Below are 72,089 nucleotides of genomic sequence, written 5' to 3'. Positions count from 1 at the left end.
GAATCCTGACAGCAACGCCACCATGTTGAATAATGCTTTTGGTGCAGCCACAGGACGTCGTGTTACAACTCAAACTGTGTGCAATAGGCTGGATGATGCGCAACTTCACTCCCGACGTACATGACGAGGTCCATCTTTGCAACCACGACACCATGCAGTGCAGTACAGATGGGCCCAACAACATGCCGAATGGACCGTTTAGGATTGGCATCACATTCTCTTCACCGATGAGCGTTGTACATTCCTTCAGCCAGACAATCGTCGGTGACGTGTTTGGAGGCAACCCGGTCAGGCTGAACGCATTAGACACAGTGTCCAGCGAGTGCAGCGAGGTGGAAGTTGCCTGGTGTTATTGGGGTGACATCATGTGGGTCAGACGTACGCAGCTGGTGGTCATGGAAGGTGCCGTAACGGCTGTACGATACGTGAATGCCATCCTCCGACCGGTACTGCAACCATATCGGCAGCATATTGGCGAGGCATTCGTCTTCATGGACGACAATTCGCGCCCCCATCGTGCACATCTTGTGAATGACTTCCTTCAGGGCAACGACATCGCTCGGCTAGAGTGGCCAGCATGTTCTCCAGACATGATCCCTATCGAACATGCTTGGGATAGATTGAAGAGGGCTGTTTATGGACGACGTGATCCACTAACCACTCTGAGGGATGTACGCCGAATCGCCGTTGAGGAGTGGGGCAATCTGGACAAACAGTGCCTTGATGAACTTGTGGATAGTATGCCACGACGAATACAGGCATGCATCAATGCAAGAGGACGTGCTACTGGGTGTTAGAGGTACCGGTGTGTACAGCAATCTGGACCACCACCTTTTAAGATCTCACTGTATGGTGATACAACATGCAATGTGTGGTTTTCATGAGCAGTAAAATGTTGCTCTCTGTTCCAATTTTCTGTAGAGATTTCGGAACTCTCGGAACCGAGGTTGTAAGACGTCGTTGTCTCCTGACCTTCATTGCTTACATATTCCGCCCTCACAATCATATTCCACACATCAAGACGCTTCATTCAAACCCAAACGCGATAAGATAAAGTCAATGTTGTATGAATTCATGTAAACGATATGCAAATAACAAGTAAGCACACCGTGGTTGAAATACTCGAGGCTGGCGTACAGGGTCTTGCTTTTAGTTCGGGAGACGCAAACAGTACGCCAAGGGGCCGGTCCTTTCAGAGGACGACTCAGCCTATCTATGTCGGCCAGTGACCGCCCGTAGAGCAGACAGCGTTGGCCTGAGTGAAAAGGGGGAACGACCCCGTGTTCGGCTTAAAGCAAATTCCGCTACATTGTGTGGGAACGGCCAGCCTACGCATTCTTTACACATAGCACACAGTTTTCAGCGATTTTCACAGGGAGACAGCAAACGCCAAACGCCAATGCTACGGATTTCCGGATTGGTCGCCTTAAACGAAGTGTAATTCTCCCATTTTAGAAGAGCAATGCTGATTGGCAGACGATATTTCTGACGCCTTGAGGTGAAGGAGTAATGGAAGAGACCGAAAGATACACCCCTTCACGTCTGGCATGAAAAGGGGCCGTTCCGTTGTCGCTCATGGAGCGAGAACACATAACGAGAGCGTGCGCGCTCGTACGTGTACTCAAAGAGCGAGGAACAAGTCTCTCCTCAGTACTTCACTGGGAGGGCACCTCTGTCGAGAGCGAATCGAAGTGCGACTCTATATTGAGTCCTTGCGATTAAGCGTTGTTCACCGTGTTGGCCGACACACTTATTGTGCAGTGTGAATGGACAGAGTTATAGTTAAACGCCTGCGAGCGAATTTTTGAGTGGCATCGCGGTGGACTGGTTATCTGACCGGTGTACCACGCCAATAGTTAGACCAGGGGCGAATAGGAGTCCTTTACTTCATCAAGGTGTAGGGAGAGTTTGATTGGCGAAGGTCAATCCAGATAGAACGAGAGTTATCTTATTTGTCGGCAGCGAGCGGGGCAGACAGCAGTCATCGCAGCTTATGGTATTGTGCGCTACAGCTATTGCTAGCCTCATATTTCCTCCACAACAGTACCCTTTACTGCATTTCACACGCAACAGCTTCAACCGTACCTAGCAACATTCTAACGAATAATTATTCAAGTGGAGTAGGCGCGGCTCTGAGCCATTCTGCCAAGTCAACAACCATGTTAAACTTTGTATAGAAATTTCATTAGCGAATCCTATCCTTGAGAGGTAACTTCACATTCCGAAAAGAACCAGGATATAACTTGTTCAATTCATGACTAAAAGTGCCATTGTGATTTCTCAGAATTTTTGTAAAATAAATAATAATTTTCGTTAGTTTCATGTTTTTCTTACACGACTAGCACTACTCCAGTACCCAAGTATCCCACTAGTTATGTAAGAAATTTTGTGAATTTTTGTGTCATTTCCTTACAGCGGACGACTCCAAAACATAATTATTTTGCTGAAAGTTTTTCAGGCATTTCTCTTTAGAACGTTAGGAGCGTCTGTCTGACTTCTGTAGTAGTTCGGGGGTGGAAATTGCATCTTGCGGGAGCCACAGGGTAAAGGGTACATCTCAGACCAACTCCACACGCTCACAAGGTGATGCAAAACTTTTTTTGTTCTGTGTATTTTGGTTAAGTGGCCGTTCAATGCCAAACGCCAAATGAATAATTTTTTTTAAAAAAATGAGTAGTGCTCTGACAAAAAGCGGGAATTCCTATATAACGGTAGCAGACACAGATAAACGATGGCCTACGAAAAACTATTTATACCACTGCTGATACGCAAATTATGTTGAGAGTATTCTAGTGATTCACCAGTAAGCTCTACACTTCTTATCTAACCGGCAGCGGGCAACCATGATTGGCACGAAAACCATAGGTACTAAGCGAGGTGGCTTAGTGGAAAGGCGCCGGCCGTGGTGACCGAGTGGTTCTAGGCGCTAGAGTCTGGAAACGCGCGACCGCTACGGTCGCAGGTTCGAATCCTGCCTCAGGCATGGATGTGTGTGATGTCATTAGGTTAGTTAGGTTTAAGTAGTTCTAAGTTCTAGGGGACTGATGACCTCAAATGTTAAGTCCCATAGTGCTCAGAGCCATTTGAACCATTTCTTTTTAGTGGAAAGGCACTGAACTAGCATTCCGTAATATAGATGTAGAGCTGTTCATATCCCCGTCCGGCTACCCAGATTTCGAGTTTCCATATAGTCCCAAAATCGTCAAAACTTAGTCTGGCATTGTTCCTTTGAAAAGGAAACAGCCGATCATCTTCTCCATCCTTCCCCAATCTTAACTTGTGCAGACTCCCTATTGACCACGTCATCGGCGGGACGATAAATGCTAAATTTCTCGTCCGGGTAACATACAAGGGTGGTTCAACAGATGCTACATTGGCGTGCTGCGCATACATAGACTCCTTCTCCTAAGACGGAATAAGATAAAAAAAATGCCCGCAGGAACATTGATTATTGCAGCAGAATTAACAGCAATTTAATGACGCTGTAGTATGCTTTCCAAACATTTATCGAAAAGCTATTACACTATCTGACTCACAAGCAGCGCTGTAGGTACCAAAGTACAACCGCACCAGAAGCCACGCCGAAGAGTATAAAACAATCCAACATATGAGGCAACTACAAAAGAGGCATAAGAAGGTTAATTTTGTTTGTGTAAAAGACCATCGTGGGAATGGAACCACTGGTAAAATTGCGAAGGAAGCGATTCGCGTTGAAATATGGTAAGACCATACTATCAGATCCTACACAGTGTCGTGTAACGACGTCAGTTTGTATAAATGATTTTCTTTTGACATATGACCATGTGCAGACTTCGTCACCTACGTCAGTTACAACACACTTCTAAATTATTTAAATTCTTTTTAAATTGTCTCTGAATGGTTCTTGAACGAAACTGTAAAACATCATCATTTGAGTTGTATGCGTAGATTTACGTCACTCAGTCCAATTTGTTAGTGCAAACTTTTTTTCAATTTAGATGTCGTTTTGTTTCTTCTCAGAAATTATATTAATGCAAGTTATCTGATTTAACAAATATTAGAACCACATTGAATAAACTTTTCAGATTCAAACTCGCGATGAACGTTGCCAAAATTAATAATCAATTCATTCACATAATTCTTCATAAACAAATTCTCGGAACACGTATTTGGACATTAGCAGTGTCCACTAGTTTATTATCTTCCTACATATAGACGTGAAACTGAGCCTTGACAAGACAGGACTGACCATTTACAACATGATTAAACCTTCTATGACGTCATTGTTGTACAGAATTACAAAATCTTATTTTTTCAGTTTTTAGAAGCACGACGCAACAACTCGGTTTCAGGATCTTCTGTTGCTCTCTGGCTGTCGACCCGCGACGTATAGTGGCCAGCAATTTTCTCTCTGGCCCCGGCATTGAAAATGCTGTCTCCATTCGTTGCGCCGGCCTCTCCGTACATGGAACATAAAAAATTAAATACAAAACTTTAGACAATTCACAACAATTACAAACATTACAGAAATACATAAACAAAACACTAAATTAAATTTATATTCACCTGCAAACTGGGCTGACACTGGTGAATGGGTGACGCTTCAATTTCGCGTCCCACTACATACCCCACCCACAAGCTCAGTTTGTCAGGTTTTAACCGAAAATAAAACTTCTTCTATATACAATATTTAACTGTTAATATTATAAATTTTTCTCACATTTACGTTATCTTAAGTCCTTGCTCTTAGATAGATTCAATCCTTTTATGACAATATTGTTGCGACTATTTATCATTTACTTTTAATTGTGCTAGTATGGTAATTCACAGCCGATTATATGGAGATTACTCCTTTTCATTTAATAGTTGCTAGTAAATAATAATTTAGTACGTTCTTTAACGTTGTTACATTAGGACATAGCGTTCAAATTGTGATAGGTTAGTTTCAGTTTTATTCATTTACTAGAGTTATTCTTTCCAAAATGTATATTACTAATATGTTTCTCACAATAACTAATAGTACTATTTACTTTACGTCGTTCTTTTCCCTAATGCTTTATTTATGCCTGAGGTCAAGAAGAAATCAAGCAAAACTTTCTTTAGAATCTCGGCGCGGCTTTCTTTACCTTCGGACACTTTGTTGGGTAATGGTAATTTATTTAGGAGAAACAAGCGAGAGAGGCCCGTTTGGTGTGTTCTACATTAACACTATTACAAATCTCTATTAAAGGTGCTCTGCTATGTTCTCGTGAGCCATATAGCTCTGGGCGCCCATGGTCCCTAAAATTATTAACCATCCCCTTTGGTTCCTACTATCCGAGTAAATATAAAACATACAAAATTCCTTCTGACCTAATAACAAAATTTTCTTCCATATAAATCCCCTTTTAGTTATCTTTCCCTTTTTGAAGTACCGGTAGATTATTGTAGAACACTTGCTTAAACTTCCTGTCATTTTTTTTTAAAATAACCCGTACCTATCACAAAAAACTTCACATGAATAAACTATGAACGCTCGTCCATATGTAACATGTACTAAATATTAACTTATTTAGGAATGAAGGGTTTAATTTGATCGACACTATATAATCCTTTAATTACACCTGATGAAGGTTCCATAATAAGTAACGCTTTGGGATGTACAATCTTATGTACAACATATGGACCTTCAAAGATAAAGAAGAATTTTCTACATTCCTTATTGATCTTCGAACCTTTAGGATGAGATCGTACTAATACAAGGTCTTCCTTTTCTCGTTCGGATGGACAATTCGTAGAATAACATTTTCCTTTCCTTTACATAATACGGTAACCTACTAATTAGGACTCGTATTAGATGACTTTCAATAATTGGTTCTCCAATTAATTTAGCGTGGTTTAAATGCCATTCGAAATAATTCCTATAACCTCCCCACCGTTTAGAATATGGAGGAGGGTCTAACAACTCTAAAGTTAAGTGTTGTTGTTTTCCTCTCGACCAATAATTTTGTTTAAACTGCTTAACAAAATCATCCCAGTCCCTAAATTCAGTTCTCTGCAGTACTGCCCACTCCGCAGCTTCTGCTTATAAATGTCCTATTACAAATTGAATCCGTTTTTCATTACTCCATTTAGGAGATAATGAAGTTTCAAAAGCTTTTATAAAGATTATAGGGTGAAGTTCGCCTCCTGGTTTGAATACTTGAAATCGACTTGCTACATTTGAATTTGTCGTTATATCATCCCAACATTCTGCGAGAGACATAGTTGGATTTTGTTTAGATTGCAGAGACGGAGTTGCGTCGGATTTGCTTGCCGTGATTTCTTTATTTGTGTTGTTGTCGTCCGAGCTAGCAAACACGATGCGACTGTTGTCTCAAAAAATGGTTCAAATGGCTCTGAGCACTATGGGACTCAACTGCTGAGGTCATTAGTCCCCTAGAACTTAGAACTAGTTAAACCTAACTAACCTAAGGACATCATAAACATCTATGCCCGAGGCAGGATTCGAACCTGCGACCGTAGCGGTCTTGCGGTTCCAGACTGCAGCGCCTTTAACCGCACGGCGACTGTTGTCTCTGATTACGTTATTACATCTACTACTTGAAATGTTTTCATTATTATCTAATTCCGATAACAGTTTAGTAATTTCCTGTATTCGCATTTCTGTATTGGATACGCGGTTAGCTAATATCGATTCTTCACTGTGTTCACGATGTGAACGCTCTGTACCTTCGTCAATGTTGTTATCTTTGGAAGTCTCAAGGTTACTGCATATTTCGGTAATTAAAAATTTCATGTTTTCTATTTCAGTATGATCTTTTTCTACTCGATGAGTTAATGTCTCTAATTCTACATTATCTACTGAAGAAATCTCTACAGGTTTGGTAGAAACCTCTTTAATAGATTCTAATAATTCTCTACGAACAGTTTCTGTTTGTATAGAGAATTCATCTCGTAACTTATCGTTCTTTTTCTCTTTTTCATTTACAACTAAGACACTGACATTATCTAGTCTCTTGGTTAAGTCAGTAATATCATTTCGCATGCGAGCTTTTTATTCACGCGACTCCTGAATATGTTCTTCTAACCTTTTACAATTATCAGCAATCTTATTACTAAGTCCTACTAGTTTTTCCTGCATTTCAACTTTAGAAGCCTCTATTTTATCACTTAATTCTCGACTGGTTTCATTAAGATGTTCCTGCAACCTGTCTGTAGATTTTGTTAGCTCCTCTTTTAATCTAGAAGTAGATTCTTCGTTAGATTGTTTTAATTCCTCTTTTAATCTAGCAGTAGATTCTTCGTTAGACTGTTTTAATTCAGCTAAAAAATCCCCGTTAGATCGTTTTAATTTAGCGATCGCCCTAAAAAGGGATCTCATGCTCCTATCGGACATGGATTGCTCTTCGTCTGACATTTCACTTCCCAACACTATTGTAAGATATTAACTAGTTACACACGCAGACTTGTAATCAACAATCCTATTAAAACACACTCCCTATATACAACACTCCACTTCCAACTTAAAACAGACTCACCAGACACTAATATTGTAGTTTGTAGTTCTCGGTGATCAGTGTGCTGCTACGGGCTGCAGAAGTAACAGCCGTGGATGCAACCGCTGAGATGCTGCGATCACGCTTCCGCAACCGGCAGGACGCTGAGTCGAACACCGGAGACGCCACTGGCTGCAACCACGCCCGGCCTCACCGTCGACAGGCGAAGCCCTCAGCAACACCTCTAATACCAGCCGGAAGAACGCCCCCCAGCTGACGTACTGGGCCAGTTAGTTTTGGGAGAAAAAGGTTGTCGGGGTTTGCAGCGTTCAGCTGCCGCCCAACAGATGCGCCTTCTCGTGGAATAACTGCGTGACCGTACTGCTTGGCTGCGCTCCGTCAGATGCCCACACCCGAGAAGTCGCCGCTGGCTGGTGAAGGCTCCACGAAAACTCGCGTTGACTTCCGAAGGACTCTTGATGTTTTGTTTCGTACCTGTGTGTCTTAGTTGCACACAAGTCCTGTCACGGTCGCCACGGTGTCGTGTAACGACGTAAGTTTGTATAAATGACTTTCTTTTGACATATGACCATGTGCAGACTTCGTCACCTACGTCAGTTACAACACACTTCAAAATTATTTAAATTCTTTTTAAATTGTCTCTGAATGGATCTTGAACGAAACTGTAAAATATCATCATTTGAGTCGTATGCGCAGAATTACGTCACTCAGTCCAATTTGTTAGTGCAAACTTTTTTTCAATTTAGATGCCGTTTAGTTTCTTCTCAGAAACTACGAGGGTCAGTCAAAAAGTAATGCCTCCTATTTTTTTTTTCTACGTTTAATTGTCAGGAAATTTAAATGCAATTACATAGGTTGAAAACCACAACATTGAGGATCATTTTGTCATTTTTCAATGTAATCTCCGCCCATCTCTACAGTTTTGGTCCATCTTTGAACAAGGGCATGTATCCCAGCACGGTAAAAATCACAGCTCTGCTTCCTAAGCCATTGACGCACGGATGTTTTGACGGCCTCCTCATCTTCAAAATGAATCCCACGATGAGCTTCTTTTAGTGGCCCGAACAGATGGAAGTCTGATGGTGCCAGGTCAGGGCTGTATGGGGGATGAGGCAAAACTTCCCATCCAATTTTGACAATCTCGTCAGAGGTGTGACGACTGGTGTGTGGTCTTGCATTGTCATGCAAAAGAAGAACATCTGCCATTGATTTTGTTGGGCGAACTCGCTGAAGACGTGCTTTAAGTTTTTTGAGGGTTGTGACGTATTGAACAGAATTTATTGTGCATCCCTGCTCCAAAAAATCAACCAGAATCACACCCTCTGTATCCCAGAAAACTGTTGCCATAACTTTCCCTGCCGATCGCACAGTTTTGAATTTTTTCTTCCTCGGCGAGCTTGTGTGACGCCACTCCATTGACTGCCTCTTTGATTCGGGTTCAAAAAAATGCACCCATGTTTCGTCCCCGGTCACAATTTTTTTCAGAAACTCATCTCCCTCCAAACGGAAGCGCTGCAAGTGTTGGGAGGCTATTGTTTTCCTTGCCTCTTTATTCTGATCGGTTAACATTCTTGGAACCCACCGTGCACAAACTTTTGAGTACCCCAATTGTTTAATAATCGTGATCACACTGCCTTTACTAAGAGAAATAATGCGACACACTTCATCTGCAGTCACCCGACGGTCACCACGAATGATGTCATCAACTTGCTGAATTTTAAATGCGAACATTTTTAGGTTAGGCTTTACCGTGACTGTTACTGACATTAAATGAAACAATAAGTTCACTGTTACCAGTCACCGTTTTATTTATTTCCACGACGCGTTTCGAAGGTTTAAACCTCCATCATCGGGTGGGTTTACATTAGTAAGTATTACATTTGTGTGTGTGTTGTGTTACGACTTTTGGAGGAACTTGTGGCACTGCCTAGTAGAGAAACGAGACACTATTTCAGAATATGGTTTAGGATAACTTTTGACGAAAAATTAAACTGATATCTAATGGTAAATATTAAATAAGTAAACTACAGTACCTTCAGTGATCACAGGTTCCTTTTGCTGTCGTAACACATCACATGTATACTGCCACATTTGTAAACAAATATGGCGTCTGGAATCAGCTGGGTGCAAAGTTCGTATAACAGAAGTGAAGACATACTCGCAAAGTGCAAAGAATATACATCATAACAATATTATTACAGAATAATTGCTTTAAGCATTTGGCGGTGTTTGTTTTGAGGGGTCAAAATATATGTGTGTGTAGGTCGTATATAAATCCAATTCTGACAAGTTAGAACAGCAAGCATTCGTACTCGTTTATACAATCAGGTGAAATGTTAAAATGGCTTAAACTTCATTCTTATTGATAACAATTAGGTGAAATGTTACAGACTATAATTACAATGGTCATATTGGCTACAACAGTAAAATCATACATACATTACATTCTTTGATTGGGGTTAATAGACAGATGTGAAGTGAGGGGCTAGAGGCAGAAGGAGAGGTCGAGAGAGAAAAAGTGTGTGTGTGTGTGTGAGTGAAAGGGAGAGGGAGAGCGGGGGGGGGGGGAGAGGGAGAGAGAGAGAGAGAGAGGGGGGGGGGGGGGGAGAGAGAGAGAGAGAGAGACAGAGAGAGAGGAAAAAGTGATTATTGAGAGGAAACATTTACATGGCAAGGAGTCTTAAGATTGCATGTTGCATATAGTAGCTGCCTAAAGGTTGGAGTAATACATTGGTTAATGCTATGAAATATGCAGATAGATATACATTTGTGCCAGTAGTTGATGTACATACAGTTTTAAGCTGACAAGGGGTACAAGCTGTTGGTGTGATGAATTATCTGTGAATGAGGTCAATCTCGTGTACTCTTGGCAGCTGTCAATATTTATGGTAAATATTAGGTGTGTGTGTGTGTGTGTGTAAGTGTGTGTGTGTGTGTGTGTGTGTGTGTGTGTGTGTGTGTGTGTGTGTGTGTGCGTGTGTGTGCATTTTATGAGTGTAGGCAGTCGCTGAAAATGGAGATGATACTATTGTAAATATTGTCATTTTTGTCATTTAAGATAGATTCTGGTTGTTTCATTTGATGTTTGTATATTTGGAGTGTTTCAAGGATGTCTAGTTTTCTGCCTTTTGGTTGGATGTGTAGGATGCTAATACTTGTGTTGTTAACATGGTGTTTTGTTTCATGCAAGTGTGTAGCTATTGCTGATGTGTGATATTTTTTGTTTTTTAGTGCTGCCATGTGTTCCTTGAACCTAATCTCAAATGATCTGCCTGTCTGGCCTATGTAGAAGCAGTCACAGTCCAAACATTCAATTTTGTACACACCTGTGTGATGAAGTGGGTTTCGTGTGCCGATGTTGTGGGGTAACTTCTGTCCAATCTTGTTGTCCGTTGTAAAGGATATGCTTATGCCTTTCCGTTTGAAGACATTGGCAATCTGGTATGAAATGTTACCCAGAAAGGGGATTGTATGGAAGATGTTATTTTCTTTTTGTTTATTGTGTTGTGATTCCTTTGCCATTATTGAGTGTTTTAGGGTGTCTACTATGGAGCTGTTATAACCATTTTCAATAGCTGTTTGTTTTATTATTTCAATTTCTTTATCACATTTATCTTCTGAGAGTGGTAGTTGGATAGCTCTATTAATCATGTACCGGAATGCTGCCATTTTGTGTGCTGCGGGGTGGCAAGAGGAGTTGTGGATTGTGGTATGTGTTGTGGTAGGCTTCCGATTAATTTCAAATTGATGCCTATTATTCTTTATTGTAATGGTAAGGTCTAGGAAATTTATACTGTCGTCTTTTTGGTGTTCAACTGTGAATTTTATGTTTTCATGGGAGTTGTTGAAAAACTGATTCAACTCACTGATGTCATCTTTAGTGCCTTTGGTTAAAATGATGGTATCATCTACATATCTGTAGTAGTAGATGATATTTTTGAGGAGGTGGTGATTGGAATTCAGGATTTTGTCTTCTAGGTTACTTATAAATATTTCTGCTAGCAATCCGGAAAGATTTGAGCCCATTGCCAGACCATCTGTTTGTTGGTAGATTTTATTGTTAAATTTAAAATAGTTGTGTGAAAGTGTGAATTCAAGCAGGTCCATTAGTTCATTAATGTGAGTTGAAGGGATATTTTTGTGTTTATGTAGGTTGGCATTAATTATCTGTAGTGTGGGGTCTATTGGCACAGAGGAATATAGGTTTTGTATGTCAAATGAGGCAAGTGTGGCTCCATCAGGTACTTGTATGTTTTTGACATATTGTGTAAATTCTGTTGTGTTTCTAAGTGTTCTCTCATTATTGAATGTGTATGCTTGTTTGAGAATTCTGAAGAGTATTTTATTGAGCTTGAATGTTGGGCTGTTCCTACAGTTCACAATGGGCCTGATGGGGGTCCCGTTTTTGTGGATCTTTGGCTGTGATCTAAGGTAAGGTGCTTGTGGGCTCATTGTTACAATGTTTCTTGCTTCTTGGATGGTGAGTAGAAAATTGATGTTGTTTGAAATGTGTTTAATCTCCTTTTGTATTCTGGCTGTTGGATCTTTATTTATTTCAGTTATGTTGCTGGTTTGGAAGAAGTCCAGAGTTTTTTCTATGTATGTTGTTCTGTCCATTACAACAGTTGTGTTGCCCTTGTCAGCTTTTACAATTATTGCATTATTCACGTTTAATTTACTCTTAATGGTACGTGTAAGGGCTTCTTCTCTTTTCTTGTATGCTGGGAAAGGTTTTGCAATCTCCTTTTCAATGATTTCGTTAATTTTGTGGCAGGCTGATGTTCTGTCAGTTTGCTTCTTAAGGGCGATGGTCGAGATCTGTGTTGCACAAGTGATGAGCTTTTCTTGGTTCTTTTGATCCAGCGGAGCTTGAACATTGTGCTTTAAGCCTTTGCAGAGTAGTGCCTCTTCTTCTGCAGTGAATGTTATGTTCGTGTTGTTGAGGAAGGGTGTGTAAAATGTGTGGTTCTTTTGACTGTTTTGGTTCGGTTTGGGAGGTAGTTGTTGCTCTATAAGATTGGCTAGTTTTTTCTTCTGTGTAGTTTTCGTTTTCTGTACGATGAACTCGGTGTACTCTTTGACTTTTTGGTTATGGAATCATATTCTAATCTATGAAGCAACTTTCCCAACTGTAATTCTGCATTATAAAGCTGTGTATTGAACATTTGTTTTTTAATATAAAGTTCTTTCAGTTCATTTTTCACCCAGAGTTTTCGTGCGATTTCCAGTGTTCTCTTCGCAGTTGTTGTGTTTGTTTTGATGTCAATCTTGACATAATTTGGGATGACGTTATACTTGAGACAATTCCTATTGAAGTGTATGTGTTGTGTCGTCATTGCGACCTTTTCTGCATTGTTTTTGTAATCGAAAATAGCCTTGATTGCCTGACTGGGCAGATTAACTTTAAATGCGAACATTTTTAGGTTAGGCTTTACCGTGACTGTTACTGACATTAAATGAAACAATAAGTTCACTGTTACCAGTCACCGTTTTATTTATTTCCACGACGCGTTTCGAAGGTTTAAACCTCCATCATCGGGTGGGTTTACATTAGTAAGTATTACATTTGTGTGTGTGTTGTGTTACGACTTTTGGAGGAACTTGTGGCACTGCCTAGTAGAGAAACGAGACACTATTTCAGAATATGGTTTAGGATAACTTTTGACGAAAAATTAAACTGATATCTAATGGTAAATATTAAATAAGTAAACTACAGTACCTTCAGTGATCACAGGTTCCTTTTGCTGTCGTAACACATCACATGTATACTGCCACATTTGTAAACAAATATGGCGTCTGGAATCAGCTGGGTGCAAAGTTCGTATAACAGAAGTGAAGACATACTCGCAAAGTGCAAAGAATATACATCATAACAATATTATTACAGAATAATTGCTTTAAGCATTTGGCGGTGTTTGTTTTGAGGGGTCAAAATATATGTGTGTGTAGGTCGTATATAAATCCAATTCTGACAAGTTAGAACAGCAAGCATTCGTACTCGTTTATACAATCAGGTGAAATGTTAAAATGGCTTAAACTTCATTCTTATTGATAACAATTAGGTGAAATGTTACAGACTATAATTACAATGATCATATTGGCTACAACAGTAAAATCATACATACATTACATTCTTTGATTGGGGTTAATAGACAGATGTGAAGTGAGGGGCTAGAGGCAGAAGGAGAGGTAGAGAGAGAAAAAGTGTGTGTGTGTGTGTGTGTGAGTGGATTTATATACGACCTACACACACATATATTTTGACCCCTCAAAACAAACACCGCCAAATGCTTAAAGCAATTATTCTGTAATAATATTGTTATGATGTATATTCTTTGCACTTTGCGAGTATGTCTTCACTTCTGTTATACGAACTTTGCACCCAGCTGATTCCAGACGCCATATTTGTTTACAAATGTGGCAGTATACATGTGATGTGTTACGACAGCAAAAGGAACCTGTGATCACTGAAGGTACTGTAGTTTACTTATTTAATATTTACCATTAGATATCAGTTTAATTTTTCGTCAAAAGTTACCCTAAACCATATTCTGAAATAGTGTCTCGTTTCTCTACTAGGCAGTGCCACAAGTTCCTCCAAAAGTCGTAACACAACACACACACAAATGTAATACTTACTAATGTAAACCCACCCAATGATGGAGGTTTAAACCTTCGAAACGCGTCGTGGAAATAAATAAAACGGTGACTGGTAACAGTGAACTTATTGTTTCATTTAATAACTTGCTGAATGTTGTGTGGAGTCACTGCACTCACCGGCCTGCCGCTCCGCTTTTCGTCAGTCAACGGTGTTTGCCCTTCAGCTTCCTTACAACGACGAACCCATCGTCTAACAGTGCTGACATCCACTGTCACAACACCATACACCTTCTTCAGTCTTTCATGAATGCGTATGGGCGTTTCACCTTCTGCATTCAAGAATTCAATCACACAACGCTGTCTCAAACGAACATCGATGTCGGCCATCTTACAAACTTCTGCTGTGCTGCCACCTGTTGACACAGAAAGTTACTACTGCAGTGGATTGCAGAAGAAGGTTTGAGGAATGGCGCCAAATTCAAATTTTTCACTTAACTTAATTTCTTTAAGCAGAAAAAAAATGGGAGGCATTACTTTTTGACCGACCCTCGTATATTAATGCAAGTTATCTGATTTAACAAATATTAGAACCACATTGAATAAACTTTCCACTTTCAAACTCGCGATGAACGTTGTCAAAATTAATAATCAATTCATTCACATAATTCTTCATAAATAAATTCTCGGAACACGTATTTGGACTTTAGCAGTATCCACTAGTTTATTATCTTCCTACATATAGACGTGAACCTGAGCATTGACAAGACAGGACTGACCATTTACAACATGCTTAAACCTTCTATGACGTCATTGTTGTACAAAATTACAAAATCTTATTTTTTCAGTTTTTAGAAGCACGATGCAACAACTCGGCTTCAGGATCTTCTGTTGCTCTCTGGCTGTCGACCCGCAACGTATAGTGGCCAGCAATTTTCTCTCTGGCCCCGGCATTGAAGATGCTGTCTCCGTTCGTTGCGCCGGCCTCTCCGTACATGAAACATAAAAAATTAAATACAAAACTTTAGACAATTCACAACAATTACAAAGATTACAAAAATACATAAACAAAACACTAAATTAAATTTATATTCACCTGCAAACTGGGCTGACACTGGTGAATGGGTGACGCTTCAATTTCGCGTCCCACTACAACAGATTAAAGGAAGTGTTCAGAAAGAAGTGTGACCATGAACGAAAGGGATCTAGTGCCACCACAGGTTATTTCTGCAGTAAAATACTCCCTTATGTCTTGACTTTTCACTAGAATAAGAAACGAACGATTTCGTAAGGTAGAGCACTTGCCCGCGAAAGGCAAAGGTCCCGAGTTCGAGTCTCGGTTCGGCACACAGTTTTAATCTGCCAAGAAGTTTCATTTCGTAAGGACTATAAACTGGTTCATTTAAAATGTGTGCGTCAAACAGCATATGCAACTATTAAGGAGGATGGACTGCTTCTGTGTGTGCAAATAACAAGGCGCATTTACAATATGTCTTTCGCCTACCAGCGACGTAAAATACGTCACGGAAATCCTACTTAACTGTTCGCCCGGCGTATAAAAATCCTTAGTGCGCCTCATCGCTTGTGTCTAGTGCCAACATCAGTGTACTTGAAATAAACATCCAGTTTCCTTTCTACAGCGGGTGTGGAGAGTATGGACGCTTCAGTTCTAAATATTAATTCTTGTTATGATTTAGTGTTGTACAGTAGTTTTAGACGTAATAATAATAAAATTAATGTGTGTGGGTGCATATATGTGAAAAATAGTGCTATCACGAGGATGATTGTTTTCTGAATATAAGCTGCAATTAAAACTGTAATTCGTCAAAAACGTCAGGTATTATGTCAAAAAATGCTAAAATGTAAACGCCACTATACAACAGAACTAATAGCTGACTAAGCTGCAGACGTCTCGTGCATACTTTGATTCTTTCAAGGAGTAACGTCCGTTGTTATTAAGTCATGAAAGTTATTAGCCTCCACTCTCGTTTTAATTAAGAAATGTTTGGGGTATTTTGCTGCCGAAATTTACAGGCATCAGACTAATGGTTTACTGCAGCACTGGACATCTGAATTACGCCTAGATTACACACGTCAAATTAATAAATTATTAAAGTTGCTAACCGTTCACCCACACACCTCCTGACACATGCCCTGTCAAAATTTCCACCACTTCTGCATATCAGTCCGTACCAAAATAATGAAATAATGGTAAGAGTTTGATGAAGATATATAAAGTTTAAATAAACAATGAATTTTATTGTTCTTTAAGCGCCGGCCGGAGTGGCCATGCGGTTCTAGGCGCTGCAGTCTGGAGCCGAGCGACCGCTACGGTCGCAGGTTCGAATCCTGCCTCGGGCATGGATGTGTGTGATGTCCTTAGGCTAGTTAGGTTTAAGTAGTTCTATGTTGTAGGGGACTGATGACCTTAGCTGTTAAGCCCCATAGTGCTCAGAGCCATTTCAACCATTTGATCTGAACCAATCAAAACCCTGAATAACCACTTTTTGCAGCTTGGACCAGTGTGAGACGTGTGGGAAGAGAGAGTCAGTGAGGTTCTGATAGGTACCAGAAACATATCGACTCCTACGCCGTGACCAGACCCACTAGGTTCCTCGATTGAGAAACCGTGGCACAAATAGCCCGATCGAGATGGTCTCATAGATTCTCGACTGGGTTCAGATCCGGGGAGTCTGCTGTCCAGGGGGGGAAGGTAAACTCATCCGGGTGCTTCGAGCCACACATGTACTCTTCAAGCTGTGTGACACGTTTCAGTGTCCTGCTGGCCGAGGAAAAACAAAGTGCTTGAAGGGTAGACGTACCCCCCCCCCCCCCCCAAGGATAGGTGCATCCTTTTGTCGATCCACTGTGCCTTCCAGAAAGAGAAAATCGCCCAGGGAATGCCACGAAAACATACCATAACGCTCCATCCTCCGGCCTGGTCCCTCCGACCATCCAACGGCCAACTGTCCGATGGAGCATGAAACGTCATTCATGTGAAAAAGCCACCTGTCGCCGCTCGCCGGCCGGGGTGGCCGAGCGGTTCTAGGCCCTTCAGTCCGGAACCGCGCGACTGCTACGGTCACAGGTTCGAATCCTGCCTCGGGCATGGATGTGTGTGATGTCCTTATGTCAGTTAGGTTTAAGTATTTCTAAGTTCTAGGGGTTCAAAAATGGCTCTGAGAACTATGGGACTAAACAGCTGTGGTCATCAGTCCCCTAGAACTTAGAACTACTTAAACCTAACTAACCTAAGGACATCACACACAGCCATGCCCGAGGCAGGATTCGAACCTGCAACCGTAGCAGCCGCGCGGTTCCGGACTGAGCGCCTAAGTTCTAGGGGACTGATGACCTCAGCCTTAAGTCCCATAGTGCTCAGAGCCATTTGAACCATTTGGTCGCCGCTTAGTGGACGTCCAGTTGCGATATTCTCACCTACACTCCAGTCTTCCTCGCCGATGTACAGCAGTCAGCGTGGGTGCATGAACCAAGCACCTGCTGTGGAGACCCATTCGCAGCAGCGTTCGCTGGACGGTCGTTGAGGAGGCACTGTTGGTAGCCTCTGAGCTCATCTGGGCGATCAGTTGCTCGACGATTGGACGGCCTTTCGAGGACACACCTCTCTCATCTGTGATATGTGGAGCAGCACAGTTGCCTTGGCGCTAGCTTCGGATGGCGCCACTTTTGCCATGTTTGGTATACACTACTGGGCATTAAAATTGCTACACCAAGAAGAAATGCAGATCATAAACGGGTATTCATTGCCAAATATATTATACTAGAACTGACATGTGATTACATTTTCACGCAATTTCTGTTCATAGATCCTGAGAAATCAGAACAACCACCTATGGCCGTAATAACGGCCTCGATACGCCTGGGCATTGAGTCAAACAGAGCTTGGATGGCGTGTACAGGTACAGCTGCCCATGCAGCTTCAACACGATACCACAGTTCATCAACAGTAGCGACTGGCGTATTGCCACGAGCCAGTTGCTCGGCCACCATTGACCAGACGTTTTCAATTGGTGAGAGATCAGGAGAATGTGCTGGCCAGGGCACAGTCGAACATTTTCTGTATCCAGAAAGGCCCGTGCAGGACCTGCAACATGCGGTCGTGCATTATCCTGCTGAAACGTAGAGTTTCGCAGGGAGCGAATGAAGGGTAGAGCCACGGGTCGTAACAAATCTGAAATGTAACGTCCACTGTTCAAAGTGCCGTCAATGCGAACAAGAGGTGACCGAGAAGTGTAACCAATGGCACCCCATATAATCATGCCGGGTGACACGCCAGTATGGCGATGACGAATACACGCTTCCAATGTGCGTTCACCGCAACGTCGCCAAACACGGATGCGACCATCGTGACGCTGTAAACAGAACCTGGATTCGTCCAAAACAATGACGTTTTGCCATTCGTGCACCCAGTTTCGTCATTGAGTACACCATCGCAGGCACTTCTGTCTGTGATGCAGCGTCAAGGGTAACCGCAGCCAAGGTCTCCGAGTTGATAGTGCATTCTGCTGCAAACGTCCTCGAACTGTTCGTGCAGATGCTTGTTGTCTTGCAAACGTCCCCATCTGTTGACTCAGGGATCGAAACGTGGCTTCACGATCCGTTATAGCCATGCGGATAAGATGCCTGTCATCTCGACTGCTAGTGATACGAGGCCGTTGGGATCCAGCACGGCGTTCCGTATTACCCTCCTGAACCCACCGATTCCATATTCTGCTAACAGTCATTGGATCTCGACCAACGCGAGCAGCAATGTCGCGATACGATAAACCGCAATCGCGATAGGCTACACTCCGATCTTTATCAAAGTCGGAAACGTGATGGTACGCATTTCTCCTCCTTACACGAGGCATCACAACAACGTTTCACCAGGCAACGCCGGTCAACTGCTGTTTGTGTATGAGAAATCGGTTGGAAACTTTCCTCATGTCAGCACGTTGTAGATGTAGCCACCGGCGCCAACCTTGTGTGAATGCTCTGAAAAGCTAATCATTTGCATATCACAGCATCTTCCTCCTGTCGGTAAAATTTCGCGTTTGTAGCACGTCATCTTCATGGTGTAGCAATTTTAATGGCCAGAAGTGTACTTGAACCTCGGCGACACGCAAACAGTTCACAAGCTTAGCGGCTTCAGAAATGCTTCCATCGTTGACCCGAAAGCCAATGATCATGTTCTTTTGGAGGGCAGATAAATCGCTGGGTTTCCGCATTACGACAACGAACGCACGGTTTTCAGCGTTTCCCTGACAAAATGGTTCAAATGGCTCTGAGCACTATGGGACTCAACTGCTGAGGTCATTAGTCCCCTAGAACTTAGAACTAGTTAAACCTACCTAACCTAAGGACATCACTAACATCCATGCCCGAGGCAGGATTCGAACCTGCGACCGTAGCGGTCTTGCGGTTCCAGACTGCAGCGCCTTTAACCGCACGGCCACTTCTGCCGGCTTTCCCTGACACGCTTTATATAGCCTGCACTGCTAGTGGTGTCACTTGCCGTCTGTGAGTGGTTGCTGCACATTGATATCGAACAGAGGCGGTGGCCGCATTAGACGATGATTCAGTTGACTTTATGAGGACTAATCAGGAATCGTCTTAAAGCTCAAGTGACAGGTAAACAGGCCTACAAATAGTTCTCAGCAAAGTGTTTAAGTCTTAATCTCATTAATCTCACCAAGACTCATATTACACAATTTCAAACGAACAATAATGATCTGTTAGAAACAGAAGTAAACATTGGTAGTCATACACTTATTGAAACAGGGCGTGGATTTTTTTTTTTATTATTTGATTGCACCAGACAGCCAGAAAAAATGAGTAAATACTTGGATTAAACTCATCAAAAAGTTTAAGTGAGTAAGATATTTTCTTGTGGGTATATCCAACCTGTCAAGGGAGAGACATGAGTATCGGTTTTTTCCGGATTTTCACTTCCCTGTTGTCTCAAGGAACTGCCTTCAGAGTCAACGCAGTTGTTCAGAAGATGTGAGCAGAAAGAGTACTGAACATCTTGCACAGGCCTATTTTAATATCGTGCCATTATTATACCAACACATTTACTCTTTAATGATTTTTTTGCTTATAATAAAAATCAGTTTCATCTCCATTACGCTTTGCGCAATCACAAGACGGAAAACAAATTTTCGTGTAGGCTTTGCCTCCTTGTCTACGGTTTACAGAGGAGTTATAGATCCTAGTGGAAGGGTGTTAATCATAATCCCATCTAAAATAAAGCATGAAATCTCTATTGATTCAAAAGAAATAAGGAAGACAGCTCGTTAGTTATTCTTTCTATAAATTATCTACATTCAAGGATTAAAAAGTCTGTTAGCTTCATGGTAAGTATCTGCATTTATCGCTTAGCTGCATCACAAGTGTAATGCATTGTAAACACTCTACCGTTGCTGTAAATGTATATGACGATTTTCTTTGAAATATATCAAGAAATTATTAAGCCACCATTTAGAAGGTAAATGGTAGCTAGCCATTACTCTCTTTTGTTAACGTATAGCTTGACTAGTTCCACATTGCAGAAGAGTTTTATTTTTGAGTGTATCTACGGAACGCAATGCTTGGATGACTGAATGAATGGATGACTTTTGCAGTCCAGATCAAGAAGAGACACGCTACCAATGCTGTCTTGTGCCTTGTGTGCACGTGAAATTGCCAACAGCTTTTCTAATTATCAACGTACTATACTGGATGGTTTTAGTCCTAAAAAACCAGTCAGTGCTAATACCGTGTTTTCCCCATTCTCAAGAGCGTGAGAGCACGAATATTTAAAACACTATCAAAACTGTCAGTTTTCGCCTCTCAAAATCAACCAAAATATCAATAAAACCGAAGAGTTTATTTTACAACAGTCAAATTTATGTTATTAAACGCTCAAAACGACATTTCTTGATCATATTTCTTATAGTAAAAATTTTAAAAAAGAAAAACATACGAAATCATTGACTACTATATCATGTGCTTCAAACTGCGTTTCGAAGAGTTATTTGGTCTAAATATAGCTTAAGCAAAAATTTGATGTTTGTGGCTTTATTACAAATGGCTTTTAGACATTTAGAAATATTGCGTTTTCTTTACAAAATCCTGCGCCCGTTGGGCTGAAACTCCGGATTCCTCACAACCAGAGTATGCTGCAGCAGAATCTGCAATGAGACTGCACACTTTCGAGTTCTCGTTACATTTCTTTGAGGTGCAAGACGCAGTGAAGCGTGAGCGAAAGAGCTGGCATCGCACGTGTTTCCCGAGACAGCTGCCTCGTGTGACCTTGGCGTGAAGCAGCGATTAACGAGCGCGGGACTCACTAATTTCCGGCATCGCTGCAACTGCCACTTCTCAAACTTCCATTCCGATGGGACGCAATCTCTTAGCTTTGTTCCTAGCTTCCTTTATAATGATTGAGCGTATTGAGTAGCAAATAGGCTATTTTAGCAACGCCACGGAATACTTAAAGCTGTGTTGCCGGAAGGCGATTCGAAGGCCGGGTGATTTCCGCAGAACGGCCTCCACCCTACCGAGGTCACACTGCCAGAGCAGAGTCTATCTTGGTAGAGAAGTGTCTCCAGTGCTGGATGAAGACTCCTCCACGTTCTCCCATACACAGTCATGTCGCATTTTTTCTACACGCAATTACCGACGCTTTCCATCTCGGCCTTTTGTTATTCAGCATAGTACTAAAATTGCTACACCATGAAGATGACGGGCTACACACGCGAAATTTAACCGACAGGAAGAAGATGCTGTGATATGCAAATGATTAGCCTTTCAGAGCATTCACACAATGTTGGCGCCGGTGGCGACACCTACAACGTGCTGGCATGAGGAAAGTTTCCAACCGATTTCTCATACACAAACAGCAGTTGACCGGCGTTGCCTGGTGAAACGTCGTTGTGATGCCTCGTATAAGGAAGAGAAATGCGTACCATCACGTTTCCGACTTTGATAGAGGTCGGATTGTAGCCTATCGCGATTGCGGTTTAACGTATCGCGACATTGCTGCTCGCGTTGGTCGAGATCCAATGACTGTTAGCAGAATATGGAATCGGTGGGTTCAGGAGGGTTATACGGAATGCCGTGCTGGATCCCAACGGCCTCGTATCACTAGCAGTCGAGATGACAGGCATCTTATCCGCATGGCTGTAAACGGATCGTGCAGCCACGTCTCGATCCCTGAGTCAACAGATGGGGACGTTTGCAAGACAACAACCATCTGCACGAACAGTTCGACGACGTTTTCAGCAGCACGGACTCGGAGACCGTGGCTGTGGTTACCCTTGACGCTGCATCACAGACAGGAGCGGCTCGGATGGTGTACTCAACGACGAACCTGGGTGCACGAATGGCAAAACGTCATTTTTTCCGATGAATCCAGGTTCTGCTTACAGCATCATGATGGTCGCATACGTGTTTGGCGACATCGCGGTGAATGCACATTGGAAGCGTGTATCCGACATCGCCATACTGGCGCACCACCCGGTGTGGTGGTGTGGGGAGCCATTGGTTACACGTCTCGGTCACCTCTTGTTCGCATTGACGGCACTTTGAACAGTGGACGTTACATTTCAGATGTGTTACGACCTGTGGCTCTACCCTTCATTCGATCCCAACGAAACCCTACATTTCAGCAGGATAATGCACGACCGCATGTTGCAGGTCCTGTACGGGCCTTTCTGGATACAGAAAATGTTCGACTGCTGCTCTGGCCAGCTCATTCTCCAGATCTCTCACCAATTGAAAACGTCTGGTCAATGGTGGCCGAGCAACTGGCTCGTCACAATAATCCAGTCACTACTCTTGATGAACTGTGGTATCGTGTTGAAGCTGCATGGGCATCTGTACCTGTACACGCCGTCGAAGCTCTGTTTGACTCAATGCCCAGACGTATCAAGGCCGTTATTACGGGCAGAGGTGGTTGTTCTGGGTACTGATTTCTCAGGATCTATGCACCCAAATTGCGTGAAAATGTAGTCAAATGTCAGTTCTAGTATAATATATTTGTCCAATGAATACCCGTTCATCATATGCATTTGTTCTTGGTGTAGCAATTTGATGGCCAGTAGTGTATTTCGTTGATCCATGTATCTTTAATTCTCTAGGCTCCCATATTCAATTCACTTTCATCACAACCCTGACTACAATCTTCATAGGTAGGGTGTCCGCAGCTACGATGTATTGTTTAAATGATTTCGTACCGTCTTAGGCTGTCGTTTTTATTTATTTGTAAATAAAAATGACTGATGAAAGTGTACAAAATCATGTAAACCAAAACGACGTATTCCACTTCTATCTGTTCCCTGATCAACTGGTTTGTTTTTGTGTCTACTCCAGTAATTCCCAACTCGCATCTCACAATTCTTTGCTGAGCTACGCTGAATTTTCAGTGCTTTTCGAATTAAAAGTTAGTCGTTAAACACTACTTAGTCGACCAAAAGCAATTCAGATCGTTTTTATTCTCATTCTTATCTCTTTTTCTGTATTTAAATGCTCTAAATACAAACAATCGTCAATGCTTCCATGACTTGCTTGCTGATTTGCATTATATTTTCCATTGCTTGTTTATGCATCACTAGACCACTACTACCTTTCCTTTGCGAGCTTGCGAACTCTGTGCTTGGATGTTTATCTGACTAAAATACTGAGTGAGCAACGCTCCGTAATGGATGTGATATTGAGCTCTCAAAGGAAGTGTGTGACCTTGAACGCACAGGATCGCACGGAAATGTGCTTAGAATATAAATCACTCACACCAAAAACAGTGGTATGAGCCATTCGTATGCAAAAGGGTGTCTTATCACGGGATACATTTGAATGATTGCCCATTCGAGGTGTAAGAGAGAAACTTTGGTAACCCAAAGCAACACCATATCGATAGAACAGGGCCAATAATCCACTGAAGAAAACAAAATACAGCCAGCTTCTTCATGTTCACATTTTTAGGCAGTATAAGCTCTACACTAAAAGTATGGAGAATTTTCTAAGACTACCACGCGAAAAACCACAAAGTTACACGATTGTCGTTTCATCGGCGGACTTCACTCTGTGCCATACCATCAACTTCCTGCACCGAAGCAGATGCCCAATTTTTTACAATACGGTTGGCAAAAGGCACTTTAAACATTGACGTACTAGGATCTGAAAATGTAATTAGTGTGGTATTTGCTGTTGGACTTCTTGAACTCAGGTTTCATGTTGAAAGGAAAAATTGGCTTTAGTCAGATGTGCATACTGTTATGTTTCACTTTGCTTTGACCACTTACTGAAAACCCACACCTGCAGTTTGAAGCCTGAATAGCTGTTCATGACTGTCAGGCCTTTAGAGAAAGTATGATGGAAAATTAAGGCATTAATTTTATGCCCAGGGCAGTAGCAGTTATGATAGCGTTACTTCGCGTTACAAAAGTTCCTCCCCTAGACCTTGAATAGCTAGATCATTCAAATGTTTCTCGTGGTAAGATGCGCAGTTTTGCATGCGAATGGTTCATACCACCCGTCAGTAAATGAAATAAATTTTGTGTTTGAGTCCGCGAGCCTTGTGAACACTTTGTGAATAAAACTGTCCAGATTTGTTAAAAGGTTTCTTTATTTATATGCTGTTTCGCTTTTGCCACCATCAGCTTAGAACTTGCAAAACTAGATTCAGTTTCAGTATTAAAAACCTGTGCCTGATCGTGGCGAGAAATTTGTTAAGCAAATTACACCGTTGTATTCACAAAAAAGGCTTATACCATTGTTTACGGATGAATGATTTATATTCTATTTTCGTACGGTTCTGAGCGAGGTAGCACACTTCCGTTTTTTGGGAGGGAAGAACTTGACGTTGTTGTCACGAAAAGTCTGACGGTAAATTTAGCATCAGCTTTCTGAAGTTGAAAGTACATCGGTCCTACTGCATCCGTACTGTATCTCGCGAAGATTGGTCTGGTACAGGTCTCCTCAGTAACCTATTCAATGCAAATCTCTCCATCTAGTACTCTCGGTAAAACCACTTAACAGCTTTCACTTAAGTATTCGGTTTGCCATTGTTTCTCATACGGATCCATATATTAATTTGTGGAACTGTACCGTAGCCCCTTTGTGAATCCGTAACGAGCAATTGTGTGGATATTCCTCTAGCAGTTCCTTTCTCCACGCGGTATCTTAACGTAAATATTCACTCTTCATGAGTGCCCTGGTGAAAACACATTTTGTTCGCTCGATTCCCGTACTTCCTTCTCTAATCTTTCCTGCAGAGTCCGACCATACGTACGAGCAACAAACGGAATTACACTCAGCCCTCGATAATTTATGTTATTCCTATCACCTTGTTATGGATGGTACTAATAGTGGCTTTCTTCAGTTATTGTGGCACACAATTTTCTTTAACGCACACATTGTGTATTTTGATTATATCGTCAAAAGTCGCCAATGGTAATGGCGGCAAGTAAATGTAATCTCTCCTGTTAGAGACTTATTGCGCTGCACACCATATCGGTGGCTTAGTGTCAAACAACAAACAAAAAAGGCCGTGGTGCAATACACTATCGGTCATAGAAAGTTTTCTGTCACTCATCGCTTTTATCAATTCCGACAATGATTTGTTCACGTAGGTCCTCCTCCATACTTGGCTAGGTAAGCCAGTTCGAAAGTCATAAAAAGTCAGGTGCCTGTAGCGCGTCTTCGTCGATGGCGTTCAAACAAATTCTCGCGCTTAAGACAGCCTGGGCTTAACTACTGTACTTGCAACAGCTACAGAAACTAAGGCCTCTAGAGCAACTGCGACGCGACGCAGACGGGAAGGTCGGCTAGGGTGGGGACACAGCGGGCAGGCTTCCAGCGGACAGCTTCACGGCTGGACACATTCCAGAGATTAAACCAGCGTCCGCCGCGTCTTCACATTAATACAGCCTCTCTGTCTACTGCGAAGGAGCAACGCGTGCTGTCTTCAGATCAATTTCACGTATTTATTCATCGTAGACCAGTTTCTGACAACAATGACAACCACTAAAATCCAATTTTTAGACTACATAACAGCATCCCAATCTTTCTACAGTATGATCTGTTCTCGTTCTACTCTGAACCGAACACTAAACTGACAATATTTTAGTGATAAAACTGTTATATTTATTATTCTTTTATAACAATAATTTCAGCTTTTGACCAACTACACGTTAATCTACGCTGAAATGGTTCAAATGGTTCTAAGCACTATGGGGCTTAACATCTGAGGTCATCAGTCCCTTAGACTTACAACTACTTAAACCTAACTAACCTAAGGACATCACACACATCCATGCCCGAGGCAGGATTCGAACCTGCGACCGTAACAGCAGCGCGGTTCCGGACTGAAGCGCCTAGAGCCGCTCGGCCGCCGCGACCGGCTAATCTACACTGAAGCGCCAAAGAAACTGGTATAGGCATGCGTATTCAAATACAGAGATCTGTAAAATGGCAGAATACGGTGCTGCGGTCGGCAACGCCTATATATGACAAGTGTCTGGCGGTGTTATTAGGTCGGTTACTGCTGCTACAATGACAAGTTATCAAGATTTGAGTGAGTTTGAACGTGGTGTTGTAGTCAGCGCACGAGCGATGGGACACAGCATCTCCGAGAGAGCGATGAAGTGGGGATTTTCCCGTTCCACCATTTCACGAGTGACCGTGAGTATTAGGAATCCGGTCAAACATCAAATCTCTGACATCGCTGGGACCGGAAAAAATCCTGCAAGAACGGGACCAACGACGACTGAAAAGAATCGTTCAGTGTGACAGAAGTGCAACCCTTCCACAAATTGCTCCTGATGTCAATTCTGGGCCATCATCAACTGTCATTGTGCAAACCTTTCAACGAAACATCATTGATATGGGGTTTCGGAGCCGAATGCCCACTCGTGTACCCTTGACGACTGCAGAACACAAAGTTTTACGCCTCGCATGGACCCCTCGACACCAACAGTGAACTGTTGATGACTGGAAACATCTTGCCTGATCGAACGAGTCTCGTTTCAAATTGTATCAAGCGGATGGGCGTGTACGCGTATGGAGACAATCTCATGAATCCGTGGACCCTGCATGTCAGCCAGGGGACTGTTCAAGCTGGTGGAGGCTCTGTAATGGTGCGGGGCGTGTGCAGTTGGAGTGATATGGGACCCCTGATACGTCTAGATACGACTCTGACAGGTGACACGTACGTAAGGCTCCTGTCTGATCACCAGCATCCATTCATGTCCATTGTGCATTTCCCCGGACTTGGGCAGTTCCAGCAGGGCAATTCGACACCCCAAACGTCCAGAATTGGTATAGAGTGGCTCCAGGAACACTCTTCTGAGTTAAACACTTCCGCTGGCCTCCATACTCTCCAGACGTGAACATCATTGAGCGTATCTAGGATGCCTTGCAACGTTCTGTTCATAAGAGATCTCCAGCACCTCGTACTGTTACGGAATAATGGACAGCCCTGCAGGATTAATGGTGTCAGCTTCCTCCAGCACTGCTTCAAACACTTGTCGAGTCCATGCCAAATCGTGTTGCGGCACTTCTGCGTGGTCACGTGGACCCTACACGATATTAGGCAGGTGTACTAGTTTCTTTGGCCCTTTTGTGTATATGTAGCTATTTATGTTGTATTTTTTGCTTTTTTCTGTGTTCCTGTGAATGTCTTTCCAAATCGCAATGGAAAAGCAATCGGTTTCAGTTGCGCTCACCGAGCGAGGTAGCACAATGGTTAGCACAATGGACTCAGACCCGCGTCCGGCCCTCCAGATGTAGGTTTTCCGTGGTTCCCCTAAATCGTTTCACGCAAATTCTGGGATGGTTCCTTTGAAAGGGTACGGCCGATTTCCTTCATCATCTTTTTCTCATCCGAGCTTGAGCTCCGTCTAATGATCTCGTTGTCGACGGGTCTTCCTCCTGAGTTAGGCTCCACCCATTCGTTCTTATTCTCATTATAGCTTTGTCAACTGCTGTTGTCAATAGTGCCACTAAAAAACTACAAGCACTTATTCCAACACTACTATAATTATCGTATTGCTACTACTATCACTTTCTAAAGAGACAACGCAACGACAAAAACCTGCCAATTTAAATAGCTGTTGCTGCCATCAGCAGTTGCTGGTGACCGAATCTGTTTCGAAGGAAAGGCAGATTTTCCATATCTACCCTATGTTCTGCAAATCGTTGTGAACGGCACGGTAAAGGGCAGTTTCCAGTACACCACTTGCTATGGATTCTAACGGCTCCCTCAGCGTATTGCACGTGGGAAGAATGACTGCTGAAATGCTCCTGTGTGCGCTGTCATTAGTCCAATGTACAGCTACATCTACATACATACTCCACAGGGCACCGTACGGTAGGTGGCGGAGCGTACCCTGTACACTACTAGTCATTTACTTTCCTGTTCCACTCGCAAACAGAGCAAGGGAGAAACTACTGTCTATATGTCTCCGTACGAGCCCTAATCTCTCAAATCTTATCTTCGTGGTACTTACACGAAATAGTTCTGCAGTCAGCTTTAAATGCCCGTTCTCTAAACTTTCGCCGGCCGCGGTGGTCTCGCGGTTCTAGGCGCGCAGTCCGGAACCGTGCGACTGCTACGGTCGCAGGTTCGAATCCTGCCTCGGGCATGGATGTGTGTGATGTCCTTAGGTTAGTTAGGTTTAAGTAGTTCTAAGTTCTAGGGGACTGATAACCACAGCAGTTGAGTCCCATAGTGCTCAGAGCCATTTGAACCATTTTCTCTAAACTTTCGCAGCAGTGTTCATCGAAAAGAACGTCGCCTTCGCCCCAGTGATTCCCATTTGGATTCCAGAAGCATCTCTGTAATACTTGCATGCTGTCCGAAACTACCAGTAACAAATCAAGCACTCCGCCTCTGAGTTCTTCGATATCTTCCTTTAATACGACCTGGTAGAGATTCCTAACAATCCAGCAGTACTCAAGAATGATCGCGCTAGCGTTCTAAATGCGGTCTTCTTTACAGATGAACCACATTTACCTTTGGCATTGCGGTAACTACGGGATCAGTACGTAGGTGATTATAGCATTCCTACATTCGTCGCTTCATACTGATTCTTGAAACCTTTTTAAGTTGGCCTTAGCGGGATAGCTGACTTCTATCCGCAAAGGGTTGGCCACTTCCGGTCTTCCAGAACTTTCTTGACACTCTGCTTGGGACATGTGTTAATTCCTGCCTACCTTCTTTCTATAGGCTCTAATTCCCTTGTTAGTCCTATCGGGTATCGGTCTCACACATTTCACCAATCTACATCTACATGGATACTCTGCATATCACCCTTAAGTGCCTGGCAGAGGGTTCATCGATCCGCCTTCACAACAATTCTCTATTATTCCAATCTCGAACTCCTACATCTTTCTGTGCGAGTTCTGGTTTCCCTTATTTTACTGTGATGTGGGTCGGCGTCAAAAAAACATTTTCACGTTCGAAGGAGAAAGTGACTGAAATTTCGTGAGAAGATTCCGCCGCAACGAAAAACATTTTTGTTTTAATGATGTCCAGCCCAAATTCTGTATAATGTCAGTGACTCTCTCTCTCCCCTATTCCGCGATAATACAAAATGTGCTGCTCTTCTCTGAACTTTCTCGATGTACTCCGTTAATCCTATCTGGTATGGATCCCAGACCACGCAGAAGTACTCCAAAAGACGACGGACAGGAGTAGTGTAGGCTGTCGTTTTAGTAGAACTGTTTCATTTTTTAAGTGTGCTGCCAACAAAACACAGTCTTTCGTTTGCCTTTCTCACAACATTTTCTATGTCTTCTTTCCTATTTAAGTTGTTCGTAACTGTAATCGTAATTCCTAGGTATTCAGTTGAATTTACGGCATTTAGATTTGACTGATTTATCGTGTAACCGAAGTTTAACCGATTCCTTTTAGCACTCATGTGGATGATCTCACATTTTTCATTATTTATGCTTATTGCCAATGTTTGCATCATACAGATATCTTTTCTAGATCGTTTTGCAATTTGTTTTCATCTTCCGGTCACTTTACTAGAAGATTAACGACAGCATCATCTGCAAACAACCTAAGACGGCTGAACAAATTCTCTCCTAAATTGTTTATATAGATAAGGAACAACAGAGGGCCTGTGACACTACCTTATGGAAGGCCATAAATCACTACTGTTTTACTCGATGACTTTGCGTCAATTACTTCGAACTGTGACCTCTCTGAAAGGAAAAAACGAATCCTGTGACATACTGTAACTGAGACGATATTACATAAGAACGCAGTTCCACAACAAGCCGCTTGTGTGGTACAACATGAAAAGCCTTCTTGAAATCTAGAAATACGGAATCAATTTGAAAGCCCTTGTCAATAGCACTCGAACACTTCGTGTGATTAAAGAGCTAGTTGTCTTTCAAATGAACGATATTTTCTAAATTCGTGTTGATTGTGTGTCAATAGACCGTTCTCTTCGAGGTAATTCATAATGTTCGAACACAATATATGTTCCAAAATCCTGCTGCATATTGACGTTAATGATATAGGCCTGTAAGTCACGGATTATTCCTGCTGCCTTTCTTGAATATTGGTGTGACCTCTGTAACTTTCCAGTCTTTGTGTATGTATCTTCCGTCTAGCGAGCGGTTGTGTATGATTGTTAAGTATGGAGCTACTGTGTCAGCATACTCTGAAAGCAACCTATGTGGTATACAAACTGGACCTGAAGACCTGCTTTTATTAAGTGTTATGACTTGCTTCACTACTTCTAGGATGTCTACTTCTATGCTACTATTAGTGGCAGTTGTTCTTGATTTGAATTCTGGAATATTTACTTTGTCTTCTTTGGTGAAGGAATTTCGGAAGGCTGTGTTCAGTAACTTTGCTTTAGCAGCACTGTCGTTGACGGTATTTCCATTGCTATCGCGCAGACAAGGCATCGATTGTGTCTTGCCACTTTACGTGTGACAGGAATCTCTTTGGATTGTCTACTAGGTTTCGAGACAAAGTTTCGTTGTGGAAACTGTTATAAGCATCTCGCATTGAAGTCCGCGATAAACTTCGAGCATATGTAAAAGATCGTCAGTCTTGGAGATTTTGAGTCTGTTTAAATTTGGAATGTTTTTTCGTTGTTTCTGCATCAGTGTTCAGTTTTGTGTACCAATAGGGATCAGCTCCGTCGTTTGTTAATTTATTCTAAATTGGGTCGTATCAGTGTTTTTAAAGCCATTTCCTTTATGTATGAGTTACTGAATTCTCCCAGTATCCTAACAGTCAGTGTAAGTTACCAGCAACTGTACTTTCTAATTTGTGTGATGCATCGCACTGTCAGTAAAAAGATCACTAAGCTGAAGCACATGCTTGTATTGGAGACGGCTGTCGACCGCATTTTTATTTCATTCTAGGTAGCCATGGGGCCGTTCTGGCATTTTCCTTAGGCTGTTTGGGGTAACAAATAAAACCCTAAGTGCAGATGACTGAATAGGAAATTCAGTCCCGCTCATTCGGCATGCGGGTCCAGTATGCAAACCACTGCGCTAACTCACTCCGTGCCCGACCTTGATTTATCAACATCAGTCGTTACCATAAATCCTTATGCTACTAATCCTGATACTATACTCATAGCTGCACCTGCTTTACCACATTTGCGTACGTTTTGCTTTTGACACTGTTCCAACCACGGAATCTGAAAGAAAATCTCAGCAGTGTCCTCTTGTCTTACTGCATTTCCCGTGGACATTAATGTAAGGCAACTCATAATCATTACCGTCTCTAAATATACTTAAGATTTTTCTTTTTTTTTACGCCATGGTGTCAAAACATTTTTAGTAGGTTACCGCAGCTGCCTATGTCGATTGTACTTCCTTTAGCCCATCACTCAATCTTTAGTGAATTATATGAGGTTTACTAGCAGTCTGTGGTGCTCTGCAATGACCAAAACAGTCAGGACATGAGGCAACAAACGTATACTCTTCTTGTGGATAATGTTGTGACGTTATTAACCAGTCCACACACGTTTCTGAAAACATGTCAACATAAATCCAGCAAAAGCCACAATTGCAGCGGCATCCACTTGCACAGCAGTTGTAAGTATTCGTTTGCGTATTCAGGGCAACTGGTCTAAGGGTTCATTATCTGGGAATTCCTCCCGTGTGCCAAGAATGATCGTGAGCGCCAAGGCCACAGCTCTAGTGGTGCGACTAAAAGAAGGCGACCACTTGGCGGACCAAGAATACACTGGCGGGACGAGCTCGAAAAAGATAGCCGCTACTCTCGAAATTATTGCCTCAGCACTAAACAGAAGCATGAGTTCGGCTGTTTGGGACTGGATCTTAAAGCAGTATTCGTTCAAATTTCATAAAGACGCACTCGGGTGAACAAATATATGCGGCAAAACGTTCGATTTCTAAATCTCCGAGCGCGATGACAGTGACTTATACATGTCGGAACCAACAACCAATAGCTGTATGGACGTCCAGAAGTATCAGCATTGGAAAAAAATGGTTCAAATGGCTCTAAACAGTATGGGACTTAACATCTGAGGTCATCAGTCCCCAAGAACGTAGAACTACTTAAACCTGACTAACCTAAGGACATCACACACATCCATGCCCGAGGCAGGATTCGAACCTGCGACCGTATCAGCATTGGAATGGCGCACAATCTCCAGACTTGGTCTTGAGGTTTCCTGCGTGCGAGCTGCGTTGGGAACGTCCTCGTATGCTTCCTTGTCACGTGGGAGAGCATTAAGCGACGTCTCTTTATCTGTAGATATCTCGTCCACTTCTAACCCTTAACGAAGTGTTGTTCAATGAATAATGGTTGACACCGTATTAAAAACAGAAAAGTACTTTAATTACAAATTTCATCATTTTTATTGTAAATTAATATACAGGGTGAGTCACGTAAGATGTAACACCCCTTAAATTGTCAACGGTTACACATATCGAAATGCGGTTTTCGGAACATATTTTTTTTGTTTCGTTAGTTTTTTAGCGCTGGTATCAATAGAGATACTGAAGCAAGTACTTTTTTCAATGGAACCGTGTAATTTTTATAACTGCATTCGATAGTTCTTGAGAAGACAATTACAGTGATACACCGTTTGTTAATGTTCACGTTGAAACCTGTCGTAAAAAAATTCGAGAAATGTCCTAGAATGTGAGAGCAGTGTGACTGGAAACGGCATTTGCGGTGCAAAAATTGCCAAGCAGGCGTCTTGGACCAGACTACGTAGTTGTATGCCGTAAAGTAGGCCTGCGCTACGAGAATAAAGCTTCATTTCCACTTGAACCAACTTATCACCTAGATGCAGGTTCACCTACGAAAGTCGCATATGGAAATTCGACATACGCTAGCATCTAGCATAGCACAAAAGGCATAGGAAAACTATTTCACATTTGTGTGTGTTCTCATATTTACGTGAGCTGAAACAGATGAATCAACCGTTCGTCCTTCAAAAATGAAGAGGTCTTATATGCTGCAAAAAGTAACTACTGTATTAAATATCTAAATGTTAGAAGGAAGATTTGACTGTCTTTTCCTGTACAGTCGGTAATTTAATGATTTTATTAAAAATACTTTGGTAACGACCTGTACACCAAAAAATAAATATTCTTCTTAACGAAACGTCGTTTCATGCTGAACGTAAGCGCGTAATGACAATGTTGCCAGTTACGTGCAACACACACCGTCGACATCTTTGACACTGCAACGCAATGTCGTACACACGTAAACGAAACGTAGAATTTACTGACAAGGATTTGATAACCTCCCAAATCACATAAGATAAATATTGTCTCCCACAAAAATGACTTTATCCTTTATTTAAGCATGTGTTCAAACTGTTGATGATGAACTGAAAGGCACATTTTCAGTCGCCTTTCGAAAGAATGGTGAACAGATGTAATCACCGTGGATGTAAGGTACTGGCGATTAAACGAAAAATAACGTCTGGTGTAATTGAGGCTTCGTCATAGACTGTATCTTTGAATGCACCCCAAATAAAGAAATCGAGTCAAATCGTGGAATCTCGCAGGCCATTTTACAACAGAATTTCGCCCTATCGAATATCCAGAAAAGTTCTCTCTCAGTATTTGCGTTACAACAAGGGACGAGTGAGCCGGACAACCATCGTGTTGCAACCACATACACTGTAGAATATCCAGTGGTACTTGTTCTAGAAGAACCAGCAGAATGTTTGTCAGAGAAAATGCGTACGAATGTCCATTTAGAACGCGTGGGATAAAGTAAGGTCCCACAATGTACCCTTACGCTCCAAGGCCGTTGATGTTGCGCCTGGCGAAGCTAGTGTGGATTTTCGGCTGCCCGGTAGTGCATGTTATGCAAATCTACATTATTCTGGTTAGTAAAAGTTGCTTCATCGGTAAAGAGCACACGTCGGGAAAACGTAGTGATGTCTCACAGTTGCTGAAGGGGAAACCGACAAAATTCTGTACAACGATCGAAATCAGGGTTGTCGAGTGCCTGATGTAGCAGACAGAAGATGGGGACGGAAATTTTGCTGATGCAGGATGCGAATGACACTCGTCTGTCTGATTCCACGGCCCTTGGCAATATATCTCGTACTCTGCGGATTCATTTGCGTCGTAACCAGAACAGCTTCTTGGTGTTCTCTGCCAGTTGCAGTTTTCTTTCTTGTTCTCTTTTTGACGTTCAAGCAGCCTGTCCGCACTAGCGTCTTAATAATTCGTGCAATTAAGCGCGCCGGACGTTGCTATCCGGATAGCTAGTCCTATACCGCTGTACCGTTTTTACAGCATTTCTTTTACATTCGCCACATAAAAGTCGTACATCCAACTTCTCCTCATTGGTGTACGTGTCTGCACGCAACAAACGTTGAAGCAGGAATGAGCGGCCTGCAGTGCAGACAAGTAAACAGACAAACGTGTTGACCTTCTGACACAGCGTAGCAGGTGAACTCTGCTTGGCGGTGTTTGCACCGCTAATGCCGTTTCCGACCACTATGCTCTCAAGTTCTAGGCCATTTCTCGAATTCTTTACGACACGATTTAAAGTCAACGTTAACAAACGCTATGTCACTGTAATTTTTGTCTCAAGAGCTATCGAAATCTGGCATAAAAAGTATACGGTTCCATGTAAAAAAAGGAACTTGCTGCAATACCTCCGTTGATACCAGCACTAAAACCATTAACCAAACAAAAAGATACGTGCCCCTCATCGCTCCAACATTTGCCGAAACCGCGATTCGATGTGTGTAACCGTTCACGAAATAAAGGGGGTGACATGCCCCACCCTGTATATTATACAATTATGTTTTATATCCACAAAAGAATGCAGTTATTCCAAGTCTGTCGAGAAACAATGAGGATTCGTGGTCCCCATATAAGCAAGAAAAGGATGTAATTTTAACTTTTATCATTGATTCCTAATGACGTGTCGTTAAATCCATTGAAGAACATTTTTTCCTTGCTTTTATGATTGTGTTACGAAACCACTTTAAACAACACAGAAAACATTGTTCATTGGGCATTCATTTTTACTTTATAATTAGATATCGCATCTCAATATAATGAAACCAACAGTGGAAAAGTTTCTTAGTCCAACCTGCATAGAAAAAGCTTATCAGATGTATAAAATAGGCATTTCGTTTCTGGAGAAAAATCCAGTAACCAGTCGCTCTTAAGAATTATTTGTAATCAAACTATTACCAGTTTTGAGGGCCTATGCGTATAATATCCTGCCATCTTATTAAGGCATTGAGTTTTGTAAAACATATATTGTATGCATATTTCATCCGTGACGTGACATGTCACTTCATGGTAAACACCTATGAGTGTAAAAAAAAATGTTGCGATAAACTCTATGCATGTTTTTTCCCACATATTACATCCAAGGACAATCCGAATAATAAGAAATTCAGATTGTTAATTTTTCCTCTGCATCTTCCCTGCGAGAAAAGCTCAGTGTGTAGGCCGTGAGAAGTATTTGTTTTAGGATAGGTCGGGAGGAATTGTGATTAATGAGTTGTCTCTCGGCCGCTGTTATTGGCGCACATGTATGTTCCTGTCGCCATAGATACAGAATTTTTCATTTGAAACATTTATAGATACTTAAGCATATGTACCGAGATCATGTATCAGACACGTAGAGGTTCTCTGGAACAATAATAAATAAGCAAACAGAGTCATAAATGTCATAAGATATTGCGAGGCCCTAGCTTTTAATTGAAAATAATTTTTTTTTTTCTGTTTGGAAACTGCAGTTCAGTAAAAGTGTTCTGTTACTATTATTACTTTCCGCCGAAAGAGTGCAATGCACACAACAACGGCTAGACCGTAGGCTTCTGGAAAATTTTTCAATGTTTGTCAGGATTTCTTTCTGTTAGTAAGAGCCTTTTGCAGCTGTAGCTAACTCTGTTATACTTGATGTAGGGCGCAATCCTTAGCGGCAATGCAGGAAGTAGAGACGCTTCTAGCATGTGTCGTTGACAGCCTAACCCCGACCTACAACTACATCTACGTGATTACTCTGCTATTCACAATAAAGTGCTTGGCAGAGGCTTCAGTGAACCACCTTCATGCTGTCTCTACCGTTCCACTCTCGAACGGCAAACGGGGAAAACGAGCACTTAAATTTTTCCGTCCCAGCCCTGATTTCTCTTATTTTATCGTGATGATCATTTCTCCCTATGTAGGTGGGTGCCAACAGAATGTTTTCGCAATCGGAGGAGAAAACTGGTGATTGAAATTTCATGAGAAGATCCCGTCGCAACGAAAAACGCCTTTGTTTTAATGATTGCCACTCCAATTCACGTATCATGTCTGTGACACTATCTCCACTATTTCGCGATAATACAAAACTAGCTACCCTTCTTTGTACTTTTTCGATGTCATCCGTCAGTCCCACCTGATGCGGATCCCACACCGTACAGCAGTACCCCAGTGTAAGCAGTCTCTTTGGTAGACCTGTTGCACCTTCTAAGTGTTCTGCCAATGAATCGCAGTCTGTTGTTTGCTCTGCCCATAATATTATCTATGTGACCGTTGAAATTTAGGTTATTTTTAATTATAATCCCTAAGTATTTAGCTGAATTTACAGCCATCAGATTTGTGTGACTTATCGTGTAATCGAAATTTGGCTGATTTCTTGTAGTACTCATGTGAATAACTTCACACTTTTCTTTATTCAGGGTCAATTGCCACTTTTCGCACCATACAGATATCTTATCTAAATCATTTTGCAAGTCGTTTTGACCATCCGATGACTTTACAAGACGGTAAATTACAGCATCATCTGCAAACAATCTAAGACGGCTACTCAGATTGTCTCCTATGTCGTTAATATAGATCAGGAACAATAGAGGGCCTATAACACTTTCTTGGGGAACGCCGGATATTATTTCTGTATTATTCGATGACTTTCCGTCTATCACTACGTACTGTGACATTTCTGACAGGAAATCACGAATCCAGTCGAGCTCTATGCCAAACTTGTAAAAATTCTTTTGAATGGGAGTGTTGAAGGACTCATGTCAGCAACGTGACATACCAGATATCGAGGCACTATCACGATTCGTCCTGAGGTAGCAGACGCCATCCAAGTGCTGCACAGTGCAAGTTCAACGGAGAAGACTCGCCTTCAGAGGATTTGCGCATACGGTCGTGCCAGCTACGGTTACGAATGATAATTACACCTTGCCCATGGTCATTCGCAATGATGCGCAGAATACGACTTAGCTGCAGGGAGGCTTGCAGAGGGGAACAGCAGAGGCAAAGTCAGCGGGGACTGCGCGTGGGCGTCTCCTTGAAGGCGGCCTCTGCGAAAGCAGTCCCACCGTGGCCGCCGTACCAGGAAAAAGACCCCGCGGCCACACAAATGGCAGTCACTGTTGGCGAGGATATACCGGGTAGAGCTGCTCTACGGTCTTTGGATCAACTCGATTTAGCAGTAGGGGAGAGGTGCTGTATTGGGCGGATAATGTACCGGGTGATCAAAAAGTCAGTATAAATTTGAAAACTTAATAAACCACGGAATAATGTTGATAGAGAAGTAAAAATTGACACACATGCTTGGAATGACATGGGGTTTTATTAGAACCAAAAAAAGTTCACAAAATGTCCGACAGATGGCGCTGGAAAGCAAAACGTCAGTGACTGTGCATGACAATCGTGTATAAAAGGAGCTGTAATAAGAGAGAGAATCACTATCCTCTTCTCCACGAAGACCACCCCTTCCCTGACGCCCTTAGTAAGGCCAACCACTTTGCCTCCTACCTGTCCGATGTGTTTTCCATCCCTGATGATCCCCGGTTCGATTACTCCCTCTTCCCAGATATCCGCGATCGAACTGACACCTCTGTCCCTCCCCTCGCTCCTGGTTTCCAGTACTTGGACAACATTCCACACACGGAACTTAATGCCCCCATCACTACACAGGATCTCATTACTACACTCCGCACCAAACGCAACACCGCTCCTGGTCACGATCGTGTCACCTACCGTCACCTTCGTGAAGCTCCTGTCTCTTTCCTCTCCACCCTGGCCAGGCTCTACAATGTAGTCCTGTCCACTGGTTACTACCCCGACCTGTGGAAAACCTCTCGTATCCTCATGTTCCTCAAACCTGGCAAACCGCCGTCCGCCGTCTCCTCCTACCGTCCCATCAGCCTTACCTCGGTCTTCAGCAAGGTCCTGGAATCTATCCTCACCCGCCGCATCCACCGGCATCTCCGCCAGCACCGCCTCCTCCCCGTTACCCAGTGTGGCTTTCGGCCGTCCTTCTCTTCCGACGATCTTCTCCTTCACCTCACTCATTTCCTTTCCGAACAGCTCAATTCCCGTCGCTCCGCAATCTTCCTCTCTCTTGACCTCGAACGCGCATATGACCGCGTATGGCATTCCGGTCTCCTCTTCAAGCTCCAAACCTTCGCCCTTCCCATTAACTACGTTCGTCTGATCGGTTCCTTTCTCTCCCGCCGTCCTTCCCATGTCACCATCCATAACGCCGATTCCTACACCTTTTTCCCCTCCGCCGGTGTGCCCCAAGGCTCCGTCCTCTCCCCCCTTCTGTACTTGTTGTACACGGCGGACATGCCGCCGCCGTCACCCCCCGTCCACCTTCTCCAGTTTGCCGATGACACCGCCTTCCTTGCCCTTGCCCCCACCCTGCAACGCTCCCAACACCTTCTCCAATCCCATCTTGACCGGTTCACCGCTTGGTGCAACCAGTGGTTGCTCACGGTCAATCCTTCCAAAACCCAGGCGATCATTGTAGGCAAAACCACCCCTTCCTTCCGCCTCCTTGATTTCTACCTCACCGTTTATGGCCGTCCCATCGCTCTCACCCCCACCCTTAAGTACCTTGGCGTCACCCTCGACCGTCGCCTCTCCTGGACTCCCCATCTCCAGACAATCCAAGCCAAGGCACGTTCCCAACTCCGTCTCCTCAAGCTCCTTTCCGGCCGTACGTGGGGTCTGGACCCCTCCACCATCCTCCACACCTATAAGTCCCTCATCCGCCCTATCCTCTGTTACGCCCATCCCGCCTGGATCTCCGCCCCCCCTTCCTTTTATAAATCCCTCCAAATCCTAGAACGCCATGCTCTCCGCCTTGCCTATCGCATCCGTCTCCCCTCCCCCACGCGGATCCTGTATGATCTTATCCCCTTCCCCCACCTCCTCCTCTTCCTCGAACGAATACGCATCCTCTACACCTCCCGTAAACTCGATCCTCCTCACCCGCTCGTCTCCCCGATCCTCTCCCACCCCCGCCCGCTGCCGCGCCTGTACTCCCATGTCCCACCCGGTCTCCATCTCTCCACCCTCCTTAACCTCTCCCAAGGTGGCTTCCGCCAGCTCCCCCTCCCTGATGATGTCCTCCTCCCCTCCATCTACCCCTCCTACCAACTTTGATCCTCCCACCCTCCTCCTGTGCATGCTCCTCAGGGCACCCTCCCTCCCTTCTCTCCCTTTTTCCCTCCCCCCTCCTTTTCTCTCCCCTCCTCCCCCGGGCCTCCCCTCCCCTGTCCCTCTCCCTCCTGCCCCCGTCTCCTCCGCCATTGGCGTCCTTTTCTCCCCTCTCCCCCACCTCACCCCCGTTCCCCTCTTGGCAGGTCCCCGGACTCGCACACGCTACGTGGACTTTCGCGCGCCGGAGATCGCCGCCATCAGTGTCTTGTGTGTGCCGTCGTGTTTAGTGTTCAGTGTTCACCGTCACACTCCGTTGTTCACCAGTGCCATCGTCTTCTTCAGTGTTTGTGCGTCGTCTCAACAGTTTGCAGTGTGGTTTATCGTCGAGTGTGAACGGCTCCGTGTTTGTCTCTCTGTGTCTCCTGTTTTATCGCCCACCATTTTGTGACTTTTATGTTTTTCTCCTGTTTTTTATGCTTATGTCTTCTTTGGCTGAAGAGCAGCGTAGTGTGCTGCTGCCAGCCTGCCTATTGTATAGGCTTTAAAATGACAATAAAGTAAAAAAAAAAAAGAGAGAGAATCAGATGCGCCAGCAGTCGCAGCATGTTGACGTTACCTGAAAAGGCGCTTTTAGTGAAGCGGTATTATCAGAATGGGGAATGTGCTAGTTCAGCGTTACGATCCTATCGCCGTAGGACGGGGATTCTAATGGGTAAAGGTCCGTTGACAAATACAGCTGTGGCGAGAATGATTTCGAAGTTCGAAGCCACGGGTTGTTGAGACGATAGACCCCGTAGTGGCCGACCAAGCACAAGGCGTAATGCCGCTGAGACAGTTCAGGAAGAAATGGAGACTGTAGCAGGTTCGTCTATGCACGGGGAAGTCAGCGCTCATGCAGTCGCACGTCGCACCGGCATTCCATACACTACTGTTTGGTTGGCACTGAGGCGTACCCTCCGATGCTATCCGTACAAAATCCATCGGCATCATGAACTGTTACCTGGCGATTTAGTGAAGCGGAGGGCATTTGCGGTGTGGGTCTGTCAACGCCCACAACTGCAGAATTTGGGCTACTGAAAATCATAGAACTGTCGTGGAAACTCCATTGCACGACGAGAAATTCACAGTATGGGTTGAATTTACCACATCTACCGTTATCGGGCCTTTTTTCTTCTAGGAAATGGGTGATTCTGGTTTTGTAACTGTTACCGTGACGGGTGAGATGTACGCCGATATGTTACAGAATCGCTTCATCCCCAGCCTTGCTGATAAACACCTGCTGGAACGTACGATGTTTATGCAGGATGGCGCTCCACCCCATATTGCTAGACGCGTGGTAGATCTCTTGCGCGCGTCGTTTGGTGATGATCGTGTGCTCAGCCGCCACTTTCGTCATGCTTGGCCTCCCAGGTCCCCAGACCTCAGTCCGTGCGATTATTGGCTTTGGGGTTACCTGAAGTCGCAAGTGTATCGTGATCAACCGACATCTCTAGGGATGCTGAAAGACAACATCCGACGCCAATGCCTCACCATAACTCCGGACATGCTTTACAGTGCTGTTCACAACATTATTCCTCGACTACAGCTATTGTTGAGGAATGATGGTGGACATATTGAGCATTTCCTATAAACAACGTCATCTTTGCTTTGTCTTACTTTGTTATGCTAATTATTGCTATTCAGATCAGATGAAGCGCCATCTGTCTGACATTTTTTGAACTTTTGTATTTTTTTGGTTCTAATAAAACCCCACGTCTTTCCAAGCATGTGTGTCAATTTGTACCTTTCTATCTACATTATTCCGTGATTTATTCAGTTTTCAAATTTATACAGACTGTTTGATCACCCGGTATTTAAGAACACATGATATTTCCTGGTTGGTGTTTTCAATCTAGTGACTGATTTTATAGTCACATGAAGGTGCGAGTACTGGAGACCACCGTAAGCAGTTTCCGGCATTTTTTCCTGTTTTTGTTGTCAGGCATGAGATTGTGTTTTGTGCAGCGTTTGTGGGTATTATGAGTTCTACATATTTAAGTGCTGTGTAATACTCATTAAAGCTAGTTTGAGAACATTATTAATTCTTCAGTTACGAAGTGTTATGGTGGGTTCAAATGGTTCAAATGGCTCTGAGCACTATGGGACTTAACATCTGAGGTCATTAGTCCCCTAGGACTTACTTAAACCTAACTAACCTAAGGACATCACACACATCCATGCCCGAGGCAGGATTCGAACCTGCGATCGTAGCGGTCGCGCGGATGCAGACCGAAGCGCCTAGAACCGCAAGGCCACACAGACTGGCTTATGGTAGGTAAAATTCTGTATATTTTTAAAACTAGTTACATGACGTGTGGCGCTCCTTCATGTAACTTGAAACAGAAAGTCTTTTCACCACGGAATCCGTGACATTAGCAAATAAAGTTTCTCTGCCTCCAAAACGTAAATTTGTGTTAGATGCCAATAACTTCTAGAAAAGATTTTAGCTTGTAACTGGTTTTTGATAATACTTCCTCTTTCACCTACTGATTATTAGTGCGTAGTAGGGTAATAATGTAACATACAGACTATGAGGCGTGTTTTTTAAGTAAGGTCTGTTTTGTTGTAGACACTAGTAGTTCGCAAGCATACCGCAACGAGCGCGTGCGTCGTGTACCGACATGCCTCGGGAACAACTGTGCTCAGTTTCAGCTCTGTAGCTAACCTGTACAGTTCCTTTCTGTGCTTTCAAAACGTTTACGACTATCAACTCGTTCGCCACGTGTGAGGTTCGCTCAGTGATACGGTTTTTGTCAGCAAGGAACCTGTCTGCTGCAGAAATTCATCGATAGATTTGCGAAGTATACAGTGATACTGTTACGAGTGAAAGCAAAGTGCGTAAGTGGGTACGAGAATCCGAAGATGGCGGTGACAACGTCCAAGATGAGGACCGCTCCGGTCGCCCTTCTTTGATTACAGACCATTTGGTGGCTACAGTTGAAGCGAGGATTCGTGAGAAGAGGCGCTTCACAATAAAAGGTCTCTCAAACGAATTTCCTGACGTGTCGAGATCAGTGCTTTTCAACATTGTTTCTGAACACCTAAAGTTTAGGAAACTGTGATCCCGTTGGGTCCCGAAACTCCTAAAAGAGGACAACAAAAACCAAAGACTTGAATGTGCAATGAAGATCTTGACTCGTTATCATGAAGAAGGTGATGGCTTCTTGAGTCGGATCGTAATTGGACACGAAACATGGGTTTCGCATATCACGCCCGAATCGAAGCAACAGAGCATGGAATGGAGACACACACACTCGCCTGTAAAGGTGAAGGCGAAACAGGCTCAATCCCAGCGCAAAATCATAGCGTGGGTGTTTTGGGATAGGCATGGTGTTTTGTTGGTCGACGTCATGCAACGAGGAACCACTATCAATGCAGAAGCATACTGCCAGACCCTGAGAAAGCTACGCAGAGCGATTCAAAACTAGGGACGCGGCATGCTGACATAGGGAATTGTCCTTCTCCATGACAATGCAAAACCTCTCACACCGCAGGTCATACCCGCGATTTACTGGACAGTTTTGGCTGGGAAGTTTCAGACCTCCCACCCTATAGTCCTGATCTTGCGCCGTGCGATTACCATCTGTTCCTCCACCTCAAACAACACCTCAGTGGCAACCTTGCAGTGATGACGACGACGTGAAAACGGCAGTGAAGTCTTAGTTATCGGAGCAGGCGACAAGTTTTTATGAAGAGGGTATTTTAAAATTGGTTGAGAGGTATGATACGTGTTTGAACAAACTTGGCAACTACATCGAAAAATAGAGTGAAGTAAGTAATTTCTGAAAATAAATTTACTTTTTTGAAATAACCTTTCGTTGTGTACTTATGTTCAAACGGACCTTACTTAAAAAACACGCCTCGTATTTACACTGACGAAAAAAATATGGCAATACCAAAAAGTAGTTAATGCGGAGTAATGAAATTTCCGAAGGTAACATACTTAAGTGATTCACATTGAAGATCACAGATTAGTGCAAATACGAAACGCAGGTGCATTAATAACTGGTGTAATATTGAATGCAAGAATACAAACGTGCTTGCATTATGTTGTGCAAGTGCCAGGTGTCAGTTTGTGGGGTGGAGTTCCACGTCTGTTGCACTTGGTCGGTCAATACAGGGACTTTAATGCTGGTTGGGGATGACGCTGGAGTTGTCGTCCGATGATGTCCCATACCTGCTCGATTGGAGACAGATCTGGTGATCGGGCAGATCAAGGCAACGTGTCGATACTCTGTAGAGCACGTTCGGTTACAACAGTGGTAAGTGCGAGAGCGTTATCCTGTTGGAAAACAACCCTTGTAATGCTGTTCGTGAACGTCAGCACAAGAAGTCGAATTACCAGACTGAGGTACTAATTTGCACTAACGGGGCCCGGGTAACCACGACAGTGTTCCCGCTGTCATACGAAATCGCACCCCGGAGCATAACTGCAGGTGTAGATTGTAATGGTTCTTTATTTGCGAAACCATTACCACCCGCCAACCCTATTTTTCGATACCGTAGATTAATGAATATTTTTCTACGTAATGTCTCATATTATTCACTCTATTCAAATTTGGTTTCATTTCTATATGTATTTACGTCGATATTTTGAGATGCTGAAATCGATATCATATCTAGTGTGAATATCTTTGTACTTATTGTTATCTTTGATGCTGGCTTGTGACTTCTGGCGCGGATGCGTACAGAGTAGTCAAGTTTTTGTGTTGAATATGAACAATCTTGACTTTATGTTGGAAATGAAAAGATGACTCTGAGTTGTGGACAATGAAAAATGTTGTGAGTTTTATCAAGAGCAGTAACGGCTGCGAAATTGTATGATGAAGTAATGTTTTGAACATGCGAAAGTATAAAAAGTTTAATAAATGTGAATTTTTGTGAAAAGTGAGTGTCAACAATTATTTTCAAGTGACCATTGTTTTAAAAAAAGTATGAAGCACATTGCAATGAAAAACATACATCATCAAATTAATCCTGAAAGATTGTCTTCGTAAGTTCTTCAAGTTGGCGTAATTAACATCCGAGTGCCTTTCTCACCAACAGCGATAGCCATGCTTCCTAGACGACATTTTTAATTACGAGGCAAAGCCAGAGCGATATCGTTGTTGGATTGCAAATACAGGCTAAGTGATATTATTGTTCATTTTCTTCAGTGACTGTAATCAATTGATGTAGCAATACCTGACACAGTAAAGACCTTTTAGTTGCGCAATAAAAAGATCATACTTTGAGTGCTGGACATAATTTTTGAACTGATTAACTGTTAGTGGAGGTATTGTTATAAGATCCAGTGTGTCTAACACGGAGACAGGTTGGTTGCAGGCCCTCAGCCGGCCCCCTCCTAACCAACACGCTGCAGTCACTGCCAGAAAACACAACAGACCTCCACCCTGCTCTACAGTGTGCTCTCGCCTGACATCACTGAAGACGCAAATGGCGGTAGTTTGGGGTCAGTAGAATGCAAGCTCCAGGGCGTCTGGCTCGGAGTCTCCTTGAAGTAACCGATTTGAAAGAGTTTGTTGTGTCAGTGCGATGTCAACTGCTGCTCTAACTGCTTCGGTAGATGCAGTACGATGCGCTGTAGCCATATTCCAAACACGATGGTCTTCTCTCTCTGTAGTGTCACGTGTCAGTTGGGAGGCCGATCTTCTTGAGGCCGTTACACTCCTGCGAGCACCTCTGCCTGCAATTACGTACAGCGGCTACATTCCAAGTCGTTCAGCACTATCTCAGGAGGAACATCCAACATCTCGTAGTGCTATTACATCATCTCGTTCGAACTAAAATGGTTCAAATGGCTGTAAGCACTATGGGACTTAACATCTGAGGTCATCAGTCCCCAAGACTTAGAACTACTTAAAACTAACCTAAGGACATCACACACATCCATGCCCGAGGCAGGATTCGAAACTGCGACTGTAGCAGCAGCGCGGTTACGGACAGAAGCACCTAGAACTGCCCGGCCACAGTGGCCGGCCCGTTCAAACTCAGTGAACTCAGTTGACAATAGCGTCTTCGTTGCCTTACAGCCACTCTTAACTATCATCACCGCACGACGAATAGTCTCAAAGGTATCTAACGCTCATGCTCGTTACAGCGTCTATTTAAAGCAAACCTTGTTTGCATCCTCACGCTGGCGCTGCGAGTGCCGCTCTTATGCGACTGGTGTGAAACTTCAATTGACATCATCTTTCAGATGTAGAAACACGCCTACCAACTTTCGTTTATGTCGCACAACTCCTTCTTGGTGTTGCTATTTCTTCCCGTCAGTGGTTTTGTTCCTAGGTTCATCTACATCTACATCTACATTTGTACTCCGCAAGCTACCCAACGGTGTGTGGCGGAGGGCACTTGAGCTGCCACAGTCATTACCTCCCTTTCCTGTTCCAGTCGCATATGGTTCGCGGGAAGGACGAGTGGCAGAAAGCCTCCGTGCGCTTTCCAATCTCTCTAATTTTACATTCGTGATCTCCTCGGGAGGTATAAGTAGGGGGAAGCAATATATTCGATACCTCATCCAGAAACGCACCCTCTCGAAACCTGGACAGCAAGCTACACCGCGATGCAGAGCGCCTCTCTTGCAGAGTCCGCCACTTGAGTTTGCTAAACATCTCCGTAACGCTATCACGCTTATCGAATAACCCTGTGACGAAACGCGCCGCTCTTCTTTGGATCTTCTCTATCTCCTCTGTCAACCCGATCTGGTACGGATCCCACACTGATGAGCAATACTCAAGTATAGGTAGATCGAGCGTTTTGTAACCCACCTCCTTTGTTGATGGACTACATTTTCTAAGGACTCTCCCAATGAATCTCAACCTGCCACCCGCCTTACCAACAATTAATTTTATATGATTATTCCACTTCAAATCGTTCCGTACGCATACTCCCAGATATTTTACACAAGTAACTGCTACCAGTGTTTGTTCCGCTATCATATAATCATACAATAAAGGATCCTTCTTTCTCTGTATTCGCAATACATTACATTTGTCTATGTTAAGGGTCAGTTGCCACTCCCTGCACCAAGTGCCTGTCCGCTGCAGATCTTCCTGCATTTCGCTGCAATTTTCTAATGCTGCAACTTCTCTGTATACTACAGCATCATCCGTGAAAAGCCGCATGGAACTTCAGACACTATCTACTAGGTCATTTATATATATTGTGAAAAGCAATGGTCACATAACACTCCCCCGTGCCACGCCAGAGGTTACTTTAACGTCTGTAGACGTCTCTCCATTGAGATCAACATGCTGTGTTCTGTTTGCTAAAAACTCTTCAATCCAGCCACACAGCTGGTCTGATATTCCGTAGGCTCTTAATTTGTTTATCAGGCGACAATGCTGAACTGTATCGAACGCCTTCCGGGAGTCAAGGAAAATGGCATCTACCTGGGAGCCTGTATCTAATATTTTCTGGGTCTCATCAACAAATAAAGCGAGTTGGATCTCACACGATCGCTGTTTCCGGAATCCACGTTGATTCCTACAGAGTAGACTCTGGGTTTCCAGAAATGACATGATACGCGAGCAAAAAACATGTTCAAAAACTCTACAACAGATCGATGTCAGAGATATAGGCCTATAGTTTTGCGCATCTTCTCGACGACCCTTCTTGAAAACTGGAACTACCTGTGCTCTTTTCCAATCATTTGGAACCTTCCATTCCTCTAGAGACTTGCGGTACACGGCTGTTAGAAGGGGGGCAGGTTCTTTCGCGTACTCTGTGTAGAATAGTACATGACCATATTGTACCCTGAAACAGTTTTTGGCATTTGTAAAAACCTTACTTTTGCCGAGTAATTTATGTGATTTCAGAAGAAGTCCGCAGGAGAAATAAAGTGAATGCTCTCACTTAAAGACAGAACAGGAAAATACACTACACTTCTATTACACGAACAGCTAGAAGCAGCAGTCTGAAAAGTGTTCCAAACTTCAACACTCTCCCCTATCTGTACTGCAGATTGTATTCACGGTAAACATTACGTTGTGAAATGAGTCAGATTAACAAAAGTTTGTAACACGACACGTCGTATCTGCATAACGGAATTCTGTTTGGTTGAGCCCAGTGTTGTAAGCCACATGCACATAATGAGTGAGTGCAGAGACCGTGCTGACGCCGGGTGGCGCTGGGGAGCAGCTGGCTTCCGGAGGAGGTAGCCTGGTTCCACGTGGGTTGCTCAAGCCATTATGAAAGAAGATTAATGAATAACTTGACAAACACTACCGAAAAATAATTAAAAATTTCTTAGGGTGCCACCCACAAGGAGATAACTGAAAATTTACACAAGAGACAGGTTCGTGCACGGTGGGTTCCAAGTCAACTCAATCTCGAATATAAGGACATTGGAGTGTAGATCTGCGCCGGCCGCGGTGGTCTCGCGGTTCTAGGCGCGCAGTCCGGAGCCGTGCGACTGCTACGGTCGCAGGTTCGAATCCTGCCTCGGGCATGGATGTGTGTGATGTCCTTAGGTTAGTTAGGTTTAAGTAGTTCTAAGTTCTAGGGGACAAATGACCACAGCAGTTGAGTCCCATAGTGTTCAGAGCCATTTGAACCATTTTTTTGAGTGTAGATCTGCATGCAGGTGAAGTTGATGTCAGAGGAAGATCACGAGGTTTTGATATTGAGAACTAACAGCAAAGTAGCTGCATCTTCTGGGAAAGCTACAGTCATCTCTTTTTCTTACATTCATGGAATAATCTATCAGCGTGGTGTACCTGCTCACACATCAGTAACTGTGCAACTCTACCTGGGTGTCTTGAAACTTTGTGGGTGTGAAATCTTATGGGATTTAACTGCTAAGGTCATCAGTCCCTAAGCTTACACACTACTTAACCTAAATTATCCTAAGGACCAACACACACACCCATGCCCGAGGGAGGGCTCGAACCTCAGCCGAGACCAGCCACACAGTCCATGACTGCAGCGCCTCAGATCGCTCGGCTAATCCCGCGCGGTGAAAACTTTGTGAGTCCATACCTGGCGCAAAAGACCACATATCTGTGAAACAGGGTGGATCCAGTATCGTCATAATACACGGCTGCAAATTGCAGATATTGCTACTGAATGTCTTGCAAAAATCAATGTGAAGTGCGTCCCTCATCCTCCCTATAGTCCGGATTTAGCCCAATGTGACATTTTTCTGTTGCCTAGGCAGGAGAAACACCTCAGTGGGGATCATTTTCCACATCACAAACATTACTGAGAGATAGAGGCGATTCTGAAGAGCTTTTCAAAAATTGGTTTCCTAGCATGTATTTGCACGCTGTAGAAACGCTGGGACAAGTGCATCCCATCCAAAGGAGACTATTTTGAGAAGCACTGCGGCGCGGCACGTTACTTTTCACTGCCCTGCCAGTGTCCAGCAATGCTCATTTGTCTAGCTAAAAGCTGTAGTAGAAAATACTAGACCACTACTGTCTACTGCAGGTCGCAACATACGTAGAATTGTCCGGTAAACGGGATGTGGCTAATACTGAAATAAAAGTTTTAACTTGGCAATGTAAATTTTCAGGTGTATTTTTACAATAAGGATCACAGTTAATACTGCCATGTCCGTACTAAGTGGCAACACAATGTAAAGTTCACACGCACACCACAATCACACACGTAGCCAGTTTATGGTATTTGCACCCGTTATCTAAGTTAACAGTTGTATACCAATGGGTGGGGTCAGTAACTGACCCCTTACTGACCCCAACGAAGTTTTTAGGCTAAAACTCCTGTCGTGTTCAGTAGTTTATTTAATAAATACATGACATTTATCGCAATTATAATTGCTACAATCGACAGTAAGAACAGCTTTTGATTTACACTCATTGTTGATGGGTTCAAATGGCTCTGAGCACTATGGGACTCAACTGCTGTGGTCATCAGTCCCGTAGAACTTAGAACTACTTAAACCTAACTAACCTAAGGACATCACACACATCCATGCCCGAGGCAGGATTCGAACCTGCGACCGTAGCAGTCGCACGGTTCCGGACTACGCGCCTAGAACCGCGAGACCACCGCGGCCGGCTCTCATTGTTGAGTTATAGCGATTGTTATAACTGAAGGTGTAGCAGGTCAACAATCACCACTTGCAGTCAACCAGTAAACAGTGTGGTGAGTGGAAGGTAATATCTTTGTGGCATTTGGCAGAATGTACAAGAAGATGAAATTGACAGATGACGAAATTAGAAATTTGCTTGAGTGTTCAGACAATGAATTTAGTGTTGAACTATCCGAAAGCTCAAAGATTTCTGGAAGAAATAAGTACCTGAAAGATCTTGCTCGTGAACTTTGTGACCTCAACATGAAAAGACGCGCTCTAAATGCTGTAGGCCTACACTCAAAATACACTACAGTGTTATCAACTTTTGGGTATGAGTTTAATCAAAATCAAGGTGCTGTGAGCAGAGGAAACAACGTTACGGAGCTGCGACGGAAAGTAACATATGCAGCTGTGCATAATCTGCCAAAGAAAGGACGCTAATACTTATGCGCCAGAAGCAAAGACCGTAAGTACATGAAGGCTTGCACTTCTTGCAGGAAGTGTATCTGCCCTGCACACACCAAGAAAGAAGAAGTAGTTCGTATTGTAAAGTGTTCTGAATATGAATCTGAGTAATCCATGTAATTGTGAAAGTAATACAAATAAATGTAAAAAAAACTATTTATTTTTTACTAAAAGTGTCCCAGAAACCCTTTCCCAGTAATAATAATCAACTTTTTAATCTTCTAATCTGCCAAAATTATGGAAATACGTAAGTAATGTGATTTATCCTAGATAGAGAATGTGGGGTCAGTCGCTGACCCCTCCCATTGGCGTTGGCCAGTGCAACATACAGCATTGGCATGCAACTGTTAATAGGGTTCACCGAATCGTTTAGTTATAAAAATGCTCGCTCAAATGTTGTGCACTCTGCTCTGCACGTAATACCTGTTCCAGTCTTAGATCGCACAACACGCCACGCGCTTTTAACTACCAGTCAAAAGCAATCATTTTGATATTCCGTCCGAAATTCCACACGACTTCCACTATACCGTGCACTTAAATACACTTGGTACTACTTCGCGAACTCGTAATTAGCATTTTTCCACGATTTTACATTACTTTCGTCGGAGCTGCTTTCAATGAGATGTTACTAGTTCGAACCCTCAGCCCCCGACCCCCCTAGATCACACCAAAGGCTTTGTTCCCAGCATAGATTGGCGCAAGCCTGTATTTTTCTGATTGGCTGATATCACAAACAGCAAATCAGGTTGCAGTATTATCCCGCGCTAGTCCACGCTTTACTTCAATGACCACTCATAGTTAAATATTTCTTTCTATGGCAATTGCTAAATAAATAAATTTAGAAAAGTATCAAATATAAAATTACTCCTTCTGAAATTACCGATTAATTTGTGTTCTACTCACGATTTATTAGTACCATAAACTGACTGCTCATTTAATTATAGTAAATCCCCTGTATGGTTTAACTGGTACTTCGTAAATAAACAAAACAATTTTCTTCTTCACTCATACAACACTCACACTGCTAATTACTACACATATAAAACAATTATAATTATGCAAATACATTAAATATTAATCAAACATAACTTTGCAACATTGTTTTCACTACGACTGCTAGCACTGTCCGTCAACTGCTGACCTCTGCCGCCTACTAGTACAACTACGTGCAGCTCTGTAACTGAGGTCCATGTCAGCTGGTGACATCTGTCGATGACTCATGCCTATAACGATATCGTCCTAACAAGTGACAGGAGCGATGCGAAGGCGCTACGCCTCAGCACCATGAAAGTTGTGAGCATGAGTAACGACATGTTGTCAAAAAATTATGGTCATTCTTGATTGAACAGTCTTCGCTTTTTGCACAACTGAAGAGAATGACTGAATAGTCAGTGAAAGAAATAATAGAAATGGTAAAATTTGGCGCAAATACCTTTTGGAAAAATTACTGAGTTACGAATACTAAGTTTCCGATATCTTGCAAAGAAAAGTTCTGAATGAGTGTGTATTACCAATTTTGACTTATGGCAGCGAATAATCGACATTTAATGAAAAAACCAAACACAACTTGCAATTAACAGCGAGCAAAGGGGAAATACGTGTTGGAAATTATTAGCAGAGACACGAAAACAACCCAATAGATTGTTGTTGTTGTTGTTGTGGTCTTCAGTCCTGAGACTGGTTTGATGCAGCTCTCCATGCTACTCTATCCTGTGCAAGCTTCTTCATCTCCCAGTACCTACTGCAACCTACATCCTTCTGAATCTGCTTAGTGTATTCATCTCTTGGTCTCCCCCTACGATTTTTACCCTCCACGCTGCCCTCCAATACTAAATTGGTGATCCCTTGATGCCTCAGAACATGTCCTACCAACCGATCCCTTCTTCTGGTCAAGTTGTACCACAAACTCCTCTTCTCCCCAATCCTATTCAGTACCTCCTCATTAGTTATGTGATCTACCCATCTAATCTTCAGCATTCTTCTGTAGCACCACATTTCGAAAGCTTCTATTCTCTTCTTGTCCAAACTATTTACCGTCCATGTTTCACTTCCATACATGGCTACACTCCATACAAATACTTTCAGAAATGACTTCCTGACATTTAAATCTATACTCGATGTTAACAAATTTCTCTTCTTCAGAAACGCTTTCCTTGCCATTGCCAGTCTACATTTTATATCCTCTCTACTTCGACCATCATCAGTTATTTTGCTCCCCAAATAGCAAGACTCCTTTACTACTTTAAGTGTCTCATTTCCTAATCTAATACCCTCAGCATCACCCGACTTAATTCGACTACATTCCATTATCTTCGTTTTGCTTTTGTTGATGTTCATCTTATATCCTCCCTTCAAGACACCATCCATTCCGTTCAACTGCTCTTCCAAGTCCTTTGCTGTCTCTGACAGAATTACAATGTCATCGGCGAACCTCAAGGTTTTTATTTCTTCTCCATGGATTTTAATACCTACTCCGATTTTTTCTTTTGTTTCCTTTACTGCTTGCTCAATATACAGATTGAATAACATCGGGGAGAGGCTACAACCCTGTCTTACTCCCTTCCCAACCATTGCTTCCCTTTCATGTCCCTCGACTCTTATAACTGCCATCTGGTTTCTGTACAAATTGTAAATAGCCTTTCGCTCCCTGTATTTTACCCCTGCCACCTTCAGAATTTGAAAGAGAGTATTCCAGTCAACATTGTCAAAAGCTTTCTCTAAGTCTACAAATGCTAGAAACGTAGGTTTGCCTTTCCTTAACCTTCCTTCTAAGATAAGTCGTAAGGTCAGTATTGCCTCACGTGTTCCGGTATTTCTACGGAATCCAAACTGATCTTCCCCGAGGTCGGCTTCTACTAGTTTTTCCATTCGTCTGTAAAGAATTCGTGTTAGTATTTTGCAGCCGTGGCTTATTAAACTGATTGTTCGGTAATTCTCACATCTGTCAACACCTGCTTTCTTTGGGATTGGAATTATTATATTCTTCTTGAAGTCTGAGGGTATTTCGCCTGTTTCATACATCTTGCTCACCAAATGGTAGAGTTTTGTCAGGACTGGCTCTCCCAAGGCCATCAGTAGTTCCAATGGAATGTTGTCTACTCCGGGGGCCTTGTTTCGACTCAGGTCTTTCAGTGCTCTGTCAAACTCTTCACGCAGTATCGTATCTCCCATTTCATCTTCATCTACATCCTCTTCCATTTCCATAATATTGTCCTCAAGTACATCGCCCTTGTATAGACCCTCTATATACTCCTTCCACCTTTCTGCTTTCCCTTCTTTGCTTAGAACTGGGTTTCCATCTGAGCTCTTGATGAGATAAGAGAACAGAATGGACTGAAGGACCTGATTATGAATCCATAAATATTATAAAAATGGGTATACGTACACTGGTGTCCAAAATTAAAGCAACAGACGGAAATTTTGGAAGGTTGCGTTGGTTTTCCACAACACAGTATAGATAGGTGATAGTGAAGTAGAAACATTGTAAGGAATGCAGAACATAATAACTGCAACGCGCATAACTGTAGACAAAATTGCTTTCGTTTTTTCCAACTTAATGGATTTGCACACACATTCCGACAATGGTTAATGTGCTCAGTATAGGGTCGACCACCTCTGGTAGCAATAGTGGGCTGACATCAACGGGGCATGCTGTGAATGATGTCATAAACCGCATGTTGAGGCAATAAAGACCATTCTTCCTGCAGAACAGCCCGCAAGTCTTGGAGAGTAGTTGGTGGATGCTGACGTTATGCAGCCTGTTCCCTAGTGCATCTCAGACATCTCTGTGGGATTCATATAGGGAGAGTAAGCAGGCCACGCCATGCGTGCAATATTTTCCGTTTCCATGAAAACATCAACCAATAGTGCTCTGTGAGGTTGAGCATTATCTCCATCAATACAAAATCTGAGCCCACAGCACCTCACAACAGCCGCGCATGAGGTCCCAAGATCTTGTCAAGATAAGCCTTGCCGATTCACCTGCACAATTTCATAAAGAGGTGTTCGTGTGGTCAATATTATCCCTGCCCACAACGTTAGGGATCCTCCTCGATGTAGGTCTATTTCCCCAATATTTGGGACCTGAAATCGTCTTCCACGTTCCCTCCAGATGCGAATACGTCGAGAATCACTCTCCAGACGAAATCAGGGCTCATCCGTGAAAATAACATTGGCCCACTCCTCGAGTGTTCAGGTGACATATTGACGACTCCACTGTAGACGTTCCCTTCTTTGAACACGCGTCAGAGGTACATATGCACTCGATACAACACATCCAGTGGATGCTGAAAGGTCAGATGCCAGATGCCGTGCAGTACTAAGGAGGTACCATCATGCCCTTTCAGCCAAACAACAGTCATCTCTTTAATGATGCCGCCGGCCGGGGTCGCCGAGCGGTTCTAGGCGCTACAGCCTGGAACCGCGCGACCGCTACGGTCGCAGGTTCGAATCCTGCCTCGGGCATGGATGTGTGTGATGCCCTTAGATTAGTTAGGTTTAAGTACGGACTGATGACCTCAGAAGTTAAGTCCCATAGTGCTCAGAGCCATTTGAACCATTTTTTAATGATGCCACATGTGGTCGGCCCTGACCTGGTCTTCGGGATACAGTTACGATCTCTACAAACTGTCACCACATCCCAGAAACGACATAACGATTAATATTAAGTCACTGGGCCACATCAGTTTGCGACTGTTCTGCTTTCACTCTCGCTATAGCCCTCCACGGCAGAGTGTCTGATAGGCATCTTCTCTGCGCCATACTGCACTGTTTGAGACTGTGTACGCAGCTATGTGCTTCATCGATCTAGAAAAGGCATTTGACAATGTGGTTTGGGACAAGCTGGCGACTATAATGAGGGAAAAGAGAGTGGACTGGAAAACCAGAAGACTTGTAAACTCATTATATCTTAATCAAAAAGCCTCAGTTAAAGTGAGAGGAGAAAGTACAAACTGGATCGGACTAGGAAAAGCAGTAAGACAAGGATGCTGTCTATCACCTACTCTTTTCAACCTCTACTTGGGGAATATGATTGACCAATGCTCATTAGATGACAAAGGAGTAGAAATTGGAGGACGAAAAGTAGGGTGTTAGAGGTTTGCTGATGACATGGTCCTTCTAGCCACAGGGGAAAAAGAATTACAGGATTTGGTGGACACTATTGAAACTAACGGAAAAAATTATGGAATGAAAATTAACAGAAAGAAAACAAAAGTATTGGTACTAGGAGGAAATAAAGAAATAAACATTGTGCTGAATGGAGAAATACTAGAACAGGTGCAACATTTGAAGTATCTTGGAAGCAGGATAGACACCGGCTGGAAGTGCAGCACAGAAATTAAAACAAGGATAGCAATGGCAAAAGAGGCAACTTAAAAGAAAAGGAGAATTTTCTGCAGCGGTCTGGACAGAGAACTCGGGAAGAGACTCATAAAATGGCTTGTATGGAGTGTTCTTCTATATGGCGCTGAAACATTGACTTTGAGGAAGAGAGACAGAGAAATGCTGGAGGCTTTTGAGATGTGGACATGGCGGAGGATGGAAAGAATAAGTTGGATGGACAGAGTAAAAATGAAGAGGTACTGAGAAGAGTGGGAGAGAAAAGACGGTTACTAGATGTAATAAGAAAAAAGAAAAAGAAATTGGATTGGGCACATATTAAGAAAGAATGACGGACTGATAAAAACAGTTTTAGAAGGTTATGTATAAGGGAAAAGAAAGCGAGGAAGGAAGAGATTTCAGATACTGGACGACGTGATGGACGGTACAACATACAGGAAGCAATGGATTGCAGAAAATGGAGAGACAAAAGACCTACTAATATAGCAGAAAACTGATGATGATGACGCATCGATTGTGGATGTGGGACTACCCGACAAACACTACTGCGCTTGATAGGTGCGCTGATGTCATCGTTGATGTGGTTGTCCGTCGACCGGAATGCTATCTTCCGTTCAGAACACGATCATACAGACGTCTGTTGACAGTCACAGAATAGGACCCAGTCCTCCAGATCTGGTGTAAGCACAGTCCGCCGCCAGCCTGCACGTTCATCCGTCTGAAAGGACCCACGATCGTACAAACGCCCAACTTAAAATTTTGAGTGATGTGGTTGGTGTCTGTGAGGGCATTTGCTTCGGCATAGCCGTGCTGCCTCTCGTCAGTTTCCATCCACTTGGCCGTACACTAACGCCATCTAGGCTTGTTTCAGACATGAATACCGGACCATTCTGCTGCTTACAGCCTGCAACACGCAGGGAACACACGGCACGTGGTCAGAGGAACTTTCATTCGTCAGCGCCATCAACTGTGGCAACGATGCATTTCCAGACAAATGTTTACAGGAATTTTGCTCCTCTATTTACAGTCAGAAATCAGTCTCTGCACTTTGTCGGTTTTATTAATGTTCGCCCTGTATATGTATGTACAGGGTGCTGCTTCCTTATTTGAAGTGCGCAGCGTAGGTTTCAGTGCAATCAAAAGTGTGAGACTTAATGTTTGTTTAAGGTTAGTTTAGTAGCGATCATGGAGTGGGCAAGAGAGGAGCGCACGTTCGCCGTTGCGGCCCACTTCTCGAATGGACGTTCGGTCATCAGAACTCAGCGTGCATTCAGGAAACGTTTCAACATCGCGCCTACAGGTTGTGTTCCTGATGGGAAGCCAAATGTTATGTGGGTTCAAATGGTTCAAATGGCTCTGAGCACTATGGGACTTAACATTTGAGGTCATCAGTCCCCTAGAACTTAGAACTACTTAAACCTAACTAACCTAAGGACATCACACACATCCATGCCCGGGCAGGATTCGAACCTGCGACCGTAGTGGTCGCGCGGCTCCAGACTGTAGCGCCTAGAACCGCTGGGCCACGACGGTCGGCTGTTATGTGGGTAGACACCTTTATGGAAGTGTGCAGAAAAAGAAACCAGGGCGTTCAAGAACAAGCAGAACGCCTGAAAACATCGAGAGGGTAAGGATGTATATTTTCAATTCCCCCGAGCGATCTGCACCCAAACAGGCGGCTGTCCTTGCAGTTTCTGAATGCACAGTGAGACGAATTCTTCGTGAAGAGTTGAAATTTCGTCCGTATAAACTGTCAGTGGTGCACACACTTCATCCACGTGATTTTGTTTCACGAAAAAATGCGTGTGAAGCCTTGATCTATGAGATGCCTCATGACGCCTTGGTGTTCTTCAGCGCCGAGGCACATTTTCATTTGTGTGGCTGCGTGAATAAACAAAATATGCGGTATTGGAGTGGCACGAACCCCCGACAACTTCATGAGCAGCCGCTGCATACAGAACGCGTAACTGTTTGGTGTGCACTATCTAAAATTGGCATTATTGGCCCATGGCTTTTCGAAGAGAGCGACAAGGCAGTGACGGTCACTTCTGAGCGCTATGGTCAGATAATTGAACAGTTTTTTCTTCCAGAACGTGAATAAATTGATGTGGGTGATGTATCGTTCCAACAAGATGGCGTCACAGCTCACACGGCACGAACATCGATGACCACGTTGCGCGAACGCTTCCCCGACCGACTCATCTCTTTGAGGGCCGACCTCCAGTGGCCATCACGCTCGCCAGATTTAGCGCCATGAGACTTTTTCTCGTGGGGCTGTCTCACATCCTTGGTGTATCTCAATCGTCCGTAGACCCTGGCTGATTTACGAAACAGTATTCGTGTTGGAAGAGATGTTCGAAGAAGTGAACCGAAACATCCGATTTCGATCCTCCAAATGCATTGAGCAGAATGGAGGCCACCTTCAAGGTATCATTTTGTAAAGTTAATGGAACAAAACTTCAGATGTTACTCTTTGTAAAGAAGAAATAATTAAATTGATGTATCTAATACTTTCTGATTTATGACTTTTTAAATAAGGAAGTTCCAGCGCCGCACCCTGTATATTCCACATCTCCTCCTAAACGGCTAGGCTGATTTCGGCTGTACTGGGTACACTAATCACTTACCCTCTGGAACTCTTTGCTGTGGTGGTGAGAACCATCTACCTATCAAAGGGGAGGTGTTGGGTTGGGTTGTTTCGGGGAGGAGACCAGACAGCGAGGTCATCGGTCTCATCGGATTAGGGAAGGATGGGGAAGGAAGTCGCCCGTGCCCTTTCAAATGAACCATCCTGGTATTTGCCTGGAGAGATTGAGGGAAATCACGGAAAACCTAAATCAGGATGGCCGGACGCGGGATTGAACCGTCGTCCTCCCGAATGCGAGTCCAGTGTGCTAGGCACTGCGCCACCTCGCTCGGTAAGGGGGGGGGGGGGGGGTTAGAAGTGAAGAAGTAGTGTATCCACGACACTATAATGCCCATAGTTTAGTTATCTAGTATTTGAGGGTGAGAGCACTTAATGACCTTCAACAAACTTTACACGTAACTTCAAACCTTTACGAAACTTTTTCTCGCTGACGATCCGTACAAAATCTGAAAAAGAAAGACGTTCATCGCTTACTACATTTTCGCTGTTCATGGAGTACAGCTGGCACATGAAGAATGACGTTTTAACTTATTACTTCTTTACTACTAACCGTATTCGCGACAAACTTTGCAGGCAGTGTACAGGTATATTACTGGACGTACCACCAACATTACATGATGGAACGACGCATAGTTAAAGAGATATGACGTGATAAACACCGAGATGAGTGAAAAACTGCCATATCACGCGAGACCTTTTAATTTTTAATTCGTTGCTGCTAACGCTGTTCACATTTCTCAGACAGTAGCGACGTATGCCACCGTACGTGCCTGCAAAATTATGTCACTGTACAGCAGGAAATACGATGTCGTACAAATTGAGCTGTTTCAAAATGAAATTCGCTAGAGATGCAGTGAAAAATGTGTGCAAATGCGTGTAAAATATGCTAAATAGGCAAAGCCACGGGTAAAAAGTTCATCCTAAGCCCCCTGCCCGCATCTCGTGGTCGTGCGGTAGCGTTCTCGCTTCCCACGCCCGGGTTCCCGGGTTCGATTCCCGGCGGGGTCAGGGATTTTCTCTGCCTCGTGATGGCTGGGTGTTGTGTGCTGTCCTTAGGTTAGTTAGGTTTAAGTAGTTCTAAGTTCTAGGGGACTTATGACCACAGCAGTTGAGTCCCATAGTGCTCAGAGCCATTTGAACCATTTGAACCTAAGCCCCTGGAAAAATGTCAACCAAATTTGGTACGCATATTACTGCCAGGTACTCAGCAAGTAATTAAAATGAAATGGAGGTGTAAGGGACATGTAGACAGATTTCAGGAGATAAGAAAAGATCGAGACGAGCAAATTAGAAGTTAGTAGGTGACTTGAGGCTACATGTATGAGTAACTTGGGCGCCTCTATCTGGTTACGATAACAGGAGACGGAGGGTTCGGACAAAGAGAGGGGGGAGGATCAGATGAACAGGGAGAGCGGGACGAGGCAATGAACAGAGAAAGAGGAGGAAGTGGACAGAGAGAGAGAGAGAGAAGTGGAGATGGACAGAGATAGGAAAGAGGATGAGATGGACAGTGACAGGAGGGGGGGAAGGCCTTCATCCAGCAGTGGGTTTCAAGCGGCTGATGATTTTATGTGTCTTGGCACCGACACATACTAACAACAGATTTAAGACCCATACTCCAGTCGAGAAACTAATCCAATCCATACCTCCCCAATACTATGCACAGACCGGCCTGTGGGCCTATACCATATTGCTTTGAGGCTAACAAACGCTCTAAGCAAAAACAGACATGCCCACGCAGTTCCACGAAACATGCAGCAGAGCATTGTCTGTGAGAATACGCCTCAGAGATGATCTGGTTTTCCCGCTCGGCGCTGAACCGCTAGTTTCTCCTCTTCCGGGAGCTCCCGTGGCGTCACGCGTAATCAGAATTGCGGCCACGGCCACACTCCACGTACTCATTAGCGCTGTGCGGCGCACCAGACAAGTTACGCGACTTATTGCTCCGCGCATTTTCTCGCAAACAATTTCCGGCCGACTTTTCATTGCCACGCTGTATGAGTTTAATGAGATTAGCGAGCCTCGTTTTAACCGCCGAGACAGAGTAAAAAATAAATTTCTTTTATTCCCTTCTATGATCACAGACGTTTTTGTCCTTAGTCTGTCGATTTCGATCAGCGGCGACTATCTTCATATCTTCAGCAACACATGGAAAAACCATATACAACTAGCAAACTGTCTACTTCTTAAGTCAATAAAATGTGCCATAGTGAAAACTATTAATTTCAAACACATAGAAAATATGCGCTGAAAATATGACTTCAATAGAGACACGTTCTTGCTGTTCATATACATCTTAAATTCACCTGCCTTTGGAAGTAGAAATTTACAGATGAGACGTTTATCTCAAGTGGCTGACTAAACTTGTGAAGTCTGTTGGCGAAAACTTGTGAAAATAGTTCCGTAAACTATGAGTAATATTTCCCTTTTCCTTTTCATATTGAAGGCAGTATTACTTTCATTTTTGGCTGTTGTGTACTTACATATTTATTAACGTCTTAGTAGAATATTTCTTCGCACACACTGCGATATACAACCTAGCCACCAGAGCGGTACTGCAGGGATTATATATGAGTCGTTCACGTAAGGGGCCTATAAAACTGGCCACCTCTCAGAATTTTAAATTCAGCCATCTGTACCATCTGGCAACGTTGTTGCACGTAGAAGTGTCTGGTACTGTGAGACTGCTGTTTCCTTCTCGTGGTCTACGGGTAAAAGTGCACATATTAATGAGTTCGAGTACATTTATCCTTTATTTTCAAAATACATTTCGATTCTCTGGTAGAGGTATCAGTCTGATGGAACCTCATAATTTGCTTCACTTTCTAAACCACTAGTAACAGCAAAAGCTGCCAGAAATATTTTCGTGGAAAACCTCGTGGCCATGTCAAGATTAAAACAGTTTCTGGCCAACAGCGGCCACCGTACACCGACTACCCACAGCTGGCTACCTGAACTAGCCGTCGTCACATTACATGAACACGTCACGGCGTACCTTGGTCAAGTTTCTGGCCTCACATTGATAAGCACAAAATTGTTTCTTACTGTACTTTGATTTTTCGTACTAAATAATTTCAGTAAACTGAGTGAACACTGTGCAGCTACATAACATACAATGGCTGCTATGAGTGTGTTTATCAATGATCATTTTCTCATTTGAAGTTCTAGTATTTGTCTAGTAGTTAAGAATTGGATTTTACATACTTCGATTTATAAACTTTATTTAAGCGTTATAAAGTAGAGTCGCAAGTAGAAATAGGTCTAACATTTTCAAGACATTGTTCACTACGGAGAGGTGAAGACAGATGTGAGAGCTTCAAACATTTGTATCGCTTGTGGGGTGAGCGCTATCGGACAAATCACGTCATGAAAGGATTTTCTTGTTTGAAGAAAGATCGTTCTGGCACTAATAATTTTCCACATTCAGGAAATTTTGATAAGTGACATACACTCCTGGAAATGGAAAAAAGAACACATTGACACCGGTGTGTCAGACCCACCATACTTGCTCCGGACACTGCAAGAGGGCTGTACAAGCAATGATCACACGCACGGCACAGCGGACACACCAGGAACCGCGGTGTTGGCCGTCGAATGGCGCTAGCTGCGCAGCATTTGTGCACCGCCGCCGTCAGTGTCAGCCAGTTTGCCGTGGCATACGGAGCTCCATCGCAGTCTTTAACACTGGTAGCATGCCGCGACAGCGTGGACGTGAACCGTATGTGCAGTTGACGGACTTTGAGCGAGGGCGTATAGTGGGCATGCGGGAGGCCGGGTGGACGTACCGCCGAATTGCTCAACACGTGGGGCGTGAGGTCTCCACAGTACATCGATGTTGTCGCCAGTGGTCGGCGGAAGGTGCACGTGCCCGTCGACCTGGGACCAGACCGCAGCGACGCACGGATGCACGCCAAGACCGTAGGATCCTACGCAGTGCCGTAGGGGACCGCACCGCCACTTCCCAGCAAATTAGGGACACTGTTGCTCCTGGGGTATCGGCGAGGACCATTCGCAACCGTCTCCATGAAGCTGGGCTACGGTCCCGCACACCGTTAGGCCGTCTTCCGCTCACGCCCCAACATCGTGCAGCCCGCCTCCAGTGGTGTCGCGACAGGCGTGAATGGAGGGACGAATGGAGACGTGTCGTCTTCAGCGATGAGAGTCGCTTCTGCCTTGGTGCCAATGATGGTCGGTCGTATGCGTGTTTGGCGCCGTGCAGGTGAGCGCCACAATCAGGACTGCATACGACCGAGGCACACAGGGCCAACACCCGGCATCATGGTGTGGGGAGCGATCTCCTACACTGGCCGTACACCACTGGTGATCGTCGAGGGGACACTGAATAGTGCACGGTACATCCAAACCGTCATCGAACCCATCGTTCTACCATTCCTAGACCGGCAAGGGAACTTGCTGTTCCAACAGGACAATGCACGTCCGCATGTATCCCGTGCCACCCAACGTGCTCTAGAAGGTGTAAGTCAACTACCCTGGCCAGCAAGATCTGTCCCCCATTGAGCATGTTTGGGACTGGATGAAGCGTCGTCTCACGCGGTCTGCACGTCCAGCACGAACGCTGGTCCAACTGAGGCGCCAGGTGCAAATGGCATGGCAAGCCGTTCCACAGAACTACATCCAGCATCTCTACGATCGTCTCCATGGGAGAATAGCAGCCTGCATTGCTGCGAAAGGTGGATATACACTGTACTAGTGCCGACATTGTGCATGCTCTGTTGCCTGTGTCTATGTGCCTGTGGTTCTGTCAGTGTGATCATGTGATGTATCTGACCCCAGGAATGTGTCAATAAAGTTTCCCCTTCCTGGGACAATGAATTCACGGTGTTCTTATTTCAATTTCCAGGAGTGTATGTGATGAACTGTAACAATTTAACCCAGACCCAGTGGTCGTCAAACGTTTTTGCTTTGATGCCGATTTTGACATTGTAGGGCCACGACTCGGGCCACACAGAAAGAGCGAGGGAGGGAGGGGGGGGGGGGGAGTGGCCACTCAAAGAGAAATTCAACTTTCACCAAACCATGGTGACTGATAAAATTTTACCATTCACATATTTTGAATCTGCATGTTATACGGTATCACAACAGATATTTTTAAGTGAAAAAGAAAATGATATACTGTAAACACATGCATTTTTCTGAAGGCGTACCTGAGAGGGTAATGTGGCCAGTCAGTCGCTACAGGCTCCCATGTTTGTTTATGTGATTTCTGGAGACATTTTCTGGGCGTCTTCACGCTCTATAGTTCAATTCTTTTATCTTGGCGGCTCGCGCATGCCCGCCTAGACGCGGGAGATTGCTGCGTTGCCAGTTGCACACGACGCACGCGCCAAGAGAAGCAGCGCCATAGTACAGCATAGTTCGCAAGCTTACGTTTAGGGGGGAGCGCGCAGTTCATGAAGTAAAGCCACCACGGCCGCATTAACCCTTTCGCTGCTACAAAGACGTGCTCCCTGCATTCCACGCTGTGGGCGATTTTGTCACTGCACTGCTCGCCTGTGCAGACACATTGTGTTCCGACTGCTTTGACACTCTTTTATCATTCGATTCCACAAAAACTATTTGGCTCAAAAATTAGATTTTTACCTATCTTCTTGACTGATACCTTCCCCCCATAAATGACTTAATTTTGTTTCGATGTTCAACGCAGTTATTATGCAGCATTAAATATAGTAAACCATTGCACGAAATTTTGAAGAGTTTGCAGAGGTAAAGTCCATAGAGTATACTTTCCGGATGGTCGATTTTAGTTGCCACAATGCTGAGAATGAAATGTGGACAAGATACCTATATATTTCATTTAATTTAAGTACCACGTAAGTGTCGTATGTAATATTCAGAAATATTCCACCTTTCGCGACTGTAACAAAAGTTTTACTTACACTGGGCACGTTTGGCTTTATTTTAAAGCATTTCAATCAATCAAAAGGAAGTAGACAAAATACATTAAACAAAACTGTGGACTTACAAAAACCTGGAACCGCGGGACTGCTACGGTCGCAGGTTCGAATCCTGCCTCGGGCATGTGTGTGTGTGTGATGTCCTTAGGTTAGTTAGGTTTAAGTAGTTCTAAGTTCTAGGGGACTTATGACCTAAGATGTTGAGTCCCATAGTGCTCAGAGCCATTTGAACCATTTGAACTTACAAAAACATTAGGACTTGAATATACCGTCTGTCAGTGAAGTGCTCAGAGCTATGTCAAATATAATTTTGTGTGTGGCACACACAAACAGCATTTATTTGCTAAAACACTGATGAGCCAACACAAACGTTGAATATTGTGCTACCGCAGCACAAAACTACGAAAGGTGACTTGGCAATGGAGGACACAAAATACAGTCCTCTTATGATGCTTCAAAAGGGAGAAACGCATCTGGTCTAAATAAGTCGCTTATTACAGTTGCAGAAGAGGGATATATTTCAATACCATTGGTAAAACTGCGACTGTGGAACAAAAACAAGAAATAGAACATGAATACCATTGTGTATGTGCCATACCTTTTCACCTTTCACTTTAAAATAAAGCCAAACGCGCCCTGTGTAAATAAAACTTTTATTACAGTCGCGAAAGACGGAATATTTCTCAATATTACATACGACACCTATGTGGTACTTAAATTAAATGAGATATTGTTATACAGTAAATATTATATGAAATTTAGGTATCTTGTCCACATTTCATTCTCAACATTGTGGCAACTAAAATCGACCATACGGAAAGTATACGCTATGGACTTTTATCTCTGCAAACTCTTCAAAATTTCGTGCAATGGTTTACTACATTTAATGCTACACATCAAAACAAAATTAAGTCATTTATGGGGGGAAGGTATCAGTCAAGAAGACGTGTAAAAATCAAATTTTTTGGCCAAATAGTTTTTGTGAAATCGAATGATAAGTGTGTCAAAGCAGTGGGAACACCATGTGTCTGCACAGGCGAGAAGTGCAGTGATGACAAAATCGCGCACAGCGCGGAATGCGGGGAGCACGTGTCTGCAGCAGCGAAAAAGTTAATGAAGAGGCAAAGCACTAGAAATTTCATTCAAACGAATAAAAATCGTGAAGTAAGGCACTCCAATATTGTTTTTAAATAAAGAAAAAATATTAAGCTCCGCAAAAGGTTTGAACTCGTAACTTTTCACTTGGCAGGCCAACACCTTAACCGTTCCACTATATCGGCTCATCGAACAATGTCACTCCTTAAGGACTCTAACACCTCACGCAACTACTTATAAACACTGTTGGTATGACTATGAATTACTCACGCTTCCTCGAAGTACAATAGGAAATAAACAATTACCGCTGTTCTTTATTGCGAAAAAGTAGTTCGTGAGATTCAAACAAACACCTTTCCTTGCTATCGCCTGAATTAGGAGTCTTATTGCTTGTTTGTTTTAATTAATTAATAGAATATGAAGCAGTTGGTATAAAGAATGCTTTTTCCAAACTTTCTATAAAAGAAAGTCTGCTATCAAGACATTACTTTTGTTCTATTACTGTATTTATGACTGAACGTTTCTAAAACTGAAGAGACTCGTCCGTGCTCTGCACTGCAGTCCAGATCCGGCAACGTCGTTCTCTGTTCATTGGCTGACTGTGTTTTCTGACGTCAGATGCGCAGAACGAACCTAAACTCGGCCGCCAAGATATATGACGCGCACTTTAGTATCCGAAAGAATGCAAAGTGGCTGCAGCAGATCGTTTGAATCGGACTTTTGTATTAGGCCGAATATAAGAGAGCGTGGACGGTTTTAAATAATATAATGTAATTAATTCGAAATTGTGACAGAGGGATGGAATGGGAGATGATAGCTTTGTGTATAATACCGTCCCGAAGCCAGTTTTCTCTCCTGTGTTAAGCGTGTTTTTTGGAATGACTAACGCTCTTTAGAGAGAACACGTTGGCCACTTTACCCGACGAGTAGTGCTGCCCATTTCGGCATTAGTGACCCACACCAGAAACCATCAAACTGACAAAAACTTAGTAGGCCAAAAGATGTTTCTAAACACTGATATTGCAAAAAATTTGTGTTCTCCATACAAGTAAGGTAACAAGAATAATATAAGTGACTTATCCTACATCAGACGACTCAAAAACAAAAAATTTCTTGCTGAGAAATAACGGAACAAGCTTCCTCTTCCAGTACAACTGACATCAGCTGCGATGTGTATTAGAACTAGTCTAACCACTTTTCAGCAGGCTATTTTTCAGCAGGATATTTTTCAGCAGGCAACAGCGCAAAAATTATGCAATGCCCACTTTTCCCGTCTTGGCCACTTTACCACACCTACCCCTACCGATCTTACTATTAATTGGTAACCTAAATAAACTAATGTGTGATGTTAATTGATAACAGTAATTGCAATACGAGACACGATCATAAAATTTTACTAAATATTTTGAATGTAATTTTCCTCCTACTCTTTTCACTGTATTAAAACAGCCTTAATCTGGTTTCATATCACTTGCTACGAACAGGTACCACATTTGCAGATGACCCTCTCTATAATGCGCAAGGACGAATCCATGTTACTTCCGTTTGACATTCATACCATAGCAGCTGCGCACAACTGTGAGCTGTCGGAACGGTAAGCCGTCACGTCTTCGTATGAAGTATTTGTATAAAGATTGGAATTCAGTGGTTCAAATGGCTCTGAGCACTATGGGACTTAACATCTGTGGTCTTCAGTCCCCTAGAGCTTAGAACTACTTAAACCTAACTAACCTAAGGACATCAAACACATCCATTCCCGAGGCAGGATTCGAACCTGCGACCGGAGCGGTCACGCGGTCCCAGACTGAAGCGCCTAGACCGCACGGCCACACCGGCCGGCGGAATTCAGTGTTTTATGGCGCTATACAATACGTTTGTTTTTTGGATAAAAGTGTATGGGGCCTGAAGATGGCAAAATGAATTGCCGAAAATAGTTGCTTTCAGAATAAAATAAAATATCTCAAAATATACGCCTGTTGGTAAAGTTTATTGGGATTGAAAAGTACTTACCAGCCGATGTCCCCCGGCCATGATGGACCAAAAGAGATTTTAAAAAAAAATATTCGCTCTTCTCATTTCTGTTAACGCCGCCGTGGCCACGCTACATACCAGTCTGTCCCTGACGCGAGCGGCAGATCTTACTTAATCCAAGGTCGAATTCACCAACGTTAATTAAAATTAAGCAGATCTTAAAATATCGGTGTCTGTGTAAGTATTTTTGTTTATCACTGAGCAAGAAAAATACACTCTTGCGAAGCCCTTAAAGTTAGTGAACGTTTTTACATTCGGTTGTTAGTTGTCTGAGGCATCTTATTATAAAATACGGCTGAAGACCACGGGCCGCAGAAGTAGCTATTACGTGATAACTCACTCTGCTGATTTCACACACAAAACTATCCAAGAGTTTGGGAAGTCATTTCTCACGGATTTACCTATCCCGCCACTTATCAGGCAACCGTCATTAAAACTCCGCTCCAGACGAAAATGCACTTGAAGTCTGGATTGACGACATCTCCAATTCCAAACGAGTACGTTTCTACAGGCGTGAAATAGGTAAACTACCTGAACGTTATCAGTCCGTTGTAGATAAAGTTAGGGAATATATTACTGAAGATGAATTTCTCTCTTATGCTTATTCAAGTAAGTAATCAATAAATGCTATTAAAATAAGCACTGTAATTCATATGAATTCATATGAATTACAACTTACCATGATAACTTTACGACATTAGTCTATGTTAATGAAACATAAAGTAACTGTAATACAGGCATGTCTAAATCAGCATGAATTATTAAGGTATTATGCACTTTGGACGTCAAAATGGTCTGTATTTATGTGCTGTCGTCTGTCATATGCAGGAGTGGATGCACAAAGAAACCAAGTTAATGAATTCTTCAATGCCACTAAAATTGTGTGTTCACAAAAACCAAGAACTGTGTCACCAGAAGCAGTAAACGGCATTGTAAAGTGAGCAGTACAATATTTTTTTTCGCCCTTACTCTACGGATTGCTAGTATCAGCATAGCTTATCCATCTTCAGCAACTGTAGGTGTTTCTGTTTAAAAAATCAGCATCCAGTTGCCCAAAAGAAATTTTATTTCTTTCAGGTATCAGGCACCTAGCATCCTTCTTTGGAATTCTATAATTGTAATCTTCTCAAGAAGGACCTTAACTGCCTGGAAACGGTAAAGAAATAAAATTTCTTTTGTGCTAATGGTTCCTGATTTTTCAACAAATACAGTTTCCTTAATATTACATTATTGATTTTCGATCAAACTGCTTGTAACTCTGTCAGAGAATGTAAAAAGCTAAAAAGCTGGTATCCATCCAGATTCGGACCAAGAGCCAAAGCAATCTTCTCTCTACAGTGTGAACTCGCTAACAGACCTTGTGAGGAACTGCAGCATTCGTCTCTCCCTTATCGCTCCAGTGGTGACTAGAACAGATAAATCACAACGTAAAAAAACTGGAATAGTTGCAGTTTCCACGTGCAACGAGCTTCCTGGGCTCAAAACCATAAATTGATAATCCCATGTCACACCTTATGAAAATCGCACGGATTATTCAATGGAAACGACAAGAAAATATTAAGTGAATCTAGCAGGGTAATTTTGTGCCATCCAGGAAGTAACTCGATGGCTCCAGAGTTGCCAAACATTCTGCATCGCTGGCAAGTTTCAGTTAAACTACCAGCAGGTAATATACGCTTCCTCAGCTGATGTGTTCCTTGAGCAGGCTCGGAAATATATTTAGCTTGTGTCTCAAAGACATTATCACTGAGAGCCAGTGTACCAAAAGTGTAAGCTTGAAACGTCCCCTTTTAACAATTTTTTACAACTGTGCTTAACCTGACACACAATATTTTTTTTTTTTAGCGCAACGCAATCTGACTTTCAAAATCTCTAGAAGAGAATGGCCCTGACTAACATTAAACTATCTCTTTCACAAATCACTTACCTCACAAAAATCTTCGCTGCTCAAGCTACTGCAATACAGCGAGCGCCACTACTGCCAGCTAAATAAAAGATTCAAACTATGGAAGGCACTAACTACTGATAGGGATAGTTAGCAAATGAAAGATATTAATAGAGAACAAACAATGTATTTACCTTGATATCATGACAAATTACAAAACTGCGCCATCTCTCTCCCCACATCCACCACTGCTGGCGGCACACCTCCAACTGCCCAACGCTACGCGCTGTTCACAGCCAGCTGCCTAACACTACAATGGTTGAGTATTACAACAATGCAAAGCAGCCACAGACTGCACACGGCACAGCCGGTGATTTTCATACAGAGGTGGCGTTACTAATAAAAAAACCTAAACAGCCTACTTACATAGCCCCCATGCTCCCCACAAAAAATTTTACAAATTTTGTTGGGCACTGGCCAATACATATTTGTTAAATTTTTTTTTCACAATTACAATAACAAAGAAATCAAATGCACACACTTATTGATACAATGTTGGTCAAAAGCTAAAATTTTCTCACAGTCCATAAAGACAGTCCTGATCATTCATCACATTGCAGTGTTTTTCTCAAAGTCTGAGCAGTAAAAGAAAATGCACACGGAAGTAGTGGATTTCCATGCAGTCTTGAAGAAGTATCGTTGTCCTTCCAACGGAAAGACAGTGCTGACTCTCGACATGCTGACAGGTAATGGGCCACAAGAGAGCAAACCCACAGCGGAGTTAGTCGAAGTTTTGAAGAGTATTGGTGGGTAGGTCATCACAGAGCAGACCCACTGTAGTCCTGGTAGAGATTACGGTATTGGTGGGCCACCAGAGGTGCAGACCCACTGCAGTCCTTGTAGAAATAATGGTATTGGTGAGTCATCAAAGGTGCAGACCCACTGCAGTCCTTGTAGAGATAATGGTACTGGTGAGTCAGCAAAGACGCAGACCCACTGTAGTCCTTGTAGAGACGGCCAGCAGCCATCTGTTGCGACTGTGCAGGTGCACAATCACCATCGAAGAGTCTTGCGGATAATGTAGCAAGTCCATAACCACCACTTGTGCACTCACAAAGTTTTTGGAATTGTCCTCAGAACCAGCAATGCTGTTATCCAGTCCCTTGCTGAATTATTAACACACGTGCAAACACTAACAGTCCCTACTTCTCACATATTGTCCATATACTATGACCAATAGAAACGTGTGCAGTGAAATGTAACTTACAAGTTACTTAATTTGATGACCTGGTGTCAATTACAATTTTATAACATAAGAACACAATAACAAAGGTACAAAACACATCATTCAAGAACATAACAATACAAATAACAGTTGCGGTAATAGGGGCTTTACAAAAGAATAGAAATAAACATATACATCAGTGTTACAGGAATTATGACATAATTTCATACATAAAAGATCAGAATAACTTTTGAAACATCAACTTCACACCTAAGCATTAACACAGAACAGATAAATGTCTAATCATCTTTACAAAGTAAATAACATATTATCAATGCAAATTATATTTGAGGATCACAGTATTCCTCATCATAGTGAATGTAGCTTAGTATTAGAAGAAGAAAAAATTCTATGAAACTACACAAAGACAGGAAGAAAACAAATACACAAGGGTACACAAACACATAGTGGGATAACACAATGGAAAGGACAGGGTTCGTTTTCAGTGTAACTTTTGGTACTGCAGTCCAACCCAAAACTTCATTCCATAGATCTTTCGTCTTATTTCCACATTTGTTTCCACCAAAAAAATCCTATTCAAGCATGCTTTCTGTATATATATATGTTCACATATTTCTTACCTCATTATTTATTTTCCATTATCTTACTTCATCATTTATTTCCAAGAAAATCCTACCTAAACCTGTTGTCCCTAAACCCTACTTTTTTTTGGTTCATATCCTATTTCAAAATACTGTTTTGGCCAAACCATTTTCTTATAGATTTTCAATGTATTTCTTCCAATTCATCATAGTTAGTTTCTTATATAGTCTACCCCCTCTTAAGCTAACTTAAATCTACTGAGCTCAGATATATATACCAAGGGACGAGGCAATGCAGCATCACATAAAACAATTAATATAAACAGCAATAAAAAAAACGCAGATTTGCGAAGCAAGCAGTATTAAGAAATTAGCAAAGCAATTGTAATATTACAACTAATCTAAGGCAATGTGCAGCAAACAATAAAAATATAAAAATAAATCATTAGTAAAACTGGCTTAACAGAATAATACAAAATCAAATTCAATAACACTATGCCTGGCAAACAGCAGCAACTTATACCTAAATATGACATAGCTCAAGCAGAAAAAATAGTACACTAAAGATAACAATGCAGATAAGGGAAATGTATAATCACATCTTAATGTCTAAGTAATTAAAGTGGTGCACCACAAAAACTAATTCTACAAAAAATTACTCAGTAGTTGAAAAGAAAATTATGTATGCAGTTCCTGGTATTAGTCCCTTCTTATTGTTCTTTCCATTCCAAGAGCTCCTTTTTCGAAGAATGTGGATTACAAAATTATTATTTAATAGATCTGCAGATAGAAAATATTTATATTAGTACATCTATAAAATTTTATTTTAACCAGTGCTGCAGTGCAGCTAGAAACTAGATATTAAACAAAATGG

Source organism: Schistocerca nitens, chromosome 4 (assembly GCF_023898315.1).
Source record: "Schistocerca nitens isolate TAMUIC-IGC-003100 chromosome 4, iqSchNite1.1, whole genome shotgun sequence".
Taxonomy (NCBI): domain Eukaryota; kingdom Metazoa; phylum Arthropoda; class Insecta; order Orthoptera; family Acrididae; genus Schistocerca; species Schistocerca nitens.
This window is presented reverse-complemented; position numbering follows the sequence as displayed.